A 72,089-nucleotide genomic window follows, 5' to 3' on the forward strand; every position below is an offset into this window, starting at 1 on the left:
TGTGGTCCAGTCCTTGTCAGAGGAGGTGGGATCATACCGCTTCAGCATCTGTACAATGGTGTGGTACGACATCTTGATCCAGATCCAACATGTGAGCAAGCTGATGCCGTCTCCCAGGATGCATGTGGATGTTGCAGTCAGACTTCTCAGAAAGACAGAGAGAGGTCTCAGCAACTACAGCGTGACAGGCTTTATGACTGTACAAACGTCAGCCAAGGATACTTGCTAAAGCACAAACGTCAGCCAAAGATATTTGCGAGGGTATGAATGTAGAGGGCGTTCTACAACAAAAAAAGGCTGAGGTCCACAAATCGGCAGATTTCATACAAATCATTTGATGAGCCTTTGAGTGATGCCCCAAAGAAGCTGGTGGTGACATTTTTCAATGTTGTTGTTGATGCTGCAACCTCAGCCCTTCAGGAAAGATTTTCCACATTGGAAAATGTGGGGGAGAAGTTTGGAGTGCTGTCAACCTTCCAATGTCTCTCCAATGAGGAGCTGACAGAACACTGTGAGGCCTTTAGTATGACACTGCACTATAAAGAACACTCCGACTTGGATGGCAGAGATCTTGCACAGGAACTGAAGAACTTGCCTGACTTGAGACAAGCTCTCAGAATTGGTCTTACTCTTCCAGTAACCGTAACTGAGCAGAGAGGAGCTTTTCAAAGCTGAAGCTCATCAAATCCTACCTGAGGTCCACCATGTCACAGGAACGTCTTACTGGCCTTGCTGTCATCAGTATTAACCATGCAATAGCTGGGCAGATTTCTTATGATGATGATGAGTTTGCATCAAGGAAGGCAAGAAAGGTCAGGGTTTAGATGGTAGTTGTGCAATTTAGTTTGTGTGTTTCCTGTTTGAAGTGCAGTAGTGTAATAACCTGATTATCCTCTTTATAAGTGTGTTATTATAGTTGTGTATTTGTGTGATATAGGATTTGTGCAATTTAGTTTTATTTGTGTATTTTTTGTTATTAATAGGGTAATAGTGTAATAACTAAATTATCTTTTTCATTTATATTTATATACTATTTGTTTCTATGACTTCTTTTTTATATTTATGAGTCTTATTTTCGTATATATTTTTTATATTTATATAGTTTTAAATGTTATGATTATTTATTTGTGTTGTTCCAAATGACTGAATAAAAATTACAGTTAGCCCAGGTAGTCATACAAGCTAGAACCGCCACTGCTTGGGAGTATGGCTAGATGGTACACTGTCCTTCTCTCAGCACATATCAAAGCTGCAGGCTAAAGTTAAATCGAGACTTGGTTTCCTCTATTGTAATCACTCCTCTTTCACCCCAGCTGCCAAACCTGATTCAGATGACCATCCTACCCATGATGTCACACCCTGACCGTAGATTGCTTTGTATGTTTCTATTTTTAGTTTGGTCAGTGTGTGATGTGGGTGGGTATTCTATGTTGTATGTCTAGGTGTTGTGTTTCTATGTTTAGGCTTGGTATGGTTCCCAATCAGAGGCAGCTGGTTATCGATGTCTCTGATTGAGAACCATACTTAGGCAGCCTGTTTTCCAACTATGTTTGTGGGTAGTTGTTTTCTGACTTTGTGTGTCTGCACCAGACAGAATTGTTTTGTTTGTGCCGCTTTTTTTTTCTTTTTTTCTAGTGTTCAGTTTCTTTATTAAATTTACCATGAACACGTACCACGCTGCACCTTGGTCCTCTTCACCTTCTTCCACCTACGAATATCGTTACACATATCGACACAATCATGAAGTGGAATGACATTTATTGGATATTTCAAACTTTTTTAACAAATCAAAAACTGAAAAATTGGGCGTGCAAAATTATTCAGCCCCTTTACTTTCAGTGCAGCAAACTCTCTCCAGAAGTTCAGTGAGGATCTCTGAATGATCCAATGTTGACCTAAATGACTAATGATGATAAATACAATCCACCTGTGTGTAATCAAGTCTCCGTATAAATGCACCTGCACTGTGATAGTCTCAGAGGTCCGTTAAAAGCGCAGAGAGCATCATGAAGAACAAGGAACACACCAGGCAGGTCCGAGATACTGTTGTGAAGAAGTTGAAAGCCGGATTTGGATACAAAAAGATTTCCCAAGCTTTAAACATCCCAAGGAGCACTGTGCAAGCGATAATATTGAAATGGAAGGAGTATCAGACCACTGTAAATCTACCAAGACCTGGCCGTCCCTCTAAACTTTCAGCTCATACAAGGAGAAGACTGATCAGAGATGCAGCCAAGAGGCCCATGATCACTCTGGATGAACTGCAGAGATCAACAGCTGAGGTGGGAGACTCTGTCCATAGGACAACAATCAGTCGTATATTGCACAAATCTGGCCTTTATGGAAGAGTGGCAAGAAGAAAGCCATTTCTAAAAGATATCCATAAAAAGTGTCGTTTAAAGTTTGCCACAAGCCACCTGGGAGACACACCAAACGTGGAAGAAGGTGCTCTGGTCAGATGAAACCAAAATTGAACTTTTTGGCAACAATGCAAGACGTTATGTTTGGCGTAAAAGCAACACAGCTCATCACTCTGAACACACCATCCCTACTGTCAAACATGGTGGTGGCAGCATCATGGTTTGGGCCTGCTTTTCTTCAGCAGGGACAGGGAAGATGGTTAAAATTGATGGGAAGATGGATGGAGCCAAATACAGGACCATTCTGGAAGAAAACCTGATGGAGTCTGCAAAAGACCTGCGACTGGGACGGAGATTTGTCTTCCAACAAGACAATGATCCAAAACATAAAGCAAAATCTACAATGGAATGGTTCAAAAATAAACATATCCAGGTGTTAGAATGGCCAAGTCAAAGTCCAGACCTAAATCCAATCGAGAATCTGTGGAAAGAACTGAAAACTGCTGTTCACAAATGCTCTCCATCCAACCTCACTGAGCTCGAGCTGTTTTGCAAGGAGGAATGGGAAAAAATGTCAGTCTCTCGATGTGCAAAACTGATAGACATACCCCAAGCGACTTACAGCTGTAATCGCAGCAAAAGGTGGAGCTACAAAGTATTAACTTAAAGGGGCTGAATAATTTTGCACACCCAATTTTTCAGTTTTTGATTTGTTAAAAAAGTTTGAAATATCCAATAAATGTCGTTCCACTTCATGATTGTGTCCCACTTGTTGTTGATTCTTCACAAAAAAATACAGTTTTATATCTTTATGTTTGAAGCCTGAAATGTCGCAAAATGTCGCAAAGTTCAAGGGGGCCGAATACTTTCGCAAGGCACTGTATGTAATTTATAGATCGGCAGGTGAAAGTGCTCTCGAGTAGCTAGATGTTCTGTACCATTCTGCCATCAGATTTGCCACCAATGCTCCTTATAGGACACATCACTGAACTCCATACTCCTCTGTAAACTGGTCATCTCTGTATACCCGTCGCAAGACCCACTGGTTCATGCTTATTTATAAAACTCTCCTAGGCCTCACTCCCCCCTATCGGAGATATCTACTACAGCCCTCATCCTCCACATACAACACCCGTTCTTCTAGTCACATTCTGTTAAAGGTCCCCAAAGCACACATCCCTAGGTTGCTCCTCTTTTCAGTTCACTGCAGCTAGTGACCGGAACGAGCTGCAACAAACACTCAAACTGGACAGTTTTATCTCAATCTCTTCATTCAAAGACTCAATCATGGACACTCTTATTGACTGTTGTGGCTGCTTTGGGTGATGTATTGTTGTCTCTACCTTGCCCATGGGCTGACGTCTGTGACCAATAATGTTTGTACCATGTTTTGTGCTGCTGCCATGTTGTGTTGCTACCATGCTGTGTTGCTACCATGTTGTGTTGCTACCATGTTATTGTTATGTTGTGTTGATACCATGCTGTGTTGTCATGTGTTGCTGCCTTGCTATGTTGTCGTCTTAGATCTCTCTTTCTGAAGTGTTGTGTTGTCTTTCTTGTCGTGATGTGTGTTTTGTCCGATATTTATATATTTTTATTTGTAATCCCAGCCTCCCCCTCCCCGCAGGGAGGCCTTTTGCCTTTGGTAGGCCGTCATCGTAAATAAAAACTGACTTGCCTAGTTAAATAAAATAATCATGAATAGCAAAATAGAAATCCTATTGTTCTATAGGCCTATGTAATTCTAGGAAACATGACCAAATCCATTGACAATGTAGAGTTATAATAAGAATCAACTCCAAATCAAAGTTTTTGTCACGTTTGCCTAATACAACAGTGAAATGCTTACTTACAGGCTCTAACCAACAGCACAAAAAAAGGTATAAGGTGAATGTGGACACCAAGGAACTTGAAGCTCTCAACCTGCTCGTGCCTGGCCATGCAGTTGTGGGTGAACAGGGAGTACCGGAGGGGACTGAGTGTTGAGGCTCAGCGTGGCAAATATGTTGCTACCTACCCTTACCACCTGGGGGCGGCCCGTCAGGAAGTCCAGGATCCAGTTGCAGAGGGAGGTGTTTAGTCCCAGGATCCTTAGCTTATTGATGAGCTTTGAGGGTACTATGGTGTTGAACGCTGAGTACCAGTACCTAAGGATTCATTGCTAATAATTATATGACCGTTAGTATGTTACAATAAGTATTTATATAATCCTGCTTCCAGTCACTTTTCAGGCCTGTTAATGCATACATGGAGTGTACAAAACATTAGGAACACCTTCCTAATATGGAGTTGCACCCCCTTTTGCCCTCAGAACAGCCTCAATTCGTCAGGGCATGGACTCTACAAGGTGTTGAAAACATTCCACTGGGATGAAGTCGTGGAAAAGGTACCCAATTCTCATACTTGAGTAAAAGTAAAGATACCTTAATAGAAAATTTCTCAAGTAAAAGTGAAAGTCACCCGATGGCTCTGAACGAACTTTATTTAACTCTTTGCAAACTGGAGACCATTTATCCGGAGGCTGCATTCATCGTTGTTGGGGATTTTAACAAGGCTAATCTGAAAACAAGACTCCCTAAATTTTATCAGCATATCGATTGCGCAACCAGGGGCAGAAAAACCTTGGATCACTGTTACTCTAACTTCCGCGACGCATATAAGGCCCTGCCCCGCCCCCCTTTCGGAAAAGCTGACCACAACTCCATTTTGCTGATACCTGCCTACAGACAAAAACTAAAAAAAGAAGCTCCCACGCTGAGGTCTGTCCAACGCTGGTCCGACCAAGCTGACTCCACACTCCAAGACTGCTTCCATCACGTGGACTGGGACATGTTTCGTATTGCGTCAAATAACAACATTGACGAATACGCTGATTCGGTGTGCGAGTTCATTAGAATGTGCGTTGAAGATGTCGTTCCCATAGCAACGATTAAAACATTCCCTAACCAGAAACCTTGGATTGATGGCAGCATTCGTGTGAAACTGAAAGCACGAACCACTGCTTTCAATCAGGGCAAGGTGTCTGGTAACATGACTGAATACAATCAATGCAGCTATTCCCTCCGTAAGGCTATCAAACAAGCTAAGCGTCAGTACAGAGACAAAGTAGAATCCCAATTCAACGGCTCAGACAAAAGAGGCATGTGGCAGGGTCAACAGTCAATCACGGACTACAGGAAGAAATCCAGCCCAGTCACGGACCAGGATGTCTTGCTCCCAGGCAGACTAAATAACTTTTTTGCCCGCTTTGAGGACAATACAGTGCCACTGACACTGCCTGCAACGAAAAAATGCGGTCTCTCCTTCACTGCAGCCGAGGTGAGTAAAACATTTAAACGTGTTAACCCTCGCAAGGCTGCAGGCCCAGACGGCATCCCCAGCCGCGCCCTCAGAGCATGCACAGACCAGCTGGCTGGTGTGTTTACGGACATATTCAATCAATCCCTATACCAGTCTGCTGTTCCCACATGCTTCAAGAGGGCCACCATCGTTCCTGTTCCCAAGAAAGCTAAGGTAACTGAGCTAAACGACTACCGCCCGTAGCACTCACTTCCGTCATCATGAAGTGCTTTGAGAGACTAGTCAAGGACCATATCACCTCCACCCTACCTGACTCCCTAGACCCACTCCAATTTGCTTACCGCTCAAATAGGTCCACAGACGATGCAATCTCAACCACACTGCACACTGCCCTAACCCATCTGGACAAGAGGAATACCTACGTGAGAATGCTGTTCATCGACTACAGCTCGGCATTCAACACCATAGTACCCTCCAAGCTCGTCATCAAGCTCGAGACCCTGGGTCTCGACCCCGCCCTGTGCAACTGGGTACTGGACTTCCTGACGGGCCGCCCCCAGGTGGTGAGGGTAGGTAACAACATCTCCTCCCCGCTGATCCTCAACACTGGGGCCCCACAAGGGTGCGTTCTGAGCCCTCTCCTGTACTCCCTGTTCACCTACGACTGCGTGGCCACGCACGCCTCCAACTCAATCATCAAGTTTGCGGACGACACAACAGTGGTAGGCTTGATTACCAACAACGACGAGACGGCCTACAGGGAGGAGGTGAGGGCCCTCGGAGTGTGGTGTCAGGAAAATAACCTCACACTCAACGTCAACAAAACTAAGGAGATGATTGTGGACTTCAGGAAACAGCAGAGGGAACACCCCCTATCCACATCGATGGAACAGTAGTGGAGAGAGTAGCAAGTTTTAAGTTCCTCGGCATACACATCACAGACAAACTGAATTGGTCCACTCACACAGACAGCATCGTGAAGAAGGCGCAGCAGCGCCTCTTCAACCTCAGGAGGCTGAAGAAATTCGGCTTGTCACCAAAAGCACTCACAAACTTCTACAGAGGCACAATCGAGAGCATCCTGGCGGGCTGTATCACCGCCTGGTACGGCAACTGCTCCGCCCTCAACCGTAAGGCTCTCCAGAGGGTAGTGAGGTCTGCACAACGCATTATCGGGGGCAAACTACCTGCCCTCCAGGACACCTACACCACCCGATGTTACAGGAAGGCCATAAAGATCATCAAGGACATCTACCACCCGAGCCACTGCCTGTTCACCCCGCTATCATCCAGAAGGCGAGGTCAGTACAGGTGCATCAAAGCTGGGACCGAGAGACTGAAAAACAGCTTCTATCTCAAGGCCATCAGACTGTTAAACAGCCACCACTAACATTGAGTGGCTGCTGCCTACACACTGACACTGACTCAACTCCAGCCACTTTAATAATGGGAATTGATGGGAAATGTTGTAAATATATCACTAGCCACTTTAAACAATGCTACCCTATATAATGTTACTTACCCTACATTATTCATCTCATATGCATACCTATATACTGTACTCTATATCATCGACTGCATCCTTATGTAATACATGTATCACTAGCCACTTTAACTATGCCACTTTGTTTACATACTCATCTCACATGTATATACTGTACTCGATACCATCTACTGTATCTTGCCTATGCTGCTCTGTACCATCACTCACTCATATATCCTTATGTACATATTCTTTATCCCCTTACACTGTGTATAAAACAGTAGATTAGGAATTGTTAGTTAGATTACTTGTTGGTTATTACTGCATTGTCGGAACTAGAAGCACAAGCATTTCGCTACACTTGCATTAACATCTGCTAACCATGTGTATGTGAAATTTGATTTGATTTGATTTAAAATACTTTGTTATAAATATAGTAAAAGTATAACATTTCAAATTCCTTTTATTAAGCAAACCGTTATAAAATATATATATATATATATATATACAGTATATTTACAGATAGCCAGTGGCATGTACCAACACTCACATAATTTACACATGAAGCATTTGTGTTTAGTAAGTAGAAGTTTCTATCTGCATTTCTGCAAATAGAACCAGATAGAAACTTCTAGTTCCAAGCTGTAGATGTCCTCATGCATCTCAACCATTGGAAGAGCTTTCTGCGAGTGACATAATAAACCACTTGACTTTTGTTTGCTTCAGGTAAACATTGTCATGTCATGCTGACTCTGACCTGCTACTGGCATCCACACAAGACAAGAAATCAGATTAGGACATATTGAGAGGAGATAGTGTTTGTGTAAAGTTGCCAGGCTATTTGAACTTGCTTTTCAGTACAGTTGGTCAGTCGGTTCATAAGACTAGAATGTGATTGAATTTCTGTGATTCAGCCTCTAACATCAATGTTTATGCAATTCAATATTATGTCATGTGTCTGGACTTTAACTATGCTTTGTAGTATTGAAGACATAGGTCATGAATGTGCATGTCATGTCATGAATGTGCTTCATTGTAAATCATACAACTAAACTGATAGCCCAAATAAAACATACAAATTGTAAAAGGCGGCAAATAGTGGTTTTCAAAGGTTTTTATTTTGATATTAAAATCAACAATAGAATTGGACAATAGAATCATGGTTACAAGCAAAATTGGGTTGTGGCTAGATTGGAGTACAGCTACGGACCAAAAGTTGCATGTTCGAGTCGCATCGGGGTCAGCTGTAGCATTTTTGCTAACCCTTACCCTTTTCCTAACCTTAACCTGCTACATTAATTCTCCTAACCTGCTACGTAAAGTCACTTCAGTCCATAGCTGTACTCCACCTAGACACAACTGTGGTACCAACTCCTGGCTGATACAATTCTGTGAGAAAAAGTATGATAAAAAAAACTAAACTAAATGAAGGAGAGGCACAATTACACAAGCAGACACATTTTTCCAATCAATCATAACTGAACCCAACCTACATCACATCTGTACATTTACAAGACTCACTATCTGTTCTCCAACTAATTGTGCCTCCAAAAAAAATGGAAACAAAAATAATAGAAAGAGATCGAACGACAAAAGTATAAACCCAGCACAACATTTAAACAACATAAATAGAACTGTCAAGATATTATTGAATTTGAACAGGCATACATGTGAACTACAAATATAGACATTTCTAATAGGATCAAGTCACTGTTAGTTTCAGCAGGATACAGATTTGTTTATGAGTATCACCCAAGAGATTTATTACAGAGCACTTAGCAATGAAATACAGCCTTCCTACTGTGACAAATATTTTTCACTTGGGGAGTACACACACAGTACTAACTACTTAAAGTTCCCATGCTACATTATCTATTGAAATACCATACAACATCAGAAGCATTACATCAAGGCAATGAATTGTGTAGTTTTAAGAATGGGTGAGATATCTTTAAAAAAAATTGTCCTCATTGGGAGTTGTATGGATTTCCCCAAAAAATTATTTGGCAAGTTTGGAAGGAAAATGTAAATCATTGCAGTGTGAATATGATGTGTTTATGGTGCTTTGAAAGAGGGTTATATCCGTTTTCTCAATGTCATTGGTAATCACTGAATTGGTCTGCATGTGTACTATGCAGGAACATATATTACAACACTTCAGTGAAGGGATGAGAGATCTCTGCCCAGCAGCCCTAGTGACCCTTACCGATCTCTATGCCTTTTCCTGAAGCAAAAAATACATCCTATCAAAGCTACCAGCCAATCCACTTCAATTACATTTTTAAAAACACGGTCGTCAACCACCATTACTGAGGACAAGGCCTTACTGACACCGACACTGCAGTGGCTACAGCAGGTCTTAAAAAGAAGTCAGTCACTGTCCAAAGATCACTGGGAACTGGTCAAGAGTTGCAACACCCCTCAGGCAGCGTTCCAACACAGCAACAGGGCCCGAGTGGCAGATCTTGGGGAAGTTCAAGTACATCTTTGAGATTCAGCACCATGGCTGGCGAATGGTGCCTCCGATCAGCTGTTTGCATTGTTGTTTTCAACTCACTCTCCAAATTAGTGCCCCCTTCAATCTTAAGTTATGAAGAACTGTGTGGTAGCACTTTGGAGCAAACTGGTGAAATCAAGGAACCTGGATTTGTGCAGAGGCCCACCACTTCACCATCACCATTGCTTTAAGCGTTATACAGGCTTTGCCACGTTTAAAACACCGCCTGCCCCTGCGTAATTACTAGAGACATCCGAGGTTCGCTTCCTGGAACTCCATGGTTAACAGATCTATGTTGAACAATGCAAACCTCAACATGTGTCATTAAGAGTTACTGTTTCAAACCTTGTTTGTTCATTGAAGAAAGGCTGCTAAAGGCCATCTGCTTGTACATGTGACACTGCTCCGGGTAAAGTGAAACCCAGCCGTTTGTGGAACAGTAGAAAATGGAGGACCAAAGAGGCACAATTATCTTGATCATTTTTGGAGGGGACACAATAGGTTGGTAAATTGACAGTTTTTGCAAAGCAGATCTACCGGTTCTATAGAAAACTCAACTAAATCAATCACCATTGGTGAATGTTCTAAGTCTGATAAATGTAATTCAGCAAGAACATATAGCTCGCTGCGGTATCATGAATATCTAAAATAATTTCTATAGGTAAGCTAGAGGAAATATTTCAAATGAAATATAAAATAAATGGTATGGCAAGTAGGTAAGGTCTAAGTAGAAAAGGCAAAAAAATATTTAAAAAATTCAAACGTGTGCAACAATTGACTGATTTTGAGCACAAATACAAAATAAATAAAAAAAAGGTTTACAGAAATAAGGACAACCATACAAACAAGTTCAAATTCCTCTGAATCATGATTGCAGCACACTTTGGATAGTCTCTCTCACCCAATGTTACACTGGACATCTGCAGTATGAACATATCCTTATATTGAATTGAATCCTTTGAAGGAAGACTACATTCCACTGATGAGAAAACTGTCTGAGGCAAAGCAGCATCAATTTTCATCTGTACATGAGATCCCTGTTAAAACACCAGACAGAGTAAAATGTCAGAATTCTTGGCATAGTGGGCAGAAAGATTGTAAATCTTGTATCCATACAAAACAGCAAGACTTTGAAGGGAGTAGATCACGTTTGGATTCAATTTTTTTTTTTTTTTTTTAAGGCACCTGGTTTAGCAGGCATTGTATTAAAATTAATGTTTGACATTTTGTAAAACCAAGTGAGTTGTGGGTATGCTTTTGTTTGTATGATTTTGTTTTCATAAAAACAGTGGGTAAGCAATGGAAAATAGTTTGATCTGAATATGTTCAACATCCAAAACCATATCTCTCTATGCTTGTTAAGTTCAAATGCCACGTGGACATAGTCCTTGACACCTACAAAATCCTTGAACTCAGGGTGAAGATGCACCCATTACTCAGTACATTGACCCAGTAACAAACCTATCAGATGAGTGAGATTTTCATGCACAATGGTCATTCCCTACGCATATTCTCTGCATATAATTATCCAACAATATAATACATAAACGGTTATAGTGCACTGAACATATAACCTTTGAGTATGAGCAGATCCACAAGCAATATAGGGGGTTGAGCAAGTTATAATATGAAAAGAATGCGTTTGAAATGCTTCTGCAATGCTTAAACCGGCAATCAGCAGTTGAAACAATAGCAAATCGTCCCCCACAACTGTTTCGGGGAAAAAAAAAACTGGGGGATGGGGATGTAAAAATGGTAACACTAGCGCTACGCGATTGGTGATTTTTTTTTGAGGTCAGTTCAGTTTGATTATTAACAAATAACGTTTTTTTTATTTCAATTATTTATTTTAAACATTAAATGCAGAATTATGAAATAATGACAATATTTTAGAGCTTTTTAATGGAAATTCCAAAGCCAAAAATTGTGAACATTCAACTAAAAAAAATGAAAATATTCCATTGTCTCCATCAAGTCCACATTAGGTATGACAGCAAAAGAAAATGAATGAAATCAAACATTTCAGATGTGCATATGACAGTTTTTATTTGATGACTTCATTATTTTTCATTGTTTAAAGTCCTATTCTCTGCTCAGGCAGTAGCAGCCAGACAACTTTCCCTGTGCTTCCCATACTGTACTGTCTAGTCCTTTTTTAGCTAGGCTAGCCTGCCTAAGCGTGCTGCCGAGCTGTCTGATGAAATAATTGTACTTGTTTTTCAAAGTAGATAAGGCATACTTTCACGAACTGTCTCCATCTCTCTCGTAGTCGTGTTGTGTACATTCCTCTCTCATGTGGCCTGTGTGTATCTAACATAACAGGTGTAAATTGTATCTCTCTCGGTCCAAGACGGAAAAAACAGGCGTAATGGATTATGGTCATTGTAGTTAATTACCACGTTCTTGTGCTGAACTTGGTTGAAAGTTTGCTTAATGAAATCTACAACTCCCTTCAGCCAAGTGTCCCACATAGTTCCTGACATGTTTTCTCTAGTGAATGATTCATCTCAAGAAAAACAACGAGTTGGGCCACCCCCCAAATAAAACAAACTCAATGGAATTCAAGTAATTGAACTGACGTCGGTCAATTAGTGGTTTAATAACAAAAAATACAAAAACGTAAGTTAATCGCTAAGCACCAGTAGGCACTCTCAAATTCAAAGAGCCATGGATTGCTAGGACTGACCATGCATTATATAAAAATGATGGTTAAAACTGTTTTTAGGCTATACAGTGTTTGTTTACATTTACTTTGTTTACAAACATTGGAGTAAAAAAAAGCTTATATTTTGGCTTCCGATGGGTTACGACAGTTGAACTTACTCCATGAGGCATTTTTACAAGCTATATTCTTTAAGAAAAAATGGATACGTATCATTAATTTGTAAAAGGTAGCAACTGCTGAGTGCCCGCCCCTTTAAGCATTGAAGCAATTATATACGCAATATAGAGCCCATGAAATATCAACTATACAAGTGTTCATACTCTAAGTTCTCAATTTCTATAGATACTATGGGTGTATGGGAAAAGGTATATATATATATATATATATATATAGAAATAAATAAATGGCAGAATGCAGGTCCTTTGAATGACAGTTTAAAGCAAAAAACAAAGCATTCAACTGGTTAGATAAGATGGAAAGGAACATACTCATCTAGCAGTTATTAGACAGGTCTTTCTCCGTTACACACACACACACACACACACACGTGTGGCTCCTCCATTGTCAGAGGAAATAGCTCCACTCATTCCCCACCTGCCTATCACCACTAGGAACACCTCCATAGGGTTATGGAGACAGGATAAGAGTCTGACTTTATACAATGAAAATGCTCTGCTCAGACACGAGACAGCTGAAAACTAAAGCAACACGCTGTCTTACTCAAAAACAAGTAAGACATGCATAGTGCACAATTGAAGAACATTGTCATCACATACACTACAAACAACTACATACAAAGCAAGCCAAAATCATATTAGGAATTGAAAGAAAAGAGGACAAACACGCTTGCTGCCTCCTCTCTAGTCTACTGTAGCCATTTGGGAGAATTGGAATAAATTGAGATCGGTCTCTTTCTCATTGTGATCCAGCGGTTTGTTAATGCTACCATTAGACATCTATCCACAAGGTCTAAGACTATAGCATAAGGTTAACTCAAATGTGATCAAAGCATTAATCATTTGTTAAAAAGTATAAAAAGGTCTGTTAAGCATAGGCATATGTAATGTATAATGAACTATCATCTTTTTAATACAATATAATCCATTAATAACCAACCCATACATGAGCAGCAGCACAGTAAAACAGAAGTTGGATCAAAACTAGAAATATAATTTATTTCCCTTTTGAATAATACAAAAAAAAAAGTTTGTACGTTTAAATTTCTTAGAGTATAAAGAAAAACTAATCTAGGTAAAATATTTATACTTACAAATCCATTTGCCTTTGTCTATTCTTATCCTGTAGAGAGCGTCGCACCATTTTGTTTTACATTGAATCTCCATTAAACGCACACATAGTTATTGAACTGCAGAAATAAAAATCGCAACGTTAATTGGAATACATAAATATATTTTCCTTTGATTTACTATTCTATTACATATATTTCTATTAGAAGAATGGTAGTTACCCTGATTCGCTGCAGAAGAGACCATAATGGATTCAATTATCAGACGAGACTAGCACATAATTACACAATCTATTATCTGTTTGATGTCAATAGAGCAGAAGGAATAGTTACTGGCTTTGAATGTCAACCACTTCCTTGACTGTTAAAATGCCACAGAGTCTCCTGGTTAGAATGTAAAGTTGCACAGCTTGCGCCCATCATGTTAAATGTGAAAACCTGCGTGGACACACACACCCGATGCTGGAATCAGCCTCACAACACTATGTTCCACTAGCTTCTTACACAACATTAATTCCCCTAGCTCAACCTCACTTGCCATCAGTGATCCCAATGGAGAGGCCATCGTTGATTTGAGCATATCACCAGGTTGAAGGTCTTGATTGTAGACAGTACAATATTGGCCAAGATCGGTTGCCACAGCAAACCACTTTGCAATTGAACCCACTATTGGCCATCTTAATTAAGTGAATGGATGGGTGTTTGAGAAGGCAAAAAGTATCCCGGATTAAATCTCCACTGCAAATGACTTGCCATACAGTACAGTGATATAGTTTTCCTTCTGAGGTACTCACAAAAGGACGTGGGCTGTTGTGAGTACCGCAGTCTCCCCCCCCCCCATTAAGTACAAGTTACAAGTACAAATTACTTTTAAAATGATAACAATATAACTCTCTGGCAAATGCCCAGAAGAAGTGTGTCTACACTGTACATCAACCTGAAGAAAAACCCAAAGCAGAATTTGTTTTTCCATAGGAAATCTCTACTGAAGGCAAATGAATTCATGACGTTAGAGTCATTCAGAACATAGGGGCATTGTAATCAAAAGGTTGATTGCCCTCTTAAGACCTCCCCAACACACTGTCCTGGTCAGGTTACAGAAGTCAAGTACTCACTGCAGCATTCAAACAAGGTCGGTTTAGCAGCAAATGGAAGGAAAAATGCTTTTCTTCATACTTGTTTTTTGTTGTTGTTTTTTTTTTTGAACAAAGTGCTTTCTTTTTCATACATGTAATATAGAATATACTATACAAATATAATATTTAGAAGATAAATCCATTTACAAAATGAAACACTACAAAAACAAACCATGGACGGTATATAGAGAATATTTACCACACTAACAAAGTAAGTAGAATAAGATATCTTAACAAACATATCATTCTAGTTTCAGAGTGTATTTTTTCCTTTTTTAATTCAATCAAAAATAGTTGGAGTATGGCATGCAGTGCGGAAACCTGCTTTGCAGAACAATAACATTGTTTCTCTACAGCAAACAAAAGGCATGTTCAGATATCTTCAGTACTGAAATAAGAAAATGTTCACTACATTTTCAATTAAAACATGCCCTTTCTCAGAATAAGGACAGTGTTATGTTCCCGCAGTGAGGGTTTTCAGCTGTGCCGGTTTGATTGAATTCAGCCTTAAGTCTCCTTGTTCTCTTGAAATTAGCAAACCTAGTCTTTCAAATTGACAACATTGACAAGTTACAGCAGCAAAGACAGACGCTAGACCTCTCTAAAAGCTGCTCACCTCATTTCGTCTGGGCTGAGATTGTAATACAGGTTAAGACTACAATTGCAAGTATACAATTGAGACTTATCATCCATTCGTTTTCTATCAATCTTCCCCGAGACTCAGCGCAACAGAGGAGCTTTGTGTCAAGAACTGAGGCGGAGGACAAAGAAACCAGAATGATATCCATGATATTCAATCCCTTACTTTCAGATCAACCCCTAAAAAACTAGAGCCTCTTCACAAAGATCACAAAAAACAGGAGGAGTCTCCATCCAGAAACCCCACCCTATCTCATGCAGAGTCTCCATCCAGAAACCCCACCCTATCTCATGCAGTCTCCATCCAGAAACCCCACCCTATCTCATGCAGTCTCCATCCAGAAACCCCACCCTATCTCAAGCAGAGTCACCATCCAGAAACCCCACCCTATCTCATGCAGAGTCACCATCCAGAAACCCCACCCTATCTCAAGCAGAGTCACCATCCAGAAACCCCACCCTATCTCATGCAGAGTCACCATCCAGAAACCCCACCCTATCTCAATGCAGAGTCTCCATCCAGAAACCCCACCCTATCTCATGCAGAGTCTCCATCCAGAAACCCCACCCTATCTCATGCAGAGTCTCCATCCAGAAACCCCACCCTATCTCATGCAGAGTCACCATCCAGAAACCCCACCCTATCTCATGCAGAGTCTCCATCCAGAAACCCCACCCTATCTCATGCAGAGTCTCCATCCAGAAACCCCACCCTATCTCAAGCAGAGTCACCATCCAGAAACCCCACCCTATCTCATGCAGAGTCTCCATCCAGAAACCCCACCCTATCTCATGCAGAGTCTCCATCCAGAAACCCCACCCTATCTCATGCAGAGTCTCCATCCAGAAACCCCACCCTATCTCATGCAGAGTCACCATCCAGAAACCCCACCCTATCTCATGCAGTCTCCATCCAGAAACCCCACCCTATCTCATGCAGAGTCACCATCCAGAAATGTATTTCTCTGAACATCTCTCAAATGACATACATGCGCACCAACAGAAAAAGGCAAATAGTACAAAAATGTTTTTGTTTTTTCATTCCATTTTTTTTTCTCCAAAGTTTCTCTGAATGTGAGGATAGGCCTTAGAAATGTGTCATGCTTACTAACGTATCAATTTGAAAAGTGGCAATTCACAATAGATAGACATATGCGTACGCATGAATGGACATTACTATAAATACGCAACACTTAATATGACATGTGTATTCGTCTCACCTACATAAATTATAGAAGTGATATACCTTTTGGTTATTTGTGACGTTTTGACAAAACAGTCAAAATAAAAATTGTATGTTCTTCCCTCTCTTTTCTACTTCGTGCCAAAGCACAATAGAAGTGGAAGTATTGTGTGTCACGTCTGGAATCTATCAAATGTTTTTTAAAGCAACTAATCTACTTGAGAAGCCAACTGACAGGAGCCATTTAGAAAAAAGTTAATGAATGCTTCTTTCAGTACGTAATTGGACCCAAGCCAATTTCACAGTTCAATGAAAATCCCTGACCCTACCACATTTCCTACATTCAATACGGTGTTAGGTAAGCTGTGCAAAACCTTACTTTATCATCTGGCTAGTCGCCGTTTTCGTTGCATGTGTCTTTGGTACAAAAAGCAATCAAAATATAGTGTGCAAATATTTTTTAAATTCTATACGAATATCCTTTTTTTTTTAACCCTCCCATTCCCATCCCCTGCCCCAAAGTCCAAGTACCGATAACCAAAGTACATTTTTGTCAGAGCCATCTTATAATACAATGCACAGACTCTGTGGCATATATCTACATGGTCCATGTTCATATGTACATTCAGAATAGCTTGAAAGAGCAGAAATACATAACAAACCTCTTTACCTTTCCTGCACCATGTTCTGCTCTCCCTCAGTGTAAAATGGTCCACTATCCTTCAACCACTTGTGTAATCATCTCACTTTAAATACAAGGCACAATGAACAGTACTGTTATTAAATACAAATATGAACACACCAAACTAAGGAACTTCAAACTATTAGCCCTCTCATCCCTACTTTGCAAGAAGCCAATGGTGCTTTCATTTGAAGACGCTTCAACCAAAGGGTATATAGATAGAGGAAATGGTTGTTATAATCACGTCATCTCGCTCATAGTCAGACGACTAAGAATTTTCCCATGCAACGGATGGGAATATAGTGGCCTTCTGCTCAAGTCTATTTGAAATATCTTCTCAACTGCAAAAACACAGGATAATGGAATTGAAAAAAATCAGGCCAAATCGCAAAACAACATTTCACTGCATCCCTGTGTATCCCCCCCCCCCCCTCCCCCCAACTTCTACTAATTTTTAGCGCATTCTGTCAAAGTAGACTTTCTTAATGTTAGTAGTAATTCAGGTGCTTGTGTGTTTTTGTTGCCTTATAATGTGGTTGGCAGGTTGAGAGTATTGGGTAACATCATCTCCCCCTATGTGAATGCCACGGTGCTAGAATGGGAAAGCAGACAACGGGTATGAAGCGTTCCCTATACCTCCACAACAGTAGACACTATGGAATACCCAGTGGCTGTTTTAAGTTGGGGTTTGTTTTCATCTGAGAAGCACAGTTCAGTAAAGGTGACAAGGACATGGGATTGACAAGTTACTATTTACGTTTCAATAGCAAATATCTCGTGCCATCCCGTCGTCTCGCTCTAATTATAACGGCATCCTGTGTTGCCTTTCCCACCCAGGTACGCAGGCATGAAACGGGTCGTTTGAACGCTACAGGAAATGGCTACAGCTAGAACTGATAATCATCTTTTTTTCTTCCAATATAAACATTTCGGGAGGTATTTTTCATATATTGGCTTTGAATTCGCAAACACTTGCGGCCCTAAAGACACTAGCCACGTGCACTAGCCACGTGCACTAGCCATGTGTACAAATGGCGAGTAACAGACTACTAGTGCAGAGATAGATACTAAGTTTCATTTCAGCGCATGCTCACAGTGTGAAGACATACATACATTTGGAGTGTGGTATGTATGTCTTCCCACAGGGCATGGTGATGCGATTCCTGGATGGAATGGTCATGCAGAGGGTGAGCCGTTACAGTGTGGGACAAGAATGGCGCGGATGGCTTGGAGTATGCCATCACCAGACCTCTACATGGTCCATCTACACTCTAGACGTGGGTACACGCAGCCCAACCAGTCCTCCAGTGGGATCCCCCTTGCCAGTGTTCTCTAGGATCTGGTTAACAAAGTCAGACGTCTGCCCGGCAACTGGTGACTTCACTGTAGAAAAAAAAAAAAACACGTTTTTTTTTAAACAACAACCATTGTTTAAACTGTTTTTGGGCTCAAAACTATATTTCTGTTGGTACTTACAAAAAATACATCATCATCTTACCAAGGGTCTCTTGGATGAGTTTGTCCAGAGTTTCAGCCATGCTAGTTCCCTTGTCGTCGCAGATATCCTGCACTCTGTTCACTATTTCTTCCTTTATGGTGTTGATGACAAACAGAAGCCGATCTGGAACAAACAATAAAACAAGGGCAATGTAATTGTGATTTTTTTTTTTTAGAGAGAAAGAGATTGGCAATAAAGCTATTTACAAACACAAAACATAATAAACTTCCTTCCCTAAATCACACATTATACAGAAGGACAATTGACAGTCTACCAATTGCACAATGTAGTAAATGGAAATCAAGAGGGAAATCGACTATGGGAAAAGTGTATTATTCAACATAACTGATCAACATACCGTATTCTGTGCCCAGACCCCACAGCTTGACTTTGTTGGCCTCATACTGAGCTTTCTTCTTCAGTCGACAGGCCCTGAACAGAGAGACAAACAGCTTGTGTAAAGGTATACATATAACAAGAACACCCCTTATGTAGTGACATTAGTAGTAGTAGTGACATTAGTAGTAATAGTAGCAGTAGTAGTATTAGTAGTAGTGATTACCTTCTGACATCCAGTGGATAGCACTTACAATAGCAGCAGCTAAATAGTACAAATAGTAGTAGTGATACTTATCCTACTAGGTATTCCTTGTAGAGGTGGGGCAGTACTAGTAGTAGTGATAGCAGTACTAGTAGTGAGTAGTAGTATTAGTAGTAGTGATAGTACTAGCAGTGATAGTACTAGCAGCGATAGCACTAGTAGCAGCAGCAAAAGTAGTACAAATAGTAGTAGTGATAGCAGTACTAGTAGTAACAGCAGTACTAGTAGTAGTAGTGACAGCAGTAGTAGTAGTAGTAGTAGTAGTAGTGATAGCAGTAGTAGTAGTAGTAGTGATAGCAGTAGTAGTAGTAGTAGCAGCAGTAGCAGTGACAGTAGTAGTAGTAGTAGTAGTAGTAGTAGCAGCAGTGTGTATCAAACTGTAACAAAGCAGAAAGAGAAGGTTCTGGAGAACAAGAGTTGAACAGGGTTTCAAGGTGAGTATCCAGTACCTGGATGCCAGTTTGTTCTTCTCCTTGCGGGAGCGTGGGCGGGCTGTGAGGGGCAGCTCGCTGACCGGGGTCAGATCACTGATCACTTTGTTGAGCTTACGCAGCTCGTTCCCGATCTGCAGCAGCTTGCGAGGGTTAGGGGTCAAGTCCTCCACATCTGTCCGCCGAGACTTCTTCAGAGTGTACTTCCCTGTTCATACAGCCAATCACAGAGCCAGTTAACCACTGAGACATGTCCCTTATTAGTCAGCAGGGACAGGCAGACACATTTGTATCTCAAATGGATTCATTAAAAACTCCAAAATGTACACTATAAATAATGGAATAACAATGTTACATTTGTAACCTACATACATTATCAGGGTAGAATGTACTGTATGATGTGATCTACTGTAATCGATGAACTATGAAGAGTGTGGCTTCCATCGAGTGCATGTGTAAATGCGGGAATTGATACTTCTTCACATGATTGTAGTGCAATAGATATTTTGTGGTGTGTGCTTGTACATGTCACCACTTACCAGATGTGTGTGTCTATGATAAAGTGTGTCTCACCGTGGTGTGGACCATTCCTCTGGTACATGTTGCTGGGCAGGGTCTCCCTGTCCCACTCAGAGGGCTTGAGCAAGCATTCCTGCTTGGAGGGGGTGAGCTGCTCGCTGTACTCCCAGAAGTAGCGGCGTTTGCCCCTCTTCCTGGAGATCCCTGCCGTCAGCCCCTTCACGTCCTCCACCGCGTCATTGTCACATCCTGATCACAACAGGAAGGGAGGGAGGGAGGGGGAGAGCGAGACACAATTGAGAGAAAGAAGGACCAGAGAGAAAATATTAGCAAGGGAGATAAGGGTGAGGTTAGAGAGATGAAGATGGAGAGAGCGAGGATGAGAAAATGGCAGAGGGTCAGTCGATCAGAGAGCCTTCCACGTATAAAACAGCTTAAATAAACCTTTGATTATACTGTTCCATCTCAGAGCACGGCCAGGGTCACACTAACACCCACCCAAAGCAGAAACATGACCCCATTCTCAAGATCCATTCAAGATCCATTTATATAATCCTGACTCACTGGACCACAATGGGCCAGGCCAGGGACTTTCCGTGGGACTCTGCAGCTTTCCGTGGGACTCTGCAGCTACAAAGATATTCCCATCCAGAACTCTAAGGGATCATTACTATTACCGGGAGCTGACATTTGTAATAAACTGCTCCGGCAGTTTATTACAAATGCACCTGCAGCAACTCCAACCTCACTTCACATGGAAAAACAAAATGTTTGCTATAAAAGGTACATGCTTGGGCTCAGGGCCAATGTGAGTCTCAAAAAAGGTGAATGTCTACCTGATATATGGCTACCTGGCTCGGAGAAGGCGTCGCTCATGTCATCATCTTTATCCCCCTCATAATCATCGTCCTCCTCATCTTCGTCATCATCATTCTCAGAGAGCTCATGCTCGCTGCCAAAACCCTCATCATGATCTTCATCGAGATCTTCATCCAGCTCCCCCCCCTCAGCATCCTCTTCGTCCTCCCCCACCTCCTCCTCTTCCTCCTCCTCTTCAACCTCTTCCTCCTCCTCCTCCTCAGTGAGGGCTTTCCCGGCCAGCCTGGCTCGGGTTAGGAACAGGGAGTAGTTGTGCTCTTCCTCCTTCTTCTTGTCAGAGACTGGGTCAGTCCCACTGGCAGTCACCAGGGTCTCGCTGGCCCCAGCCCCAGCTACAGGGTAGTGGAGCATAGGGGGCACAGCGCCAGACGTGCCCACTGAGGCGGGTGGCATCTCCCGGCGAGGCAGCTCTACTGTCTTCTCATAGGCCAGGGTGCTGGCGGAGGCAGAGGCAGAGGCTGCAGTAGCAGGAGCAGCCACGGGGGCAGCACAGCCAGATGTGGTGGCCAGCTCTGGGGGCTTGCTGCTGTATGTGAAGTGGTTTTCAGCCTCAACCTGATGGGAGGCCATGGGCATGTCGACTAGGGGCCGGTGGGGCATGCTGATGCGAACCTTCGCCTTGCGCACGTAGTCATTGCAGTGGTAGCCCAGGGTGGCCATCTTGCTGGTTCCCTGGGCCTTGGACATTGTCTCTGTGCTGGAGGGGACAGGCCAGGTGGCCTTCTGGGAACCCTTGGCAAAGTCGCCCAGGGGGTTCTTGACTAGGTTGGAGCAGGAAGAGGAGGGGCCCGGGCGGGCGGCTGTCTTCTTGCTCAGGGAGAGTGGGTGGAGGGAGGTGTGCTGCTTCTGGCCCCCTATCAGCAGATCAGGGTGGTAGAGTGTGTCACACACAGGGGGCTGCGAGTCCTCGCTGTTGAGCTGAGCCAAGGTGGGGGTCCGGGCAATCACCTCCTCATCTTGGTAAGGGCTGGAGAAGTCATCCAGGCCTGCCTCCTTGGTGCCCCAGATGTCACAGCTGGTGAAACGGGTGTACTTGGTCAGGTCCTCCCAGTACGTATCCCACTGCTCAAAGTTCGAGCTGTAGGCCGGATCGCTGTCCACCAGCTCCATGAGGTGCTCACCACACTCCATCTCCTTGCAGTCCCCCACCGTGAAGTGATCAACTCTAGGACTTAGGCAAGCAGTCATTTCTCTGTCCTGGGGAAGAAAAGAAAGTAAAGAGATGAAAATAGTGCATATAATTTACATTATTTCCTGTGATATGCAACCATCTTCAATCAACAATATTCTGTGTAAATAAAGTTTTTTTTTTTTTTTAATTGTATTGACATAGCGTGTTGTGTTCTCTACTACACCACCTTGTCCTGTCTCTCTGTGTGTATTTATTATGGATCCCCATTAGCTGTTGCCAAGGCAGCAGCTACTCTTCCTGGGGTCCAAACACATTAAGACACTTACATAACACATACAACAAAAGATAAACAGTACATCAGATAACATTACTACACCGCTACAATACAAAATGTATAACACCATACAACAATATTACAATGTACGTAAGTATGTGGGTGTCTGCACCCGTGTGTGTGTCTCTTCACAGTCCCCGCTGTTCCATAAGGTGTATTTTTATCTGATTCTACTGCTTGCTTCAGTTACCCGATGTGGAATTCCATGTCGTCAAGTATTTTAAAAGCATTTCACCACACCTGCAATAACTTCAGCTTAATATGTGTATGCAACAAATCAAATTTGATTTCTATGTAGTACTGTGCGCCTCCCATAGTATGTTCTGGACTTGGGGGACTGTGAAGAGAACTCTGGTGTTATGTCTTGTGCTAGCAGTTTAAACAGACAGCTCGGTGCATTCAGCTTGTCAACATTTCTTACAAAAACAAGTAGTGATGAAGTCAATCTCTACTCCACTTTGAGCCATGAGAGATTGACATGCATATTAGTAATGTTAGCTCCCGGTGTACATTAAGGGCCAGCCTTGCTGCCATGTTCTGAGCCAAATGTAATTTTCCTAAGTCCCTCTTTGTGGCACCTGACCACACGACTGAACAGTAGTCTAGGTGAGACAAAACTCAGGCCTGTAGGTCATGCCTTGTTGATAGTGTTGTAAAGAAGGCAGAGTAGCGCTTTATTATGGACAGACTTCTCTCTATTTTAGCTACTATTGTATCAGTGTGTTTTGACCATGACCGTTTACAATCCAGGGTTACTCCTAGCAGTTGAGTCACCTCAACTAGCTCAATTTCCACATTATTACAAGATTTTGTTGGGGTTTAGGGTTCAGTGAATGATTTGTCCCAAATACAATGCTTTTAAATGAAATATTTAGGACTAACATTTCTTGCCACCCATTCTGAAAATAACTACATCTCTTTGTTAGGTGTTGAAGTAATTTCAGTCGCTGTAGTAGCTGACGTGTATAGTGTTGAATAATCTGCATACATAGACACACTGGCTTTACTCAAAGCCAGAGGCATGTCTTTAGTAAAGATTGAAAATAGTAAGGGGCCTTGACAGCTGCCCTGGGGAATTCCTACTTCAACCTGGATTATGTTTGAGGCTTCCATTAAAGAACATCCCTCTGTGTTCTGTTAGGTAACTCTATCCACGATATAGCAGTCATTTCTGTAAGTGCTGTGTCCTCCCCTATAAGGGTGCTAAAAGTGTTGTCAATTTATTTACTGTATAATAGCATTGTATCTGGTCAAACACCATTTTTCCCAAAAGTTTACTAAGAGTTGGTAACAGACTGATTGGTCGGCGATTTGAGCCAGTAAAGGGGACAGCGGAATTCTTGAGTAGCGGAATGACTTTTGCTACCCTCAAGGCACAAGGGCACACACTTTCTAGTAGGCTTAGATGGAAAATATGGCAAATAGGAGTGGCAATATCATCCCCTATTAACTTCAGTAATTTTCAATCCACGTTGTCAGACCCTGGTGGCTTGTCATTGTTGATAGACAACAATAATTTTTTCACCTCTTCCACACTCACTTTACGGAACTCAAAATGACAACGCTCGTCTCTAATAATTTGGTCATTTATACTTGGATGTGTAGGTTCGGCGTACGTTGCTGGCATGTCATGCCTAAATTTCCTAATCTTGCTAATCATTAAATGTTCTTGGCAATATCAATGGGTTTTGTGACGAATGAGCCATCTGATTCAATGAATGATGGAGTTTTTGCCCAAAATGTAATTTAAGGTGCGCCAAAGCTTTTTACGATCATTCTTTCGATCTGTAAACTGTGATCCTGCCCGGAGGCTCCTCTGCACGGAGAACACTTACCAGTTCGTACATGAAGTCTGGGTCTGTGTTACTCGCCAACAGGTCCGTGCTGGTCAGCGCCTGATCAGCAAAAGTATAATTTTGAAAGAAATCCCCAAAGGGAAGATCCATTCCACTGATGCCGGGCTAAGGGGAAATAAACATTCCAAACTATTCAACCTGTTGCAATTCCTGTTGTCCTGTCATAATACTCTGAAGAACATATTTAAATACCGCTTTTCCATTTCAGAGTGAACAAAGATAACTATACTGAACAAAAATAAAAATGCAACATGTAAAAGTCCCATGTTTCATGAGCTGAAATAAAATATCCCAAAAAAATGTTCCATATGCACAAAAAGCGTATTTCTCTCATATTTTGTGCACAAATTGGTTTACATCCCTGTTAGTGAGCATTTCTCATTTGCCAAGTTAATCCATCCACCTGTGGCATATCAACCTTGTGCTGGGGACAATAAAAGGCCGTGCAGCTTTGTCACACAACACAATGTCACAGATGTATCAAGTTGAGGGAGTTTTTTTTTTTTTTACCTTTATTTAACCAGGCAAGTCAGTTAAGAACAAATTCTTATTTTCAATGACAGCCTAGGAACAGTGGGTTAACTGCCTGTTCAGGGGCAGAACGACAGATTTGTACCTTGTCATCTCGGGGAAACTTGCAACCTTCCGGATACTAGTCCAACGCTCTAACCACTAGGCTACCCTGCCGCCCCAGGGTAGCTTAGTGGTTAGTGCAATTGGCATGCTAACTGCAGGAATGTCCACCAGAGCTGTTGCCAGGAAATTTAATGTTAAATTTCCCTAACATAAAGCCGCCTCCAACGTCATTTTAGAGAATTTGGCAGTATGTCAAACCGGCATCAAAATCGCAGACTGTTGTCAGGGAATTGAATGTTAATTGAATGTTTACCACAACAGGCAGGACCTCTACATCTGGCTTCTTCACCTGAGGGATCGTCTGAGGGGGAGGGTGGGGTTGCTGAGGAGTATTCCTGTCTGTAATAAAGCCCTTTTGTGGGGACAAACTAATTCTGATTGGCTGGGCCTGGCTGCCAAGTGGGTGGGCATATGCCCTCCCATGGCTGCAACCTTGTCATGTGAAATCCATAGATTTGGGCCTCATTTATTTATTTCAATTGACTGATTTCCTTATATGAACTAACTCAGTTAAATCTTTGAAATTGTTCCATGTTGCATTTATATTTTTGTTCAGTATAGTTGTAGTTTAAAGAAGCTACCTGTTAAACTAAGGTCATGAGGCAATTACAGTATAAGTTACATTCTGTAAGAATCTAATAGATAGATATATATATATATAATGAACTTAAGTACATTTCAATTAATGGATGCACCAACTGCAGATTGCCCCTTTAACATTTAGTTACTCTCCATGCTTAACAGTGAACAAACAACATTTGTGGGGTTGGGACAGCCTGGATAAAAAGGGGAATGTTCCCATGGACGTGGGAAATCGCCATAGGCTGGCTGTTCACTGACAGCTGAATCAAAGACTTTTCTAACTAACCGGCTCATTGTTCCATCTGTGGCTATATCATCCACATTGTAATTGCATGGCAACTAGACTGAGGTCTGTCAGTTTTAAGCTACAGACTGTCCATTAACTGTCTAGCAACCTAGTTGTTTTCGCTTCAGAAGTTGGTCAATTGCAAGACTATAGAGAGACAACTGGCTAAAGCTGGACCACGTCTAAAGAACCCTCCCTTCCATTACCTGAGGCATCGCCGAGCACCGATCTCTGTTCCTTATTGTGAATGTTTCCTCCACCTCGTGTCCCAGTCGTCTTCGGGTGATGTCAACCGACAGTAGAAAAATCTATGAGTTAAGTAACAAAAAGAGTCTTCTTTATTGTGGAAAACTCTGTGAACTCATGGAAGTCTAGTTCTCGTCTGATGCCTGGTGTCTGGAGAGAGATGAGAACACAGGGGGAATGGAAGGGTTCAATTAGTAAGATATTACATATGTTTGCACATTTTCCTACTTCCCCGCCTACAATCTTATACGCCAAAAACACATAATACTGTCACTTAGCCTGCAAGCTGAGATTCTGTGCAGATCGTCAAACACGGCTTCTGAGAGCGACTGTCAAGACCGGCTGTTCATTTAAATCAGAACACATAGCCTACTTCTATCAACTCTAGTGTGATATATCTTAACTCATGACTGTGTTGGTTACACTCAGTGCAAGACTGGGGGGGGCTTCCATGTTTGTAAAAGAGACAGTCGAAGCCGAGCAAAGTTGCAGACATTGTCCGATTGCAGCGTTTCAGATCCAGAAAATACACTGGGAGCCCTCCCTGCAGACAGCAGATTAGTTTGATGCGAGACAGAATGAGCATTGAATAAACACTGTGTCTAGGCTATTTTTAAAACGACTGTAGCTAGCTACCATTCCCCGCTGCCAACGAAGAGTCACAAAGAGAGGGAGCAGAGTCACTGGACCCCGTTTGCATAACAAATCATGATAAATATGCTGGGGAGGGAGGGCACTGTGCTGGCCAGCTGTGACACAGAGCAAAACAACCCAGCTCCTCTAGTGGTGGATGACATTTTCCACCTGGTTTGCCAACTCAGTCAAATGAGCTTCTTATCACCCCTGTCTGCTTTTCACACAGCAGCTTTTGCCCGCAGAGGAAAAACACCAACAGAAAAACACCACCTCCTCTTCTCTCTGCCTGCCACAGCATCACACAGAGACACACAGACACGGCAGCATAGCCTGCAAAGTAGAGCAGTAGCACTGGCTGAAACTAGTTACACATACCCAGTCAGTATGTTACTGGTTACACCTACCCAGTCAGTATGTTACTGGTTACACATACCCAGTCAGTATGTTACTGGTTACACATACCCAGTCAGTATGTTACTGGTTACACATAGCTCACCTTAAAAGCGAGATGTGTTGATGAGTCTTAAAATGCCATGCAAAGGAAAAGTAATGTGCTGCGAGTGCAGTTCTGGTCCTGAAAATACACACACCTGTTAGAGCCACTCAGATGAGGGCGATTGTGTTTTGGGAAGCACTGTGGGGAAGCCCTTGCTGCAATGTGCTGATGCCATGCGAAACTGCCTGCCAGCCTGGCTACTGCACTCTGCCATTTTAATATCCTTGTCCTCTCTACACAGAAACATCCCCCTGGACATTAAAAACACACTGCATGATGCCTTACTGCAACAGTTTCTAAAATGCACGCTACAGAGTAGGCCTCTCTCTTACGCTTGACCACTCACTTCCTCGTCAGATTTCTCTGATGATAGGTTTCTGTTGACGGCAGAATATAGAGATGAAAGGAAGGCCGAAATAATTGCAGATTTCAGACATAAACACCTGATATTGACAGCACTGTAGTCAATCTAGATTAGGGCAGGCTACATGTTTTAGCCTTGTTGGCGCAAGATTTTGAAATAGGAGATCACGACTAAAGCATAATGGGCTCTTCAGTATGCTATGCAGACAGGTTAAGTTAGTTTACCATGGGCACTGACATATGGGTCACAATCAATTATTTATATATACACTAGATGACAGACAGGGAGCACTGTTCTGAAGCCACCGCTGATCCATTTTACTACTACTCCCCCCCACCGCTGATCCATTTTACTACTACTCCCCCCAACCGCTGATCCATTTTACTACTACTCCCCCAACCGCTGATCCATTTTACTACTACTCCCCCAACCGCTGATCCATTTTACTACTACTCCCCCCAACCGCTGATCCATTTTACTACTACTCCCCCCAACCGCTGATCCATTTTACTACTACTCCCCCCAACCGCTGATCCATTTTACTACTACTCCCCCCAACCGCTGATCCATTTTACTACTACTCCCCCCAACCGCTGATCCATTTTACTACTACTCCCCCCAACCGCTGATCCATTTTACTACTACTCCCCCCACCGCTGATCCATTTTACTACTACTCCTCCACCACTGTAAAATAACTTTTGGAAGCTAGAGAAATGCATTTACTAAAGTCTACATTGGTTTTTGCCATGTTTATTATTTTTATGTTTATTATCACAGACACCTTAAAGCATCCTTTTTAAAATTGTGTTATGTGAGCTGCACATGCAAATAAAAAATATAGCAAGCCATTTTACTTTGTTAAATTTTAAAAATATTAATGTTACTGTCCCCACTAAAACCTTTAAAAAAAAACAAATACATGTTAATTTGTCCTTTAAATATTTCATTGAAATACTGTGTAATTCCATTCATTCCTATGGAGGACTGCTGCTGAGGATTACCAATATGGCCGACCGGTGGCTTCAAAGCCTCTCATTGGCCAATACATAGCATCAGCAATCTAGTTTTTGTATATATCATTGGTCACAATGGATGTCACAAGCTGCTCCTGACGGACATTAAACTTCACTATGCATTAGCTGGCTTCAAAGGTCTCAACACAATTGGAAAGGCATTAAGCCATAGGCATTAAGCCACAGGCCTTAGGAAACATGAGCCCACTTCACAATCTGATTGTGTGGGGAAAGAATGACAGATACAAAGGACAGTCATACTCCTGTACCAACTTCAGGGTGGGAGGGTCTCACTCATAAGCACACAAAAAACATTAAGGCTAAACCAGCCTACCAGCAAATTGACCATGTAAAAGGGGGGATACCTAGTCAGTTATAAAAATATAATGGACCTACATCTTTTTAATAACATACTCTTTACAACCATGGAAAGAGGGATACCTAGTCAGTTGTACAACTGAATACATTCAGCTGAAATGTGTCTTCCGCATTTAACCCAACTTCTCTGATCCCTGACAACAATGAGCTACATGCACACAATAATAGAAATCAGGCCTTCTTGGTCAAATTGCTGCAAAGAAACCTCAACCAAAAAGACACTAATAATAAGAAGAGACTTTGCTTGTGCCAAGAAACACGAGCAGTGGATATTAGTATGTCCTTTGGTCTGTCTGATGAGTCCAAATTTGAGATTTTTGGTTCCAACCACCATGGCTTTGTGAGACGCATAGGAGGTGAACGGATGATCTCCGCATATGTGGTTCCCACCATGAAGAAGGTGCTTTGCTGTTGACACTGTCAGATTCAAGGCATACTTAACCAGCATGGCTACCACAGCATTCTACAGTGATACCCCATTCCATCCAGTTTGTGCTAAGTGGGACTATCATTTGTTTTTCAACAGGACAATGACCCAACACATATCCAGGCTGTGTAAGGGCTATTTCACCAAGGAGTAGTGATGGAGTGCTGTATCAGATGACCTGGCCTCCACAATCACCCCGACCTCAATCCAATTGAGATGTTTGTGATGAGTTAGACCGCAGAGTGAAGGAAAAGCAGCAAACAAATGCTCAGCATATGTGGGAACTCCTTCAAGACTGTTAGAAAAGCATTCTAGGTGAAGCTGGTTGAGAAAATGCCAAGCCTGTGCAAAGCTGTCATCAAGGCAAAGGGTGGTTACTTTGAGGAATCTAAAACATATTTTGATTTGTTTAACACTTTATTGGTTACTACATGATTCCATGTGTTATTTCATAGGTTTGATGTCTTCACTATTATTCTACAATGTAGTAAATAGTAAAAATAAAGAAAAACCCTGGAATGAGTAGTGCACAAACTTTTGACTGGTACAGTATATAAATATCATCAAAGATAATATTGTGATAATCTACTTTATCAATTGCTACCCCGTCACCAACTGATATGCTTCACACACACACAAAAAACAACATTGGTGTAAAGGCCAGCATAGGTATATTTTAGAAACACAGGGACCTCTCCTGTGCACCTTTTGCAGCACACCCAAAAAAATCTATCACTAGCATATCCAAGTTTCATATCATTCTGCTAATGTTGAAGGTAGCGTCCTACAGAAAAAGCTCCACTTCCGTGCTGAACTGAATCTTTGCCACGTGTGTTGGCTTTATAATACAATAACAGAGAGATAATAATCTCAAGTGTGATAGGCCGATTTGGTAGTGGTGGCAGGAGTTATTTGTCGTCATCTGCATTCACTAATTAATTACACAGAGAAATATCTATGTTCTCTACAACTACATTAGAAAAGTAGGCTATAAACATGGCAAGATGAGTCACGCAAACTTATACTATCGGGCAAATTTTATCAATATCATGCAAACATATTTATAGGTCTAGGGCCAATACCAAAACAAACCAGGAAGCAAATGCAGTACCAGCAACCTTATAATAATTAACTGACTACGCCTGAAAGACAATACAGAGAAATGTCCTAACTTCAAGGGGTTGTTTGTTTACCATTAAAATGTTCAGTGTAACAACGAAGTTTACCATTAAAATGTTCAATTTCTGTAACAACGAAGTTTAGGTCCGTTTTATTATCTCAGTTATTACCATGTTATTATTATCACAAAGTTATCCAATACACTGAGGCAGACATCTTTCTTTCGTGTACTCTGAAGGATATACTTCTGGTCTAACCACCACAGCTGGTAATGACAACCTTGCTTTGAGGACATGTTGAGCAAAGAGTCAAGACAAGAATGTGTGTGGTATTCTCAGCATGCAGAGCACTCCACATCAAATTTGCAACACTGGTCACCCCTAAGTTTACAGGGGCAAATCGATCATGTAGGAAAGAATTACAGCAGAAATGGGCTAAGTCTTCAGATCTACCACGTATAAACTACGCTGAACAAAAATATAAAAACGCAACATATGAAGTATTGGTCCCATGTTTCATGAGTTGAAATAAGACCCCAGAAATGTTCCACACACACAAAAATCTTATTTCCCAGAAATGCTGTGTACTAATTTAAGCATTTCTCCTTTTCCAAGATACTCCATCCATCTGACAGGTGTGGCATATAAAGAAGCAAATTAAACAGCATGAACACTACACAGTTGCACCTTGTGCTGGGGACAATAAAAGGTCACTAAAATGTGCAGTTTTGTCACAGAACACAATGCCACAGATGTCTCAAGTTGAGGGAGCCTGCAATTCAGGAGAATTGAATGTCCATTTCTCTACCATAAACTGCCTCCATTGTCATTTTAGAGAATTTGGCAGTACGTCCCACCAGCCTCACAACCGCAGACCAAGTGTAACCACAACAGCCCAGGACCTCCACATCCGGCTTTTTCATCTGCGCAGGGCGGGGGGGGGGTGTACTGAGCAGTATTTCTGTAGGAAATAAAGCCCTTTTGTGGAAGAAAATACTCCTGAGTGGGTGGGCCTAAGCCCTCCAAGGCCCACCCATGGCTGCACCCCTGCCCAGTCATGTGAAATCCACAGAATAGTGCCTAATTTATTTATTTCAATTGACTGATTTCCTTATATGAACTGTAACTTAGTAAAATATTTGAAATTGTTGCATGTTGCATGTATATTTTTGTTCAGTATAGATATAGGACTAGATGTCTAGCGTTACACGTGATGAGGATGGACCTCTGCAATACAGGATTGCAGTGAGCAAAAAAAAACTAATACAATCACTAATCAACTGAATTAATAGTTTGAGGCTGACTCAACATGGATCCCAACACAAACAAGTACAACGTCAAACTAACTTACTACTATCCTGGGCCAACACCCACGTAATCCAACAGCCCTATTGGTCAAAGCGCAGTTATAGCCCGCCTCCAGATATGCACGAATGGTCGGCTTTGCTGTCAATAGCAGGAGATTTCATTGTAGGTTGAGACTGAAAACAACAAGCAATTTAAAAGGATTGTTTTTGTGGCCTAAATAGCTGACTAAATACATGCAAAATGACCCCTTGACAGGCAGAATTCGCATAGGAGATCATTTTTCTGAAGTCTATGTAATCATCTTATAAATTACTGAGGGAACACGCATATCTAGTTAGTCAATATTATAAACACACGACGTGGATATATCGGTGACACTGAACAAAAGTAAGCATTGACAACCGTCCCGACTAGCTGACGCCCTTCAAACCCCGAAATACCAATTTGTCAACAAACTCGGTCAAATGCTGTCTTTATTCTTTGCTCAATTTACCTAGAATGTTCTAGATCTTTTTCTCGAGCTCTGTAGCAGCATGGTGGGGGTGGGGGGCGTGTACCCTAAGAGGATGTTGATTTTACTTGACCCAAAAACCATTAATGGGGAATGCCTGATTCACAGCACCTTGTTTCAACACCCGCATGATCCCTCCCCCCAAAAAATAAATCGAAATGTCAATCTTACAAATAAAAATAATTTCGTAAACAAAAATGCAACCTATTGAAAGGAGCTACATTGTGCATGCACATATATACAGTTGTCGTGATACAACAAAAAAAATGGTTTGTCAAATAAGTAAGACGTTTTAGTTCAGCAAAATTTAACACGAAAATAGCTCAATCTTGTTCCCTACCAACTAGCTCCAGTATGGCCTCCGTCCCGCCCCTCTCACAGCAGCACGATATAACCAGCTAACCAAGACAAGAGGTAACAAGCATACAACGAAGAAACATTATCCACAAAGTTTGGCAAATGGTTTTAAAAACGTTCAGCTCACCTTTAGAAACCCCATATGAACGTTTTGTGTCGTGTTTCGCTTCGTGTTTATTCCTATCTGAGCAATAACAAAGCAATTTCAATGGAGTCCACGCTGCCTTTCTCTTGCGTTTGTTTTGTTTTTCTTCTTCCTGACGGGTTCGTTGGAAAGCGCGTGACTACCGAGTCACCTGGTCCTTCACTGACCAATCGCACTGAAGCTTTAAGCTTGACCCAAAACATTGCACCTAAATTACAGTATACTACTGCACACAATGCAGAGCATTGCACACACTTCAGATGCTATAATACAGTTATCCAGACAATTTTATAAATAGGGAAGTAATATACATACTTCAATAATGACACCTATATACAGTGGGGCAAAAAAGTATTTAGTCAGCCACCAATTGTGCAAGTTCTCCCACTTAAAAAGATGAGAGAGGCCTGTAATTTTCATCATAGGTACACTTCAACTATGACAGACAAAATGAGAAGAAAAAAATCCAGACAATCACATTGTAGGACTTTTAATGAATTTATTTGCAAATTATGGTGGAAAATAAGTATTTGGTCACCTACAAACAAGCAAGATTTCTGGCTTTCACAGACCTGTAACTTCTTCTTTAAGAGGCTCCTCTGTCCTCCACTCGTTACCTGTATTAATGACACCTGTTTGAACTTGTTATCAGTATAAAAGACACCTGTCCACAACCTCAAACAGTCACACTCCAAACTCCACTATGGCCAAGACCAAAGAGCTGTCAAAGGACACCAGAAACAAAATTGTAGACCTGCACCAGGCTGGGAAGACTGAATCTGCAATAGGTAAGCAGCTTGGTTTGAAGAAATCAACTGTGGGAGCAATTATTAGAAAATGGAAGACATACAAGACCACTGATAATCTCCCTCGATCTGGGGCTCCACGCAAGATCTCACCCCGTGGGGATCAAAATGATCACAAGAACGGTGAGCAAAAATCCCAGAACCATACGGGGGGACCTAGTGAATGACCTGCAGAGAGCTGGGACCAAAGTAACAAAGCCTACCATCAATAACACACTACGCCGCCAGGGACTCAAATCCTGCAGTGCCAGACGTGTCCCCCTGCTTAAGCCAGTACATGTCCAGGCCCGTCTGAAGTTTGCTAGAGAGCATTTGGATGATCCAGAAGGAGATTGGGAGAATGTCATATGGTCAGATGAAACCAAAATATAACTTTTTGGTAACAACTAGTTGTGTTTGGAGGACAAAGAATGCTAATTTGCATCCAAAGAACACCATACCTACTGTGAGGCATGGGGGTGGAAACATCATGCTTTGGGGCTGTTTTTCTGCAAAGGGACCAGGACGACTGATCCATGTAAAGGAAAGAATGAATGGTGCCATGTAATCGTGAGATTTTGAGTGAAAACCTCCTTCCATCAGCAAGGGCATTGAAGATGAAATGTGGCTGGGTCTTTCAGCATGACAATGATCCCAAACACACCGCCCGGGCAACGAAGGAGTGGCTTCGTAAGAAGCATTTCAAGGTCCTGGAGTGGCCTAGCCAGTCTCCAGATCTCAACCCCATAGAAAATATTTGGAGGGAGTTGAAAGTCTGTGTTGCCTAGCAACAGCCCCAAAACATCACTGCTCTAGAGGAGATCTGCATGGAGGAATGGGCCAAAATACCAGCAACAGTGTGTGAAAACCTTGTGAAGACTTACAGAAAACATTTGACCTCTGTCATTGCCAACAAAGGGTATATAACAAAGTATTGAGATAAACTTTTGTTATTGACCAAATACTTATTTTCCACCATAATTTGCAAATAAATTCATTAAAAATCCTACAATGTGATTTTCTGGATTTTTTTTCTCATTTTGTCTGTCATAGTTGAAGTGTACCTATGATAAATTACAGGCCTCTCTCATCTTTTTAAGTGGGAGAACTTGCACAATTGGTGGCTAACTAAATACTTCTTTGCCCCACTGTATTTCCAAAGGCTCTAGCTTACACTTGCTTGGTGCAAGCATGAAACTCAAGTCATTAGGGTTTACAAATACCATCTTTGATTAGATCTGCCATAATGCTATTTGTTATGTTCTGTGATTTGACATTGTTACTATGTTGGAAAAAATTGTCCAGGGCAAGATAAACATGGAACATACAGACTAGGTTAACTCATTTAGTCAACATTACTGCCTGTACAGGAAATGCTTGGGCACATTGTGTCCCCAAAAAATGTACATACAGTACAAAATCACAAAGGTGATTTTGAGGCACCTTCAAATATTAATTGTAACAGACAAGTTGGGTGAGATAAATAAACAACACATGAGTTTTGAGAAACACTTAAAAGCTGATAGGATGAGCAAGGGAATGTGAATCCAATCATCGCTGAATATCCTATGTCATACATTCGTATTTAACCTAAAACACTTAGTAACTGTGTGGTTAATAACATAACTATAAGCAAAGCCAAGGATTCCATTGGTGGGAGGGTCTGAGCTCAGGTCCTTGTGGGAAAGTCTGGAGGACTTAGATCTGCCTGTGCTCCCCGGCCACATGCCTGCCAGCCCCCCCCCCTCTATCAATAGAAGAGGCTATTACTCAGCAGTAAGAAATAAAACAATCACTTTCACTCAATGTGCTTTGTGTACCTCAACCACTTGTCCCCTCATTTTCAAATTCCTACATAGATATAGCTTCCCTAGATGTTGGTTACCGTTTTACAGGCTATCATGAATTCCATCTTGCAAGCTATTTCAGTATATTTATTACCATTATCTTAGGTAAACCAAGAGTCAGATATAAAGTTAAAAAAAGCTAAATGGACAGGTTTATGATGCTTTCGTCCTTGGTCCTCCTGGGCCTTTCTCAGTCATTGAGGGCAGAGTCAGCGCCAGTGGAATTGCAGATACCAAATAGTGTCATTACTCAAAGCAGGTCCAAACAGTGGATTCAGCTGGGAGAGAATGGCTATCAACCAGCTGTGAAAGAACAGGGACGAGAAAAACAACATTATGATAGCCTTTCAATTAGCATATTCATTGTGCACTCTCCTCATCTGCTTCAAGCACTCTTATCATATTTGTGTTGAATTCATCTTTAATTTGAACAAAGCCAGAATGTGGATTGTTTTGTTTTTTAGATCCAATGATGTAAAAAAAGAAACGAAATGATGCAACGTACAATAACAGTATGTACTGTGGAGTGATCAATGAAATACAGTTTATTGAGAACAAAGAAGGAGTTGTTCAGCAAACCTCTCTCCATCATGAATTCCCAACATTTTACTGAGGAGACAATGCACTGTGCTTGTTTTGTACATTTGCTTTCAATGTTGTGGCCAACTACTGTCGTCAGCTGGTTCATTAACACAACGGCTCAGTAACACACAGGCATAGGCTTCTCCACAAGCTCAATATTTATCAAAAAGAGTTGCTATGTAAATAGATGCAGCAGACAATCCAAGTAACTGTTTGCTGTTTGTTTTGACTGTTTCCTGGGTCCGCCTGGATGGATCTGACTGTGCTATAATCAGGCCAGCTGTCATATTTGGCAGCAACTAATAGCCCACTCTCTGGTATTTGTTCTGAAGCACAGATACCTATACCTTATCCATTAAACACTGATAACTGGCAAGAGTGGTTTCATTAGGCAACATAGTTTGAAGGGAAAATCTGCAATCCTTTTTTCCCACTTTTAAATTGATGATATATAGCCATTGATTCTTGAAGAATATAACTTAGAATTGCCTCACAAGCTTTGTTTAACTTTCTAACCCAGAACCCAAAATAAGCTTGTTTTCCTCTGTTGTTTGAAAACAATTTAATTGTAAATAAACAATATATAGCCTCAAAACATGATTAAAAAGATACTTTTTATATCTTGTATCCATAGCTGTCTATTAATTTGAGCGTGGTTACATTTCTCTAGCCCCGTCCCTCAGCTGTTTACAGAAACAGTGGTGGACTGACCGCTTTGTCAATAGTTTGAACTGCAGATTGCCCCTTTAAGTGGTGCTATCTGTAAAATGTGAATACAGGCTAAATAGACAAAGTGAACAGAAGATTCATAAATACTTGAACAGAGCCCCAATTAAAGACAGTGGATTTGTAACAAAGACGTGGCTTATTGAGCTCCTTGCAACTTCTCCCAGTTTTTCAGGTCAAAGTTCACCAATTTGATCCTCGTGTGAATCACACTGGTTTCTCACACACTTAAATACAAAAGGGTATTCTGTTTCTTTCACATTCTTGGCAGAGCTAAGGAACCAATAAATGCACACGATGCCTTGTATTTACTGCCCCCTACCAGTGGAACAATATAGTACCTATGCATGGATGTCACAATGTTTTTAATTTTTTAATATATATTTTCATTAACAACAAATCAATACAAAAAGTACATGAGGAACACAAGTATATATAAATAATATACAAAGGACATTTGGGCTAGGGGCGGGGTTAGGGGGTACAATATCACATTCCTTCATCACAACAGCTTTTTTGTTAGCAGAGTATGTAATTGTCTTAAAATATAGTTCAATTTATTTTTGCAAGGTAAGAAAATGTGGTGTTTTGTTTGTAAATTACATTTGTGAATATGAAATTTGGCCAAAAGAATAACGAAATTAATTACATAAAATTGTTTCAACTTATTTATATCATAAGTAGTACATCTCTCCATAATAGTGTAAAATCTTCATAAATGTGTACAATTATAAATCTACTGATGTATTGCCACAGGGTAGCCTAGTGGTTAGAGGACTAGTAACCGGAAGGTTGCAAGTTCAAAACCCCGAGCTGACAAGGTATCTGTTGTTCTACCCCTGAACAGGCAGTTAACCCACTGTTCCTAGGCCGTCATTGAAAATAAGAATTTGTTCTTAACTGACTTGCCTAGTAAAATAAAGGTTAAAAAAATGAATACAATGCCAAAAAAGATGCAACACTGTTTCTGGATGGTCATTACAAAAAGTACAATTTGAATGCATGTTTATTTTTTTATTTTTTTTCTACATATAGTGGTTGGCAGGATAATATTTATGAATAATTTTAAAATAAACTTCCTTAAATGTTGTTAATAAATAGGTATGTGTGTTTGCCTGTCACTAGCTAGCTCAGAGGTCACTAGCCTGGCTGACGCGCGACCCACGTGACTACACTGCTCTGTCGATAAAAAAAAAGAACAAACAAGTTGAATGAAGCCTGTGCTGTATAGCAAAACATCTATACATTTCACAAGGGATAAAAAAAAATCGTGATACTTACAACAAGTAGTAGCAAACTGCAGTCAATACTAGCATGGTAATGACGACCCTGTGAGAAGCAGATATGGCCATTCATACAGTAATGCAATGGAATAAATATGTTATTTTTCTAAAGTTTAAAGCCACACCATCAAAGAGTGGGCCATAACAAAAACGTAATTTGATTATACATTTCATGAACTTTTTTTGTGATATAATATCGATAAACAAAATCCGACAGCCAGGAATATCTTTCATGCTCATCTCTTTCACATTTCCTGCACAGTAGAAAATGAATTCTGTCCCGCAATACTCACCCTCTGTTTGGTCCCTTCGGAATAAACCATGGTACCACCCCTCCAACAAATCCCCAAAACAGTGTAACTATAACCATAGGAATGGCAAAAGCCATGTTGCGTCTTATGATTTGTTTGTTGATTTAAGAATGTTTATTTAAAACCCGTTTACTGTCTAATGCCTACTACATTAGACTAAATTCACGAGAAGTCCATGAGAACTACAGAACTTTAGTAGCATATCGGTAAATCAGGTCACATAAAGAAGCGCCTACGTCAAGAATCGTGATGCATAATGTGCCTATTGTTGATACATTGTAGAAGTGCGTAACAAAATTAATGCAGTAACAAGTGTTACGTTTGAGTTCCACCCTCTCCGTTTCAAAGTTACGGCCAAGTCCATGGACCGAATTTCCCCTCCGCTTCCGAAATTTGAATGACGCGAACAGCTGCGAAGTCGTGATTTGTCCAAAAAAACAGTGATGAAAAACAGAAGCACCAAACTATTTCTGCTAGTTATCTATCGAAGGTGCCCATAGTTTAAAGACAGATATACGGTATCATTTCTGTTTACGTAGCTTGCCCATTAAAGGCAACCTTTCAGCATGGTTCCATAGAAACAAGGCTGAGGCTGCATATCCGTAGGTAACCGCCGCGTTCTGCCCCCGTCCTGCTCCAGTAAAGATCTGCATCATGTTCTGCACATGTGTTTATTTTTACTTTCACTTTACGCACACATTTTACACACACATTTCTCACTGTCAATCATGAAAGATAATTCTTAAAGGTTTACAGGTGAAATATCCATGCAGCATCTGCATGCAAACCATTTGATCTCAATTAGTTTCATGGGAATATGCATTTAGATCTTCTTTGTTATGTACAGTGTTGTTTCGAATTATGTACAGTGAGCGAATTTCAGAGCAGATCGTGTTAACAAACTGTAGCCTACCTGTGTTTTGTTTCAAAGCACATATTTTGCCTAGTGGCAAGCACTGTTGAGTTGAGGCCGCATGAGAGGAAAATGCCAACTCTTGTATGCCATCAGTAAATATTAATAAAATTGTTAAATTATGAGCCTAGTTGGTTTAGCCACAGAAAAAGTGAGCAACCTTCCCGCTAGCCATGATTGGCTGAGATAACGAGTGGGCTGGACATGCCGAGAGATGAGTTCGGATTGGTCTGCCATATAGCCCACTTCTGCCTGAGCTGGTCAGTATGTATAGCTAATCCAAGTTTAATACCTGTTTAAAAAAAAATATCACGTAGTAGAAATGCAAAAGTGTGGCTCTCCACTTTCTGGAGGTCTGAGTTTTGAAAACAGGGTAATTAGAGTATGATACCTAAGGAGGAGGAGAAAACACCTGTCTCCGGATTACATCTTCAAACTAAGGGCAACCATGACATCCGTGACAGGGAGAAGCGTCCATCCACAATGTACAGTGGGGCAAAAAAGTATTTAGGTAGCCACCAATTGTGCAAGTACTCCCACTTAAAAAGATGAGAGAGGCCTGTAATTTTCATCATAGGTACACTTCAACTATGACAGACAAAATGAGAAAAAAATCCAGAAAATCACATTGTAGGATTTTTAATGAATTTATTTGCAAATTATGGTGGAAAATAAGTATTTGGTCACCTACAAACAAGCAAGATTTTGGGCTCTCACAGACCTGTAACTTCTTCTTTAAGATGCTCCTCTGTCCTCCACTCGTTACCTGTATTAATGACACCTGTTTGAACTTGTTAACAGTATAAAAGACACCTGTCCACAACCTCAAACAGTCACACTCCAAACTCCACTATGGCCAAGACCAAAGAGCTGTCAAAGGACACCAGAAACCAAATTGTAGACCTGCACCAGGCTGGGAAGACTGAATCTGCAATAGGTAAGCAGCTTGGTTTGAAGAAATCAACTGTGGGAGCAATTATTAGGAAATGGAAGACATACAAGACCACTGATAATCTCCTTCGATCTGGGGCTCCACGCAAGATCTCACCCCGTGGGGTCAAACTGATCACAAGAACGGGACCTAGTGAATGACCTGCAGAGAGCTGGGACCAAAGTAACAAAGCCTACCATCAGTAACACACTACGCTGCCAGGGACACAAATCCTGCAGTGCCAGACATGTCCCCCTGCTTAAGCCAGTACACGTCCAGGCCCGTCTGAAGTTTGCGTTTGCTCGAGAGCATTTGGATGATCCAGAAGAAGATTGGGAGAATGTCATATGGTCAGGTGAAACCAAAATATAACTTTTTGGTAAAAACTCAACTCGTCGTGTTTGGAGGACAAAGAATGCTGAGTTGCATCCAAAGAACACCATACCTACTGTGAAGCATTGGGGTTGAAACATCATGCTTTGGGGCTGTTTTTCTGCAAAGGGACCAGGACGACTGATCCGTGTAAAGGAAAGAATGAATGGGGCCATGTATCGTGAGATTTTGAGTGAAAACCTCCTTCCATCAGCAAGGGCATTGAAGATGAAACGTGGCTGGGTCTTTCAGCATGACAATGATCCCAAACACACCGCCCGGGCAACGAAGGTGTGGCTTCTTAAGAAGCATTTCAAGGTTCTGGAGTGGCCTAGCCAGTCTCCAGATCTCAACCCCATAGAAAATCTTTGGAGGGAGTTGAAAGTCTGTGTTGCCCAGCAACAGCCCCAAAACATCACTGCTCTAGAGGAGATCTGCATGGAGGAATGGGCCAAAATACCAGCAACAGTGTGTGAAAACCTTGTGAAGACTTACAGAAAACGTTTGACCTCTGTCATTGCCAACAAAGGGTATATAACAAAGTATTGAGATAAACTTTTGTTATTGACCAAATACTTATTTTCCACCATAATTTGCAAACACATTAATTAAAAATCCTACAATGTGATTTTCTGGATTTTTACAGGCCTCTCTCATCTTTTTAAGTGGGAGGACTTGCACAATTGGTGGCTGACTAAATACTTTTTTGCCCCACTGTATATGGGTAAGATAGTCTAACTACATTTTCAGTTATTTCACGTTTTTAATTTTGACAGAAAGTCATTTTCATTTCAAGTTAATGTACTGTTAGCTAGCTAGCTAACGTTAGCTGGCTGGCTCGCTAGCTAACGTTACGTGTATGATCTTATTATTCGTATATCAGAGCCATTTGATTTGCTAGTTATAGCCTAATGTTTTCTAGCTAATATTGAACCTGGTTGGTTAGTTATTTGCAGATTCATGCAGGGTAGTAACGTCATGAGTTGGAATTATGGTTCATTGTTTACCTAGCTAGCGGGGAGGCAGGGTAGCCTAGTGGTTAGAGCATTGGACTAGTAACCAAAAGGTTGCTAGTTCAAACCCCCAAGCTGACAAGGTACAAATCAGTCATTCTGCCCCTGAACAGGAAGTTAACCCACTATTCCTGGGCCGTCATTGAAAATAAGAACTTGTTCTTAACTGACTTGCCTAGTAAAATAAAGGTTAAAAAAAGCTTGCTAGCTACGTGTCTTAAAAAATACTCCATAAGGCAAGTAACTATTTTAATAGAATGTCACTGCGAGAACTGTTGATAGAAGTAGCTGGTAAATTCGCTCTGGCTATCTACTCCGATTTCAGAGCATGAGTAAGACACTCTAGCTAGCTACATTTTCAGATATTACCCATTTTCTAATTTTGACAGAAGGTTGTTTTCATTTCAAGTTAATGTGCTGATAGCTTGCTAGCTAACGTTAGCTGGCTGGCTTGCTAGCCAACGTTAAGTGTATGATCTTATTATTCGTAACTCAGAACCATTTGTTTTGCTAATTATAGCCTAATGTTAGCTAGCTAACATTGAACCTTGTTTGTTAGCTACCTGCAGATTCATGCAGGGTAGTAATGTTCACGAGTTGGGATTATGGTTCATTGTTTACCTAGCTAGCTAGCTAGCTGCATGTCTTAACAAAAGACTCCACAATGCAAGTAATTATTTCAATAGAATGTCACTGTGACAACTGTTGATAGACGTAGCAGGTAAATTCGTTCTGGCTATCTACTCTGAGCGCAAAATAACTGATACATTAATGAACGCTCAACACCCGTTGAATATGGCTGATGTCAGTAAATGTTGGCAAAAAAGCATAAGTTGTTGCCAGCAGCACAGTTGCTGTCACCAACGCCCTGGATAGCATAAAAACATTCTAACCAGCTCTGCTAGGGCAAGTAAATCGGTCAGTGAGCTGTTCTCTCGTTTGTGTCTGGAAGTAGCTAACAAGCTAGCCAATGTTAGCCAGTTAGCTTGGGTGCTTGACTGTTGTTGTTGTTAGGACAGAACGCTCAGATCAACCTCTCTGGGCTCGACAACAGCCAGTGAATTTGCAGGGCGCCAAATTCAAACAACAGAAATCTCATAATTAAAACATCTCATAATTAAAACATACAAGTATTATACACAATTTTAAAGATACACTTCTTGTTAATCCAACCACAGTCTCCGATTTCAAAAAGGCTTTACGGCGAAAGCACATCATGCGATTATGTTAGGACAGCGCCTAGCCACAAAAAACATACAGACATTTTCCTGCCAAGGAGAGGGCAGAAATAGCGATTAAATTAATCACTAACCTCTGATCTTAATCTGGTGGCACTCCCAGGACTCCATGTTACACAATAAATGTTTGTTTTGTTCAATCAAGTCCCTCTTTATGTCCAAAAACCTCGGTTTAAATTGGCGCGTTATGTTCAGTAATGCATTGTCTCGAATTACATCCGGTGAAATTGCAGAGAGCCAAATCAAATTACAGAAATACTCATCATAAACATTGATGAAAGATACAAGTGTTATACATAGGTTTAAAGATAAACTTATTGTTAATCCAGCTGCTGTGTCAGATTTCAAAAAGGCTTTACTGCCGAAAGCAAACCATACTATTATCTGAGGATAGCACCACATCAAACAATCACAGACAATCATATTTCATTCCGCCAGGCGCAACACAAAACTTAGAAATAATGATGTAATTCATGCCTTACCTTTGAAGATCTTGTTTTGCTGGCACTCCAATATGTCCCATAAACATCACAAATGGTCCTTTTGTTCAATTCATTCCGTTGTTATATCTCCAAAATGTCCATTTATTTGGTGCGTTTGATCCAGAAAAACACTGGTTCCAACTCGCGCAACATGACTACAAAATATCTAAGAAGTTACCTGTAATCTTTGTCCAAACATTTCAAACAACTTTCCTAATACAACTTTAGGTATTTTTTAATGTAAATAATCAATAAAATTGAAGATGGAATAAACTGCGTTCAATAGTGGATAAAAACAAAGTGGAGCGAGCTTTCAGGTTCAGCGCCTCAACCACAACAGTACACTTCACTCGACCCTCATTCTGAACAGGGCTTCTTCTTCATTTCTCAAAGGAAAAACATCAACCAATTTCTAAAGACTGTTGACATCCAGTGGAAGCGATAGGAAGTGCAAGCAACTGCCTTAGAATTCTAGATTCCCATTGAAGACTCATTGAAAAGACAGTGATCTCAAAAGAAAAATCCTGGTTGATTTGTCCTCTGGGTTTCGCTTGCCAAATAACTTCTGTTATACTCACAGACAACATTCAAACAGTTTTAGAAACATCAGAGTGTTTTCTATCCAAATCTACTAATACTAATATGCATATCCTAGCTTCTGGGCCTGAGTAGCAGGCAGTTTACTTTGGGCACGCTTTTCATACGGACGTGAAAATACCGCCCCCTAGCCTAGAGATGTTAAGGAGATGGGTGGTGCTAAAGCTTAAGAAGGTGTGAATGATGCTGAATGGGTGTAGACAAAGAAGAGCTCTCCAGTAGGTACGGAAATATTCAAAGGCCATTTTCTCAAAAGTGTGGTTACAAGTTTATCAACTTTCAAAGCAGAATTACTTTCCCATTGTTCAAATTTAGCTACATAAGACTTTATTAAAAGAGCACCATTCGCCAGAGTAGCCTACTCTCTACTAGTAGAGCTGAGACTGTACATATGTAGACAATCCGCCACATGAGCAGAAGCTTCGGGACCTTTAGCCCCTGGGAAGAGCGGTCCAGAAAATTCAGATCGCAGCCACTCCGTAGAAACAACCCCTGCAGCTACCCGGAGTCTGAGCCTGTGGGGGTGTCACAGCTCAGTCTTGATCTAGTCCATCAGATCTTTCTGGTCAACCATCTCCAGCTGCCTGCTCCAGCGGTGGTAAGCCAGCAGAGCAATGTTCTTGGCAGAACTGAGCTCATCTGGGTGGCAATAGATATTACATAAAAAATATGCCGTTTTCAGCTACAATAGTCATTTACAACATTAACAATGTCGACACTGTATTTTTTGATTTTGATGTTATTTTAATGGACAAAAATGTGACCCATAAACTTTTGAATGGTAGTGTATTTTAAATAGATTAACACTTTTTTGGTCACTACATGATTCCATATGTTATTTCATAGTTTTGATGTCTTCACTATTATTATACTATGTAGAAAATAGTGAAAATAAAGAAAAACCCTTGAATGAGTAGGTGTGTCTAAACTTTTGACTGGTACTCTATATATACACTACATGGCACTACAAAAGTATGTGGACACCTGCTCATCAAACATCTCATTTCAAAATCATAGACCCTAATATGGAGTTGGTCCCCCCCTTGCTGCTATAACAGCCTCCACTCTTCTGGGAAGACTTTCCACTAGATGTTGGAACATTGCTATGGGGACTTGCTTCCATTTAGCCGCAAGAGCATTAATGAGGTCGGGCACTGATGTTGTGCGATTAGGCCTGGCTCGTAGTTGGCGTTCCAATTCATCCCAGATGTGACCGATGGGGTTGAGGTCAAGGCTTTGTGCAGGCCAGTCAAGTTCTTCCACACTGATCTCGACCAACCATTTCTTTATGGACCTCGCTTTGTGCACGGGGGCATTGTCATGCTGTAACAGGAAAGGGCCTTCCCCAAACTGTTGCCACAAAGTTGGGAGCACAGGATCGTCTAGATTCTAGAATGTCATTTTATACTGTAGCGTTAAGATTTCCCTTCGCTGGAACCCTGAATCCATCTCACTCTCCATTGAATACAGGCAGTTGACGTCAATATTCAAAAAAGTATTAAAATAAACGTATGTATCCACCAATCCATAGAATGGAATAGGTGGGAGACTGACAGCCCGCTGTTCCACACTGTGGACAACAATAAGCTTTTTGTCATAATATCCAATCTCTGACCCTAGTTTGTTTCAGGTGGCAGCATTGTATTAGTGGAAGCATAGATTGTTCTCAGTGCAGGCCTGGCTGTAGCTAGATATGTTGAATCTGGAACAATTTTATCTTACCCAAACCTAATTTTCCTAACCTGCCACATGAATTATTCTAACATGCCATGCTAATTCTCCTAAGCTGCTACAAAAAGTCACTTCTTCTGCTAGTCAAAGCCAGCAGACCTTCCCTGAGAGCAGTGTGAGTATACACTAATGCGATATAGCTTTCAGGTGAGAGCTTTCCCGTGGTCCTTTGTTTATAGACTGTGTGCGGTGTTACTGCTTTGCAAGTCATTTCTGTGAGAGCAACCATTTTGTGACCATGACATTTTAAAGTATATATTGAAAAAAAAGTGTTTGTTTATTTGTATAAAAGTTTAATTAAATGATAAAGGTTATTTACGAGTAGTTGGCTGAGGAGTATTTCTCTGTAATAAAGCCCTTTTGTGATTGGCTTGGCCTGGCTCCCAAGTATGTGGGCTTGGCTCCCAAGTGGATGGTCCTATGCCTTCCCAGGCCCACCCCTGGCTGCGCCACTGCCCTGTCATGTGAAATCCATAGATTAAGGTCTATTAAGGTCTAAGGTCTAAATGAATTTAAGGTCTAAATGAATTTATTTCAATTGAATGATTTCCTTATATGAACTGTAACTCAGTAAATCTTTGAAATTGTTGCATGTTGCATTTGTATATATTTTTTCAGTTTAGAAAGAGCTGGTACTAACCTCATGAATGTACTAACCTCGTGAAGCATTTTCAAGTTATAAATTAAAAACCAAGGGTTTAATATCTAAACATTTCCAAACTCTTTTCACATGAAGTTAAATGGACAAGAAGTACCAATTATGTTTGATGTGCCTAGTACAAGTGCATTCAAAATGTAGAATTTTCATGCGTCCTCTTCACTTAAATGTCTCTCTATGCCTTAGGCCAGCCACATCTTCAGATATGTTTGTGTGTGTGACCTTCTGTTGTGGCTCACACCGCAAGACATGCACAAGTGCATGCAGAGATGTCATGATTCTTTCCCTGTCACACACACACACACACACACACACACACACACACACACACAACTTGATATCACAAGATAAACAAGACTCAACCTCTGAGGGACATTCCCAGGTATTGTGCAAGGCCATTGTGCTCCATATGTTGTTGTTTTCCTGTAGAGCTGGAACTGTTCATAAAGATGTATGTCCAGCTACATTTTCTCTATCATTTTGGAGGCCAGAGGTTGCTCTCTACCCCCTGCCTCCCCCTCCCCTCTCGCTCACACACTCACACCCACACATAGGAAAGCAATAATTATTGTTGTCATGCCAACTGTATTTATTTGGTTTATTTTGTTGATCAAGTCTAACCTTGATCACCACTGATGAAAAACAAAAGAAAGACAGCATAGTTGCATAGTCATCAGTGAAGATTCGATCTAAATAGATGTCTTATGGTGGTGGTTGGTACCAGGTCACAGGATTTCCCCGTCGCAACCCACGGAGTTTACAGAGCGGAAACGCTGTATTGAATACTTTACCAACATTTCCTCCTGTTCCGGCTTCTGGCGTTTTCTCAACAGACATCATTCTCAACATCCCACCATCCTGTATGTTTACATTAACATGAAAATGGAAAAAAACTAAATTGTTATTTGTCCGATGTTGCAATTTATTGAGAATGATTGAAAATTATGTCTGTTTGGATGTGCGCTTGTACGCGTCATGAGTATTGTCATAGAGTTGTGCAATCTCTCTATGTGCAGTGGGATAATAAAAGGGACTTTCCATGACTATATTGGAATATACGCCTATGCAAATGAGCAGTCGTCGCTTCCCTTATATACCAACTACTATGTGAGGCCCATCATGAACGCTGTGAGTGTGGCGAAGGCGGCTAATGATCTCCCAGAGCGCCTCTTTACCTAGACAGCACGGCAGGATGATTCAGCAGCGGCACGGCCGTGATGCTGACAGCACTGTTACCAAAATGACTCATCCTGATGATGAAGCCAAAGAAAGAAAAAGGAGAGAGAACCTCATGGTAAGTACAAAAAGAAAGTGACTAACTACCTAATGAAAGAACCCTAGGCTATAGGGGTAAATGAGAATGGTCTAAGCTGTCTAATTTGTATTCAAATGTATGGTTATTTATTAAGAGGACTAGGCCTGTACTGTCTAATGGCCTCTATTTAAATAAACGGATTAATTTGTGCAGAATGCATTCAGAGGTGAGGTTACTGCGTTTAAGGGTTTAGACTATTCTAACATTAGGCTAGCCATCTCCCTACAATGTTAAAGCACAATACTTTATAGTACTCTATAATATGAATAGGCTACAATAATGTAATTACAGGATAACCACATGTATAGCGTCACTAATCCACTTGAAATAGACCCATGTCTGATAATGTTGTTGAATCATCAAAAAGTATTGCTAAAATGGAGACTATAGCCGAATTAACATTTTAAAAACGCATGGCAAGAGATTGTTAAACATTTTATATTCGATACACAAGTATAACCCTAGTAATTGTAACTTATTGAAACATTTTCTAAATATGTTTGCAACTAGTACAATTTTCCTAAGACAATTTAACAATTTAGCGACTACAAATAACTTCTGAATAATTTCTGATTAAACTGTTCAATTACTAACATATCAACCAACAAACTGCTATTACATTTTATGCCAAAACTAAGGTATCCTTTTTGATTTAAAACAGTTTATGAGAATTCATGTGATACATGATGAAATACCAAGACACCGTGTTGTTAGATAGTGAAACCTAACCTTTAATGTAGTCATTTGCTTTGAAGAAAGATAGGTCTACTTCAGCTCTAAATAATCAATTAGCATTGTTGCAATAATAATAACAGAAACAAAAGTAATATTCAGATAAATGCACCTATTCTTGTTATTTTATTAGCCTAGTATTTTCTTTATATATTTTTTTATTGCATATTAATTAATTATTTGAATTTATGGGCAAATATCTGCTTTGAAAATAGTCAAATTAAAGAGCAATGTCCAGATTTTATTTAATTGTTCCAATCTTTGAACAGGCCTTTAATTTAATATTTTCTTAGTGAGTTTCTGTTTTTATGCTGGATGTTTGGCAATTGGCACTATAGTGTTTCAGTCACGTGCCCTGCGTTGAAGAATAGAAACCTACAAATATAAAGTTCTTTCAAAGTTACCAGGTTTTCCAGTGTAAAATGTTATCAGTCATCTGCCTATATAAAATAGGGACATGACAGTGTTTAACTTCAGTGCAGCATCATGGGAATGTAATGTAATGCACCAATACTGCAAATATACAAGTGATCCTTGGAGGTAGCCTATAATAAAAAATAAAATCAAGTCTGACATATTTCTTTTTCAACGGATAGTCTGTTTTCTCAGTCACAGTATCATGTCCTTTGTACATAAATGTATTACAATGAGACAGAATCAATCACCAAATACTTTTCAAATGTTCAGATTTTCAGATTTTTCTTCATACTGATGTAACTTTTGAAAGTGAGCTATCTTTTAATTGAACTCATGTACTAAATAAACGGTATGGCTGTTTTTGTTTTTGTGATCGCATCACTTTACAGGAAGGATGAGCTGTTCATTCATCTGTAAATGAATGCACTGAACACACCCTGAGTTCTTAGCTTTGAGAACTGAATTCCAAGGGTTGTATTTCTGAAGTCAGCCCATGGAGCTCAGTTCTTAAGCCTGGACGCTCCCTAATCTTGCACAGACAGATATGTGACCAGAGCAACCACAGAAGGAAATAACCCAAAGTAAATACCTCCATTGCATAGTATTATTACTCGAATATCAATCTTGTAAAAAAAAGAAAAAGATTTCAATCAAACCCTGGATTTGATTATTATGCTGTACACATTTGTCTTTAAACCCCAACATTTGTGATATTTTCTTGATTTTAAAGTGTACTTATGTTGCAGATATATCACCTGCCTTTTCTTATGCTGTGATAGTCTCTAACTGATGGCTAAGTGTCAGTTTGAATGTTGCTAGACTATTCTCTAAATGGGCTCTATGGCACTTTCTTGTCCGTAGACCTGATAGAAGATATTGTAGATTAAACATAAATAGACCAGGCTGTAATTTTAGCCCAAAATATTGTATCTTTGGTTTACTCAGAGCTCAAGACGGTTGCTGCCGATTCTGCTCATTGTCAGCCTTTTTCCACGGTGAGCTAATTTGAGAATGTACAAATGAACAATGAAAATGTCGTAATATTATTATTAAATATTTTGTTTATGTTCCACATCTGAAGAGGACACGGATCAAAACAAGATCAACTCACTGTGGAACTTTCTCACCATCCTTTATAAAAACAAGTCAAAGTATCCATGCATTAATCACTACTCACCCAGCACAAATAAACAGCTGTCTTTTAAGAAGTTTCCCAAAAAATGTGTCCAGTTCATTAGGACACCTACACCACCCGATGTCATAGGAAGGCCGTAAAGATCATCAAGGACAACAACCACCCGAGCCACTGCCTGTTCACCCCGCTATCATCCAGAAGGCAAGGTCAGTAGAGGTGCATCAAAGCAGGGGCCGAGAGACTGAAAAACAGCTTCTATCTCAAGGCCATCAGACTGTTAAACAGCCACCACTAACATTGAGTGGCTGCTGCCAACACACGGACTCAACTCCAGCCACTTTAATAATGGGAATTGATGTAAAATATATCACTTGCCACTTTAAACAATGCTACTTAATATAATGTTTACATAACCTACATTACTCATCTCATATGTATATACTGTCCTCTATATCATACAGGTATCACTAGCCACTTTAAACTATGCCACTTTTGTTTATATACCCTACATTACTCATCTCATATGTATATACTGTACTCGATACCATCTACTGCATCTTTATGTAATACATGTATCACTAGCCACTTTAAACTAAGCCACTTTGTTTACATACCCGACATTACTCATCTCATATGTATATACTGTACTCAATACCATCTACTGCATCTTGCCTATGCCGTTCTGTACCATCACTCATTCATATATCTTTATGTACATATTCTTTATTCCTTTACACATGTGTGTGTATAAGGTAGTAGTTTTGGAATTGTTAGGTTAGATTACTCGTTGGTTATTACTGCATTGTCGGAACTAGAAGCACAAGCATTTCGCTACACTCGCATTAACATCTGCTAACCATGTGTATGTGACAAATAAATTTGATTTTGTTATGTAATTGACAGAGGCAGAGGGAGGGAGAGGGACTGGAGGGCATGAAGTTAGTTTACCCCTTTTGTATGACGATGCTACACTTTGGAAACAGACAGATGGCTCCTGTTTTCCACACCCTGGAAACTGTTACTCATTTTGTAATAGAAAAAACCCCCAGTTATGTTAGTAGTAAAAGGGGGACTGGATCCAGCTGTTAATAAGTAGGGAAAACTCAGTTGTAAGAGCCTAGTGGATGGATCCCCACCAGGGGGTGTGTTTTTTAAAATATAATTTTACCTTTATTTAACTAGGCAACTTGTTAAGAAAAACTTCTTATTTTCAATAACTGCCTAGGAACAGTAGGTTAGGAACAGTAGGTTAAGTGCCTGTTCAGGGGCAGAACGACAGATTTGTACCTTGTCAGCTCGGGGATTTGAACTTGCAACCTTCCAGTTACTAGTCCAATGCTCTAACCACTAGGCTACCCCTCCGTGTGGGGAGGTAAGGCTGCTAAAGATGGCTATTAGACACCTTATTATGTGCTCTGTGGGAAACGGTCCTTCATTTTCTGTGATCCGACAAGATTCGGTGTATTCTGTTCACTTGTGTGCCGACCACAGTTATAATGTTTCATAAAATGACAAGGAAGCCTTTCAGAGAAAAACAAGGATACATGTAAAGCTCTTTTTGTATGGTCATTGTTTTTATATTGTCATTAAACAATACTGTGTCATACATTCTTATAGATGCGTGCCTGATACCTTGAATGACTTAGGAGAGAGGCAACCTGCCACACTAATGGATCGAGTAGACGGCCTGCTTCGGTAACGTCATCAGTAGTTGCCCATATGCTGTGTTTTTAAGGGAGTTCAAACACACAACTCCGGGCCTGTTTGAACTAAATAAATTGCATCCACAGAAGAAGGAAAAAAATCACAACATTTTTGTCAATTTTGCTCCTATGGTGTTGTAATCAAATGGACACCTTTATCAACCAAATCACTGATAAAGATATCTGTGTAACTGCCAAAGTAATCTGTCCCATTTACACAGGTGTACGGTTGGATAGATTGAATAGAGACTAAATTAAAGCATCATGTCAAGTCTTAAAACCTTAGTTTGCCATTGTACCTTTTTAATTGTTACAGCAAGTGTGTTTTGTATTTGTATTGAATTTATTATGGATCCCCAGTAGTTCCTGCCAAGGCAGCAGCTACTTCTTCGGGATCCGTGTCCCTTCCACGGGACGGTTGAGCTAACATAGGCTAATGCAATTAGCATGAGGTTTTAAGTTACAAGAAATTTTCCCAGGAGATAGTCATATCTGATATTGGCAGAAAGCTTAAATTCTTGTTAATTTATCTGCACTGTCCAAATTACAGTAGCTATTACAGTGAAAGAATACCATGCTATTGTTTGAGAAGAGTTCACAATGTTGAACATGAAAAGTTATTAATAAACAAATTAGGCACATTTGGGCAATCTTGATACAACATTTTGAACAGATATACAATGGTTCATTAGATCAGCCTAAAACTTTGCACATACACTGCTGCCATGTAGTGGCTGAAATCTAATTTGCACCTGGGCTGGAATAATACACTATGGCCTTTCTCTTGAATTTCAAAGATGATGGTACAAAAAATACAAAATAACGTTGTTTTTATTCTTCGTATTATCTTTTACCAGATGTATTGTGTTATATTCTCCTACATTCCTTTCACATTTCCACAAATTTCAAAGTGTTTCCTTTCAAATGATACCAAGAATATGCACATCCTGGCTTCAGGGCCTGAGCCACAGGCAGTTAGATTTGGGTATGTCATTTTAGACGAAAATTGAAAAAAAGGGTTGATCCTTAATTTGAAAAAACATTACAATACATTCAGTACAGAATTCACAACACACTAAGTGTGCGTCTTCAGGCCCATATTTCACTACCACATATCTACAACACAAAATCCATGTGCACGTGTATGTATATGTCCCCAGCTAGCCATGTTTCCGTGAAATGGAGTATGTTACAATCCCGGATATCTCTTTGGAAAGCAACTCTTGCCCTGATTTGGTCAACTTTGTTAACTAGGGACTGGAAATTAGTGAGTAATATACTCAGGAAGCGGTGGGTGGTGTGTACGCATCCGAAGCCTCATTAGAAGACCGTTCCGGCACTCTCTCCTCCGGCGGCGTTGTTTTGGGTCTGCCTCTGGAGTCAGTTCAAATGCCCTGGGAGGTGCAGACAAAGGATCCGCTTTGGGAAAGTCGTGTTCCTGGTCGTAGTGCTGGTTGTGTTGGTAAGTTGACGTCTCTGTGATATCCAATAGTTCTTCCCGGTTGTATGTAATAACACTTAAGGTTTTCTGAACTAACAATGTAAGATATAATACATAAAAAAATACTGCACAGTTTCCTAAGGACTAGAAGCGAAGCTGCCATCTCTATTGGTGCCATCTTGCTAAGCATATTGTCCCTGTGAAAGTTAATAATTTGGCCAAATGTACTTGGATGTGTAGTGTTTATCGTTTTGTTGCTGGCATGTCAACCCTAAGTTTGTTTATCTTGCCAATGAAAAAGTAATTAAAGTAGTTGGCAATATCAGTGGGTTTTGTGATAAATGAGCCATCTGATTCAATGAAATGGGGGCCGAGTTGGCTTTTCCCCCCAAAATGTCATTTAAGGTGCTCCAAAGCTTTTAAATGTTTGTTTTTTAAACAAATGAGGCCTACCTACACACTCGTTAGCCTACACGAGTTAAGTAAACTGAAGGACTATAATATGGTCTTGGCAGTTCTGATGCCTTATGACACTGGTCATTGTGCTACTGCAGACTGGAGATTTCACAAGAGTTATCCAGGGATTACCAAGAGCACAGACCCAGGCACTCCATGACTTTCACATGGACAATATGCTTACGTTGATAGATTACCAAGTCTTTAAGAGTTTATTCAGAAGACAACAGCTCTATAAGCATAACTAGGAAGTGGTGCCCCAACTTATTTATGCTGCAGTAGTTTATGTGTCGGGGGGCTAAGGTCAGTTTGTTATATCTGGAGTACTTCTGTCCTATCCGGTGTCCTGTGTGAATTTAAATTTGCTCTCTCTAATTCTCTCTTTCTTTCTCTCTCTCGGAGGACCTGAGCCCTAGGACCATGCGTTAGGACTACCTGACATGATGACTCCTTCCTGTCCCCAGTCCACCTGGCCGTGCTGCTGCTCCAATTTCAACTGTTCTGCCTGTGATTATTATTATTTGACCATGCTGGTCATTTATGAACATTTGAACATCTTGGCCATATTCTGTTATAATCTCCACCTGGCACAGCCAGAAGAGGACTGGCCACCCCAGATAGCCTGGTTCCTCTCTAGGTTTCTTCCTAGGGAGTTTTTCTAGCCACCGTGCTTCTACACCTAAATTGCCTACTGTTTGGGGGTTTAGGCTGGGTTTCTGTACAGCACTTTGAGATATCAGCTGATGTACGAAGGGCTATATAAATACATTTAATTTGGTTATAGTAAGAAGCTTCCTCTTGAGCGGACAGCGTGATGAAAACCAGTCAATATTCAGGTCCTCAAGAAAGTAGATCTCTCTGTTTACATCACATACAGTGGGGCAAAAAAGCATTTAGTCAGCCATCAATTGTGCAAGTTCTCCCACTTAAAAAGATGAGAGAGGCCTGTAATTTTCATCATAGATACACTTCAACTATGACAGACAAAATGAGAAGAAAAAATCCAGAAAATCACATTGTAGGATTTTTAATGAATTTATTTGCAAATTATGGTGGAAATTAGGTATTTTGTCTGTCATAGCTGAAGTGTACCTATGATGAAAATGGCCTCTCTCATCTTTTTAAGTGAGAAAACTTGCACAATTGGTGGCTGACTACTTTTTTGCCCCACTGTACACTATCAAGCATTTCACAAATATTAGTTAGATACTGACTGCTAGCACTTGGTGGCCTATAGCAACACCCCAAAAGAAAGGCTTTAGATGTGCCAAGTGAACCTGCAACCACAACACTTCAATAACACCTGACATAAGATCTTCTCTAAGCATGACAGGCTCTGAATATATACAGCAACACCTCCCCCATAAGCATTTCTGTCTCTTCTATAGATGTTATATCCTTGTATTGCTACTGATGTATCATCAAATTAATTATCTAAGTGAGTCTCAGAAATGAATGTTATCTGATGTTAGCAAGTTATTGATTTCATGATTCTTATTTCTAAGGCTACATATATTAATATGGGAGGGCCGACCGGGCTCTCCTCCAGGTACGACGACAGTGGCGGACAACCATCTGGGCAGAAGATACGCCAACCTCTTCCTCCTGCTCGGGGAAGAGCGGGGGCTGGTACCCCAGGGAACATTCAAAGGGCAATAGGCCCGTGGCAGAGCAGGCAACCCACACAAAATGCTGGCTCCAGGTGGTGGGGTTGGCGGAGACCAGACAGTGCAGAGTTGTCTCAAGGTCCTGGTTGGCTCGTTCCGACTGGCCATTGGACTGAGTGTGGAACCCAGAGGACAGGCTGGCCGACGACCCAATGAGGGTGCAGAACGCCTTCCAAAACTGGGACGAGAACTGAGGACCCCACGTCAAGGGGCAGTCCATGGATCCGGGAAGACATGCTGCACCATGAGCTGGGCCGACTCCTTGGCCGAGGGTGGTTTGGGGAGAGGAATGATGTGGACGGCCTTGGAAAACCGATCAATCACAGTCAGGATGGCAGTGTTGCCCTCAGATGGGGGAAGACCTGTGACGAAATCCAGGGATATGTGGGATCAGGGAAGGTGAGGGATAGGCAAAGGTTGCAGAAGGTCAGCCGGAGCTTGCCGAGGAGTCTTTTTCTGAGCACACACTGTGCAAGTGGCGACAAATGCGGAGAGGTCAGGGACCATGGGTGGGCCACCAAAAGCGTTGTCGCACAAATGCCATGGTCCGGCAGGTACCCGGGTGGCAGGCCAGTCAGGAGGAGTGGGCCCACTCCAGGACCGCGGAGCAGACTGCGTCAGGCACAAACATCTGTTTATCGGCCCCCCTCCGGGGTTCAGCCTCCTGGACCTGTTTCCCTATACCCCAGCTGAGTGCCATTGCCTGGCATGAGGTGGGAAGGATGGTCTCGGGCTCCGGGGTAATAGCAGTGGGGCTATAACGGTGAGAGTGCATCCGGATTGACATTCTTGGTTCCCGGCGGATTTGAGAGGGAGAAGTTGAGCTGTGTGAACAGCAGGGCCCATCTAGCTTGCCTCTAGTTGAGGCATTTGGTGGTGCGGAGATGCTTCAGATTTTTGTGGTCTGTCCATACGATGATCTGATGTTCCGTCCCTTCCAGCCAGTGCCTCCATTCCTCCAACTCCATCTTCACTGCGAGAAGTTCACAATTTCCCACATCATAGTTTTTCTCTGTAGCGTTGAGGTGATGGGAGAAGAAGGCGCAGGGATGTAGCTTCAGGTCCAGGGCAGAATGTTGGGACAGAACCGCCCCCACTCCTACAGCCGACGTATCGGCCTCCACCACGAACTGACAGGAAGGATCAGGATGAACCAGGAGGTGTTTGAGGTTCCGGAACTCCCGGTCAGCAGCAGGGGACCATGTGAACGGAACCTTGGGAGAAGTGCGTGCTGACGGGGGAAGCCAGGGTCCTGTTACCCCGGATGAAGCGGCGATAGAAGTTGGCGAACCCCAGGAAACGTTGCAGCTGCACCCTGGACGAAGGCTGGGACCAATCCACCACCACTCTCACCTTCCCGGGATCCATCTGGATACTCCCAGCGGAGATGATGTACTCCAGAAAGGGGATGGTGGAGCGATGGAACTCGCACTTCTCTGCCTTTACTTTTAGCTGGTTCTCCAGGAAGTGTTGAAGAACCTGTCGGATGTGAAGCACATGTTCTTGGGGGGAGCGGGAGAAGACAAGGATGGCATCAATGTAGAAAAAGATGAACCGGTTCAACATGTCGCAGAGAACATCATTTGCCAGAGCCTGGAACACAGCAGGGACGTTGGTGAGGCCTAATGGTGTGACCGATACTCGTAGTGGCCGCTGGCCATGTTGAAGGCAGTCTTCCACTCGTACCCCTCTCCTAGTCATATGGTCGGTGCAGCGGAAGCGAAGTGGCCCAGGCCTTGTTGAACACCTTCTGAAGGTCCTGGTACTCCGTGGGAATGGTGGAGAGGTGCGATGCACCCTCCGAGCCCCCAGGAAAATGTCCCGGGGCAGGTTGCGCTGATTTCAGACACTGGATGTGGCAGAACGGTCTCCAGCCCATGATGGCACCAGTAGACCAGTTGATGAGGGGATTGTGTCGCTGGAGCCAGGATAATCCAAATATCACAGGAATTTGAGGAGACTTGATGAGCAGGAATTGAATAGTCTCGCTGGGATTCCCTGACACCCGTAGGTTGATGGGTGTAGTAATATGAGTGACCCAGCCTATAGAGTGCCCATCCAGTTCTCTATCATCCATGGGAGTGGAGAGTGGCTGATTGGGGATGTTCAACTCGGAAGCCAGGGTAGCGTCCAAAAAAACTCTCATTGGCCCCAGAGTCAATGAAGACCCGGATAGATTTAGACGGGCTTCCCCACAGCAGAATGGCATGAACAGGGGTGCGAGCAAGAGAAGAAGGAAAATTCTCCATATGTCCCACTCATATATAGGCAGTCTACATTCCAAAGCATGTACATTATTAAAAAGGCTTGCTGAGAGCTTAGAAAAAAAATCATACTCGTTGAGAACATTGTTTACAATGGACGAGTGGGATCAAATCCCGTTAACGGGATCGATTTGACAACATCCGGTGTAATGGCAGAGCGCCAAATTCAAATTAAGTTATTAGAAATATTTAACTTTCATACAACCACAAGTGAAATACACCAAAATAAAGCTTTACTTCTTGTTAATTCAGCCACTGTGTCAGATTTCAAAAAGGCTTTACGGCGAAAGCAAACCATGCTATTATCTGAGGATAGCACCCCATCAAACAAACACATGACAATCATATTTCAACCCGCCAGGCGCGACACAAAACTCAGAAATAACGATATAATTTATGCCTTACCTTTGAAGATCTTCTTTTGTTGACACTCCAATATGTCCCATAAACATCAGAAATTGTTCTTTTGTTCGATTAATTCCATTGTTATATCCCCAAAAAGTCCATTTATTTGGCGCGTTTGACTCAGAAAAACACTGGTTCCAACTCGCCCAACATGACGACAAATTATCTAATAAATTACCTGTAATCTTGGTCCAAACATTTCAAACAACTTTCCTAATCCAACTTTAGGTATTTTAAAACGTAAATAATCTATAAAATTTAAGACGGGATAAACTGTGTTCAATAGAGGATAAAATGAATGCGGAGCAAGCGCCAGGTCGCGCGCCCCAAACAAAAGAGTCCACTTGGCTTGACTCCCAGAAAGGAAAGGGCTGCTTCTTCATTACTCAAAGGAAAAACATCAACCAATTTCTAAAGACTGTCGACATCTAGTGGAAGCCATAGGAACTGCAAGCATATTTATAACAAAAACTAATGGAAAACAGATTGACCTCAAAAAAATAATTCCCTGGATGGATTGTGCTAAGGGGTTTCGCCTGCCAAATTAGTTCTGTTATACTCACAGACATTATTCAAAAAAATTTTAAAAACCTGAGAGTGTTTTCTATCCAAATCTACTAATGATATGCATATCCTAGCTTCTGGGCCTGAGTAGCAGGCAGTTTACTTTGGGCACGCTTTTCATCCGGACATGAAAATACTGCCCCCTATCCCAGAGAGGTTTTAAAGGACAAGAGGACACAAAATTACCAAGAGTCCCGCAATACAGACAACTCTTTGTGTTGATCCTGTATTGCCGTTCCGCTGTCGATAGCCCAGCTCGACCTAGTTTCATAGGCATAGACTCAGCCGTCTCCGGCGACTCTCGGGGAAGTTCGGGAGGCCTCGGGTTCTCTCGGCAATGGGATCGTTGGGGATTTCCAGGATGACTCTGAGGCAAGGTTGAATCCATGGACAGGCGAGCGAAGTCAAATTTCCTCTCCCGAAGTCGTTCCCGAAGTCGCTCATCGATTCGGATGGTCAAAGCGATGAGGCAATCGAGATCCGTAGGTAACTCCCAAGCAGGAAGCTCGTCCTTGACCTCCTCCGAGACTCCGTGCAGGAACATATCGAACAGTGCTTCCTGATTCCATGCACTCTCCGCTGCCAACGTGCATAAATCCACCGCATAGTCTGCTACACTGCAGGAGTCCTGCAGCAGCTGGATTAGCTCCCGGGCAGCTTCTTTCCCGGAGGACAGGGCGTAAAAAACCTTCTTCACCTCTCCCACGAATCCCTCCAGACTAACGAATATGGCCGGCTGCTGTTCCCATACAGAAGTAGCCCAGGTGAGAGCCCTCCAGGACATCAGTGTGATGAGATAGGCTATCTTGGAGCGATCCGAGGAGAAGGAGAAGGGCTGAAGCTTGAAAATGAGGGCACACTGAGCTATAAACGCCCGGCAGGTGCTCGACTCTCCATTGAAGCGTTTCGGGGTTCCCGAGAAGGTGGAGTGGCTGATGAGATTGCACTGTTAGCAGCTGGGTTACTGAAGGGCTCTGGTTTCACAACCCTGGTAGGCTACCTCCCAGACAAACCGCAGAATTGCTCCAGCAAACTGTTCAATGCCCGGTCATGGCGTTCAGCCAACGTTTGGACCCCCTCCATAAGGCCACGAAGCAGTTCCTCCTGCCTCCCGATGGTGGCTCCTTGGGAGGAGATGGCGTCGCGCAGCTGGCCTGGGTCTACTGGGTCAGTCATGGCCAGTTTGTACTATCAGGATAAAGGTAAGACCAAGATGCAGACCGTGTCGAAGAAACAATGTTTATAACAGCAAAAGGGGCAAATATACAGGACAGCAGGCAGGGTCAGGGACAGGCAGAGGGGTCAAGCGGGCGGGCTCAGACTCAGGATAGGCAAGGGTCAAAACCAGGAGGACGTGAAAAGAGAGACTGGGGAAAAGCAGGAGCTGATACAAAAAACTTGAGACTTGAGAAACAAGACAAACTGGCAACAGACAAACAGAGAACATCGGTATAAATACACAGGGCATAATGGGGAAGATGGGTGACACCTGGAGAGGGGTGGAGACAATCACAAGGACAGGTGAAACAGATCAGTGTGTGACACTTTCCTCTTCAGCTTCAGGATAGTCCTCGTTGAGGAAGATATACGTTCCTCTCAAGTTCTTGGCTCTTTCCAGAACAGCTATCTTGTTCTTGAACCTCAGGAACTTGACAACTATCCACTTGGGCCTATCACCTGGGCCAGTTGTGGGTTTTCCAGACCTGTGGGCGTGCTCCACCTCAATCTTCCTGTGGTCCATCTTCAATTTCCTCACTTTGTCTTCAGACTCCGTCCAGGTCTCATGTAGAGATTCTGCAATTCCGTCCACAACCATGTTGTTCCGCCTTGATTGTCCCTCATTGTTATCATGGATTCACACACAGAACTGATGTCCTCTCTCAATGGCTTACAGATTACTGTCATCTTGCCGTTCTCCTGTTTCAACTCATCGTGACCCTGGCAGAACTACAAACTGTTCTACAGGTCCTGGACCTCTCTGGTCAGGTCAACCTTGCTTTTATTAGTAGAACCCACAAGTATTTGGACAAAAGCTATTTTCTTGTTGTTGTAACAACTTCTTGTATGTCTGTTTTTGTTTGTTTTAAAGATCCTTCACGTGTGATAGAGATACACCACTGTTCTCAACGGTCCTCCCGCCGGCTTTGGTCTTTGTCATGGTAGGTAGACAGCCACAAACCCATAATTTACACTTAGGGTAGGTGATGATTCAGGGGAACATGTTAGTCTGGAGTAGAGGTCGACCGATTAATCGGAATGGCTGATTAATTTCAAGTTTTCATAACAATCAGAAATCGGTATTTTTGGGCGCCGACTTCTATATTTATTTATTTTCATTCATTTATTATTATATATTTTTCATACCTTTATTTAACTAGGCAAGTCAGTTAAGAACACATTCTTATTTTCAAAGACGGCCTAGGAACGGTGGGTTAACTGCTTTATTCAGGGGCAGAACGACAGATTTTCACATAGTCAGCTCGGGGGATCTAATCTTGCAACCTCACAGTTAACTAGTCCAAAGCTATAACCACCTGCCTCTCGTTGCACTCCACAAGGAGCCTGTTACGCGAATGCAGTAGAAGCCAAGGTAAGTTGCTAGCTAGCATTAAACTTATCTTATAAAAAAAATCAATCAATCATAATCACTAGTAATAACTACACATGGTTGATGATATTACTAGTTTATCTAGCGTGTCCTGCGTTGCATATAATCAATGCAACGCTGGGGGATGATTTAACAAAAGCACATTTGCGAAAAAAGCACAATCGTTGGACGACTATATACCTAACCATGAACACCAATGCCTTTCTTAAAATCAATACACAGAAGTATATATTTTTAAACCTGCATATTTACCTAAAAGAAATCCAGGTTAGCAGGCAATGTTAACCAGATAAAATTGTGTCACTGAAATAATAAACGTTTTGTTTTCAAAATGATAGTTTCTGGATTCCATATTAATGACCAAAGGCTCGTATTACTGTGAGTTATTATGTTATAATTAAGTCTTTGATTTGATAGAGCAGTCTGACTGAGCGATGGTAGGCAGCAGCAGGCTCGTAAGCATTCATTCAAACAGCACTTTCGTGCGTTCTGCCAGCAGCTCTTCGCAAGCACAGCTCTGTTTATGACTTCAAGCCTATCAGCCTAATGGCTGGTGTAACCGATGTGAAATGGCTAGCTAGTTAGCGGGGTGTGTGCTAATAGCGTTTCAAACACCACTCGCTCTGAGACTTGGAGTGATTGTTCCCCTTGCTCAGCAAGGGCCACGGCTTTTGTGGAGCGATGAGTAACGCTCCTTTGAGTGTGGCTGTTGTCGATGTGTTCCTGGTTCGAGCCCAGGTAGGGGTGAACAGAGGGACGGAAGCTATACTGTTACACTGGAAATACTATAGTGCCTATAAGAACATCCACTAGTCAAAGGTATATGAAATACAAATGGTATAAATACTCTATTAACTACAACCTAAAACCTCTTACCTTGGAATATTGAAGTCTCATGTTAAAAAGAACCACCAACTTTCATATGTTCTCATGTTCTGAGCAAGGAACTCAAATGTTAGCTTTATTACATGGCACATATTGCACTTTTACTTCTCCAACACTTTGTTTTTGCATTATTTAAACCAAATTGAACATGTTTCATTATTTATTTGAGGCTAAATGGATTTTTATTGATGTATTATATTAAGTTAAAATAAGTGTTCATTTATTATTGCTGTAATTGTCATTATTACAAATACTTTTTTTTTTTAAATAAATCGGCCGATTAATCGGTATCGGCTTCTTTTTTGGGGGGGGGGGGGTCCTCTAATAATCGGTATCGATGTTGAAAGATCATAATCGGTTAACCTCTAGTTTGGAGCCCTGTAATAGTAATGAGTGGAGGCAGGTAGCCTAGTGGTTAGAGTGTTGGGCCAGTAACCGAAAGGTTACAAGATCGAATTCCTGAGCTGACAAGGTACAAATCTGTTGTTCTGCCCCTGAACAAGGCAGTTAACCCACTGTTCCTAGGCCATCATTGTAAATAAGAATTTGTTCTTAACCAACTTGCCTAGTTATATAAAGGTTAAATTAACAACAACAACAAAAACACAACAAAAAACACTTAGGGTAGGTGATGATTCAGGGGAACATTTTAGTCTGGAGCCCTGTAAAAGTAATGAACACTTAGGATAGGTGTTGATTTAGGGGAACACACATGACAGTTACTAATTTGCAACATATATCTGAAGTCGTTAGCTTGTCGTTTATAATGTATAAGAATTAAGCAGACAGACAGATAGCGAACAAGAAGAAGCACAGAGTGATAGTAGAGAAGATGCTGAGACAGACAGCGCCACAGGGAGGCAAACCAAATGGCTAGAGCAGAGACACGGTTATAGAGGAGAGTTTCCATTTTAGTCATTTAAAAGATTAGGTTTAAGTGCCTTGCTCAAGGGCATACCGGCAGATTCTAGTCAGCTCGGGATACAAACCAGAAAGCTTTTGGTTACTGGCCCAACACTTTTAACCACTAAGCTACCTGTTGCCCTAAACAGTGTTGGTTTTGTGTTTTTACATATTGCATTTGTTTTAAACATGAGCTGGTTAAAAAAGAGGATGAGTACGATGTATTGCCTTTCACTGGTACGGTGAAGTGGGCTGGTGTGGATAAAATGCCTGGGCCGAATTCTCGTCCCAGTCTGCCCCTACTTCCATAGCAGCCGACTCCAGCAAAAATAACATTCTCGTGTCCTGCTGGCGACTAGGGGGAAGAAGCATGCTTTATGAGAGTAGCATAGCGCGCGGAGACCTATCCTCTCTTCCTGCTAGGTTAGCCCTGAAGGAAGGATTCCCGTTTATATAAGGCGATAAAAAGTCATGCCGAAGACCATGACCTCTCTCCAGCGATTAGTTTCTTTCCGCCTTGTCAATGCAGTCGGTGTAGAGTAGCATACGATGTGAACTTGATAGTGATGCGCAGCCAACAACAACCAAAAAGATGAAATGCTTCTCCCGGTACCTACCTTACCTCTTCAGACCCTCGAGCACCATCCTCTCCTCCAGCTGTCACACCGAAGGTAGGCTACGGACCTGTCATGTTATGTTATAGCATGTGCGCGCTCTTTTCTGTGGGTACTGGGAAACCAGAAGCAAGTTAGGTCAGTTCGGGACCATCGTACTTGTATTTATAGAGAAGAGGCTGGAGAATGACTGGGACGAATAGAGCATAACACCCTGCTCTCTGCCGTTTCTTTTTCTAGGCGAAACAGCCATAGTCAGATTGAAATTTCAAATCGTGTGAAGTCGGGAGTTCCGCTGTGGAATTGGCTAGGTTTCATTTGTAGGCCTATGTTTACATTTTTATTTTTTTAATTTTTAATTTCACCTTCATTTAACCAGGTAGGCTAGTTGAGAACAAGTTCTCATTTACAACTGCGAGCTGGTCAAGATAAAGCAAAGCAATGTGACACAGACAACACGGAGTTACACATGGAGTAAACAATTAAAAAGCCAATAACACAATAAACAAGTCAATGACATAGTAGAATAAAAGAAAGTATATATACAGTGTGTGAAAAGGCATGAGGAGGTAGGCAATAAATAGGCCATAGGAGTGAATAATTACAATTTAGCAGATTAACACTGGATCGATAAATGAGCAGATGATGATGTGTAAGTAGAGATATTGGTGTGCAAAAGAGCAGGAAAGTAAATAAAATAAAAACAGTATGGGAATGAGGTAGGTAGATTGGGTGGGCTATTTACAGATGGACTGTGTACAGCTGCAGCGATCGGTTAGCAGCTCAGATAGTTGATGTTTAAAGTCGGTGAGGGAAATAAAAGTCTCCAGCTTCAGCGATTTTTGCAATTCGTTCCAGTCACTGGCAGCAGAGAACTGGAAGGAAAGGCGGCCAAATGAGGTGTTGGCTTTGGGGATGATCAGTGAGATATACCTGCTGGAACGTGTGCTAACATAATTAATGTATCTGCAGCAGCTTGTGTAAGGTGTATGAACTTTCAAGACAGGACATAGAACCTTTCTCCCTCAGCCAAAGCTTAACAGTGTAGCAACTCTACTATGGTGGCAATAAACTGCCTGCAACACTGGATGCTGTTAAAAACCTGTTGAGTGTAGGGGGCGGTATTTAGATTTTTGGATGAAAAACGTACCCAAATTTAACGGCCTATTTCTCAGGCCCAGAATCTAGAATATGCATACAATTGTCAGATTAGGATAGAAAACACTCTAAAGTTTCCAAAACTGTCAAAATATTGTCTGTGAGTATAACATAACTGATATTGTAGGAGAAAACCTGAGGAAAAATCAACCAGGAAGTGGCCTCTATTTTGAAAGCTCCATGTTCCATTGCCTGCCTTCGCTCCATTTAAAGGGATATCAACCAAATTCCTTGTCCTATGGCTTCCCCATGTTGTGAACAGTCTTTAGACATAGTTTCAGGCTTTTATTTTGAAAAATGAGCGAGAAGGATCACATCGCGTCATGTATAGCTGGGTGTCCCCAGAGTTTTGCTTGCGCAAAAGTTTGGAGCAGCCATTGTGTCTCTCTCTGCTATTGACAAAGCTAAAGTCCCGGTTGATATATTATCGATTATATATTGAAAACACAACCCGAGGATTGATTATAAAAAACGTTTGACATGTTTCTGTGAACATTACGGATACTATTTGGAATTTTCGTCTGCGATGTCGTGACCGCTCGAGCCTGTGGATTTCTGAACATAACGCGTCAAAAACGTGGAGGTATTTTGGACATAAAAATTATCTTTATGGAACAAAAGGAACATTTATGGTGTAACTGGGAGTCTCGTGAGTGCAAACATCCGAAGATCATCAAAGGTATGCAATTTAATTTATTGCTTTTCTGACTTTCGTGACAAATCTACTTGGCGGCTAGCTGTTTGTAATATTTTGTCTACTGAGAGAGATGTTCTTACATAAACGCTTTCGCCAAAAAGCTTTATTGAAATTTGACACGCCAGGTGGGATTAACAACAAGCTAAGATGTGTTTTGCTATATTGCACTTGTGATTTCATGAAAATTAAATATTTTTAGTAATTTAATTTGAATTTGGCATGCTGCAATCCAGCTGATGTTGACGTAAATTATCCCGCTAACGAGATGGGTGCATCAAGAAGTTTAAAAAGATATTGCAACACTGGATGCTGTTAAAAAAGACGAGAGACAAGCATGTGCCATTTCCTTAGTCCAACATGGTGGTCAAGGACAGGTCATCTGACCATGACAACCAAAACAACGGTAATAAGTAAGACTTCATAAGAGTCAATTCATTAGGCAACAATACACTGACTATACCAAACATTAGAAACACCTTCCTAATATTGAGTTGAACAGCCTCAAATCATCTGGACATGGACTCTACAATGTGTCAAAAGTGTTCCACAGGTATGCTGGCCCATGTTGACTCCAATGCTTCCCACAGTTGTGTCAAGTTGGCTGGATTTCCTTAGGGTCGTGGTGGACCAGGGATTCCCGAGTGGCACAGCGGTCTAAGACATTTCAACTCAGTGCTTGAGGTGTCACTACCGACCCTGGTTCGGTTCCAGGCTGTATCACAATCGGCCGTGATTTGGAGTCCCATAGTGCGGCACACAATTGGCCCAGCATTGTCCGGGATTGGCCGGGGCAGGCCGTCATTGTAAATAAGAATTTGTCTTTAACTGACTTGCCTAGGTAAATAAAGGTTAAATAATAAAAATATACACAGGAAACTTTTGAGAGTGAAAAACCCAGCAGCGTTGCAGTTCTTGACACAAACTGGTGCGTTTGTCACCTACTACCATACCCTGTTCAAAGGCAATTAAATATTTTGTCTTGCCCATTCACCCTCAGAATTGCACACATACACAATTCATGTCTCAATTGTTTCAATGCTTAAAAATCATTATTTAACCTGTCTCCTCCCCTTTATCTACACTGATTAAATGGCATCAATAAGGGATCATAGCTTTCACCTGGATTCACCTGGTCAGTCTATTCATCAGTCTGTGTCATGGAAAGAACAGCTGCTCTTAATGTTTAGTATACTCAGTATATATGGTAATAAAAGGTTCCCGCTTTTACTTTAAACTATTGAAATATTGACGTGATGTGTAGGTTTGACATAAGGCCACCTCACTAGGCCTACGTCATCTCACTAAACTTATACCACCTCACTCTGCCTATGTCAAAACTAGCCTACTGTAAATAATATTTTGTAATTATATAATTGTCGTCATTTGTTTTTTGAAATAATATGACTCATTAACATGTATCCATGTTTGTTATATATTAAAATTGTCTGATTTTTGAATTCTACATTATTACAGCTATTGAATAATACAGCGTGTGGTTCATCAATCTGGTGAGAGTTGCCAGCTAAAGGTAGTGTGGCCTGCTCTGCTCTGGCTGCATAGGGACAGGACATGAGGGCCTGCCAAGAGACCAAAGGCCTCCTGCGGGGGCTGGGATAAAAAAAAAAAGTAGGACTAAACACATCACGACAAAAGAGACACCAAAACACTACATAAGGAGAGACCTAAGACAACAACACAGCATGTTAGCAACACAACATGACATCAACAAAGTAGCAACACAACATGGTAGCAGCACAACATGGCAGCAGCACAACATGGCAGCAGCACAACATGGCAGCAGCACAACATGGTAGCAGCACAACATGGCAGCAGCACAACATGGTAGCAGCACAACATGGCAGCAGCACAACATGGCAGCAGCACAACATGGTAGCAGCACAACATGGCAGCAGCACAACATGGCAGCAGCACAACATGGCAGCAGCACAACATTGTAGCAGCACAACATGGTAGCAGCACAACATGGCAGCAGCACAACATGGCAGCAGCACAACATGGCAGCAGCACAACATGGTAGCAGCACAAACATGGTACAAAAACCCAGCAGCGCAGACAACAGCACAAAGGGCAAAAGGGTAGCGACAACAATACATCACGCGAAGCAGCCTACAGTGTCAGTAAGAGTGTTTACAAGCAGCAACTCAAATCAAATCAAATTTTATTGGTCACATACACATGATGGTTAACAGATGTTATTGCGAGTGTAGCAAAATGCTTGTGCTACTAGTTCTGACAGTGCAGCATTATTTAACAAGTAATCTAACAATTCCGCAACAACTACCTGATGCACACAAATCTAAGTAAAGGAATGGAATAAGAATATATAAACAGGAAGTACCTATAAGGAAGTACCTATCACTCGCTCCGTTGAGAGGTGGTCACCAGAATCAGAGATTATGTTACAGGACGGCTTTGCTAGCGCTGATTGGAATATGTTTCTAGACTCTGCCGATAACATTGACAAGCTAGCCACCTCAGTCACAGGCTTCATTAGAAAATGTATCGGCCACGTTGTCTCCTCGGTGAGGGTTTGCTGCTTCCCCAATCAAAAGCCCTGGATTAACATTGAGGTTGACACTGAACTAAAGGACAGGGTTACCGTACACAGAGCTATTGTAGACAACCCTGAGGCTATGGCTGAGGACAGGAATAATTACGAGGAGTCCCGCTACGACCTCAGCAGTCATCAAATGAGCAAAAGGTCAACATAGGAGTAAGGTGGAATCATATAGCACGTGGCAGGGGCTACAGTCCATTACAGATTACTAAGAAAGACACAGCCATGATCTGCCCAACTATTCCATTTCAATTTTAAGGGCAAGGGAAACATATGGTTACATTGCCAAAAGAAGTGAAATAGATAAACAAAAGTGATTTTAAATAGTTAATAAACAAAAGGTAAAATAAATAAACGTAAATATAGGTTCTATTTACAATGGTGTTTGTTCTTCACTGGTTGCCCTTTTCTTGTGGCAACAGGTCACAAATCTTGCTGCTATGATGGCACACTGTGGAATTTCAGCCAATAGATATGGGAGTTTATCAAAATTGGATTTGCTTTCTGTGTAATCTGAGGGAAATATGTGTCTCTAATATCGTCATACATTTGACAGGAGGTTAGGAAGTGCAGCTCAGTTTCCACCTCATTTTGTGGGCAGCGAGCACATAGCCTGTCTTCTCTTGAGAGCCATGTCTGCCTACGGCAACCTTTATCAATGGCAAGGCTATGCTCACTGAGTCTGTACATAGTCAAAGATTTCCTTAAGTTTGGGTCAGTCACAGTGGTCAGGTATTCTGCCATGATTTCTCATGATGTGGTTATTTCTAATTGTGTTGCTGTCCTTGGGCTCTATGGGGTCTATTTATGTTTGTTTCCTGAGCCCCAGGACCAGCTTGCTTAGGGGACTCTTCTCCAGGTTCATTTCTCTGAAGGTGATGGCTTTGTTATGGAGGGTTTGGGAATCACTTCCTTTTAGGTGGTTGTAGAATTTAACAGCTTGTTGATGTTGATAATTAGCGGGTATCTGCCTAATTCTGCTCTGCCTGCATTATTTGGTGTTTAACATTTTACACAGAGGATAATTTGGCAGAATTCTGCATGCAAAGTCTCAATTTGGTGTTGTCACGGATTCCTCTGGAACTTTCATCACGCACACCTGTCCCCTATTCCCACTGATTGGTTCTTGTATAAGTGTGTCCTTTGTTCAACATGGTGCTGTCCATTATTGTTACAATATCAGTTGGTGCGTGTGAGTACCTGTGCTGTGTGTTTTGGCTTTCATGCCATTGTGGATTGCACATATGATTACAGGTCTCGTCCCGTGTGCATGTTTTAATTATTTGAGGTACTCCTCACTCTTTTGTTTGGGTTTCAACCCTTGTGTTTTTTGTATAGTGTTTGTTTGGTCTTCATCCCCGTGCCTTTTACACAGCACGCTGTAAATTGGGTACAATAAAAAAACTATTATGCATTCCTGCCCCTGTCTCCCAAATCATTGTTACCAACGTGACAGTTTGTCCCATTTGTGAATTCTTGGTTGGTGAGCAGACCCCAGACCTCATAACCATCACGGGCAATGGGTTCTGGAACTGATTCAAGTATTTTTAGCAAGATCATAATTGGAATGTCAAATGTTAGATTCCCCTTGATGGCATAGAAGGTCCTTTTTGCCTTGTCTGTCTTTTAGGATACCATCAACCCCACAGGCCTTTTTGGGTTGGAGGGTTTGTAATTTTGTCTGGTAGTTCATTCAATGTCATTGGAGAATCCAGTGGGTTCTTGCAGTCTTTTAATAGTTGGTCCTAAAATGTGTATTTGATCATGTATATGTTTTTGCTGTTTGTTCTTTGTTATAGAGCCCAAAAGATTGAAGTGGTTTATCCATACATCTCCGTTTTGGATAGATAACTGTCATGAACCGGCTCCAAGCCCGTAACAAAAAGGGAGACAACGTGGAGATAAGGAATAACAAAATATATTTATTAACTAAGGTAACCTATACACTATTGTTTATTTGTATGTCTGCGTGGAGAGTCTCCCAATGAATGTGGAAGAGGTCTATTTATCCTGGGACACACCCGGGCCCAGGTGTTTCCCATGTTGCTGACAACCTTCCCGGCTCCGCCCACCGGCATCCTAATAAGGAAACAAGAGCAAAGAGATAGAATACGGCAGACAGAGTGGAAGGGTCGTCACAGAACTCTTTGTGGTGTTATTTGTTTTCCAATTTTTCCAGAAGTGGTTAGAGTCTATCGATTCTTCAATTACGTTGAGTTGATTTCTGACGTGCTGTTCCTTCTTTTTCCGTAGTGTATTTCTGTATCGTTTCACCATTGTGAAGGCGTAGACTCAGGTTTTCTGGGTCTCTATGTTTTTGGTTGGATAGGTTTCTCAATTTCTTTCTTAGGTATTTGCATTCTTCATCAAACCATTTGTCATTGTTGTTACCTTTCTGAGGTTGTCTGCTTGACATTTTCTAGATTTGATAGTGAAGCTGAGAGGTCAAATATACTGTTTAGGTTTTCTACTGCTAAGTCTACACCATTACTATTACATGAAACATTTTGTCCAGGAAATTGTCTACCAGACAAACTCAATGCATTTTATGCACGCTTTGACAACAACAACATCGTGCCATCAGCGATCCAGAAGAATTGGGTGACCTCGCTCTCCGAGGTTGACTTGAGCAAGGTCATTAATCAGGTCAACACCCGCAAGGCCGTGGGGCCCGACGATATTCCAGGGCGCATTCTCATAGCATGCGCAGAACAGCTGGCAGGCATATTCACAGTAATTTTCAACCTCTTCTTGTCCCAGTTTGTAATCTCCACATGTTTTAAGATGTCCACCATCATTCCTGTCCTCAAGAACTCTAAGGATTCATGCCACATTGACTACCAACCTGTAGCACTCACATCTGTAATCATGAAGTGCTTTGAGATAGGGATGCACGATATATCGGTAAGCATATCGGAATCTGCCCATATTAGCTGAACATGCCAACATCGGCATCGGCTCTATGTCTAGTTTAACGCCGATGTGCAAAACCGATGTCAAAGCTGACGTGCATACCTGTATAATGTAGGTAGGTGATGTAATGACGCCATGAAAAATACAGCATTACACGTGCAACACAGCATTCCTAAAATGTCTGCTGTGTGGATCAATTTTGAAGTTTCAATGGAAGATAACATACGCAACGTTTGTGCAGCTGTTATTTCCAGAGGAGGGGAGAAAGTGAAATCTTTCGGTACCACAAACCTAATGGCTCATTTGAAAGTGCAACAGCCCTAGACGTTCAGTGGCTACTTAGAACAAAAGCAGAAAAAAACTAAGCGCACTCTTCCAACAACTTAACAAGTTCAAGTCGAGCAGTCATTTGAAAGTGTAAGAACATTTCAGTGAGACAACTCAAAGGCGAAATCTATTAACGCCAAGATAATGGAATTCATTGCCCTTGACAATCAACAGTGACAGTCAACCGTTCCCTGTCGTGGATGATGTTGGCTTTTGCTGACTGGTCGAGCACCTCGAGCCTCGTTACACACTACCAAGTAGTCACTATTTTTAAGATGTTGCCCTACCGGAGTTACACAGTATTATTGAAACACACATCCATGAGCAACTTGCTATGGGTGTCACTGCTATTAACTTCACAAGTGACATTTGGTCCAGCGACGTCAGCCCCATGAGCATGGTGAGTCTGACAGCACTGTGGGTCAACAAGGATTTTGTACTGAGGAAAGCTGTATTGCTCAAGAATGTGCTGGTTCTCATACCGCTGCTGTCATTTTAATGGCATTTGAGAACATGTTTGAAACTTGGAAAATCCCCAAGTACAAAGTACACGTTGTGCTATGTGATAATGCACGTAACATGACAAAAGCTTTGGAAGAATGCGGAGTTGCCAGTTTGCCGTGCATGGCACGCAAGCTGCAACTGGCTGTGAACAAAGGTGTTTTGGCCCAACGCAGCATATCTGACACAGTGGCAACAGGTAGGAAGACAGTGGGTCATTTTAAACGCTCACAGCTCGCATACAGCCTGCAAGCAATACAGGAGCAGCTTGGAATGAAAAGGAAAAGGTTTAAGCAAGATGTTTCCACCAGATGGAACAGTACTTTTTACATGATGGAGAGCCTGCTGGAACAAAAACAAGTGCTTGGCGTGTACGCAGCCGACGAGTTAC

The 72,089-nt window shown here is 41.6% G+C and overlaps 3 protein-coding genes across 6 annotated transcripts in view; 1 reads left to right on the forward strand and 2 right to left on the reverse strand.

The window, feature by feature from the left end:
* Window positions 1-8,242: 8,242 nt before the first annotated feature.
* LOC135550993 (CREB3 regulatory factor-like) lies at window positions 8,243-33,344 on the reverse strand. Of its 4 annotated transcripts, none has more exons than XM_064982338.1 (9): window positions 32,929-33,344; window positions 26,152-26,253; window positions 24,421-24,546; window positions 21,092-22,316; window positions 20,295-20,489; window positions 19,740-19,929; window positions 19,048-19,121; window positions 18,690-18,812; window positions 8,243-18,574 (listed from the first exon to the last, which is right to left on the reverse strand). In XM_064982338.1, the coding sequence occupies exons 1-9, from the start codon at window positions 32,941-32,943 to the stop codon at window positions 18,456-18,458; spliced, it is 2,169 nt and encodes a 722-aa protein (XP_064838410.1). In that variant the 5' UTR covers window positions 32,944-33,344; the 3' UTR covers window positions 8,243-18,455. The 4 variants fall into 4 exon arrangements, with proteins under 4 accessions (XP_064838410.1, XP_064838411.1, XP_064838409.1 ...); XM_064982339.1 differs by having other exon boundaries at window positions 21,077-22,316; window positions 24,421-24,480; window positions 32,929-33,343; XM_064982337.1 differs by having other exon boundaries at window positions 21,077-22,316; window positions 32,929-33,343.
* Window positions 33,345-34,709: 1,365 nt separating this feature from the next.
* On the reverse strand, window positions 34,710-39,170 carry LOC135550994 (V-type proton ATPase subunit e 1-like). Its single transcript, XM_064982341.1, has 3 exons — window positions 38,463-39,170; window positions 38,168-38,215; window positions 34,710-35,881 (listed from the first exon to the last, which is right to left on the reverse strand). Exons 1-3 carry the CDS (start codon window positions 38,555-38,557, stop codon window positions 35,788-35,790), a joined length of 237 nt encoding a protein of 78 aa, XP_064838413.1. The 5' UTR covers window positions 38,558-39,170; the 3' UTR covers window positions 34,710-35,787.
* Window positions 39,171-63,018: 23,848 nt separating this feature from the next.
* Window positions 63,019-72,089, forward strand: part of LOC135550996 (serine/threonine-protein phosphatase 2A 55 kDa regulatory subunit B beta isoform-like) — a 175,629-nt gene continuing 166,558 nt past the window's right edge. Inside the window, exon 1 of the mRNA XM_064982343.1 lies at window positions 63,019-63,581. Within this exon, the coding sequence (XP_064838415.1) occupies window positions 63,503-63,581 (79 nt within the window). The 5' untranslated portion in view covers window positions 63,019-63,502. The remainder of the gene's footprint in view (window positions 63,582-72,089) is intronic.

This window comes from Oncorhynchus masou, chromosome 12, assembly GCF_036934945.1.
Source record: "Oncorhynchus masou masou isolate Uvic2021 chromosome 12, UVic_Omas_1.1, whole genome shotgun sequence".
In the NCBI taxonomy this organism is placed as follows: domain Eukaryota; kingdom Metazoa; phylum Chordata; class Actinopteri; order Salmoniformes; family Salmonidae; genus Oncorhynchus; species Oncorhynchus masou.

Excerpts from the sequence above, each read along its gene's own strand:
- LOC135550993 (XM_064982337.1), bottom strand. Across the intron at positions 24,547-26,151 it reads GGTGCTCGGCGATGCCTCAG|CCCGGCATCAGTGGAATGGA; the intron begins GTAATGGAAGGG and ends ATTTCCCCTTAG. Across the intron at positions 22,317-24,420 it reads CAGACTTCATGTACGAACTG|GACAGAGAAATGACTGCTTG; the intron begins GTAAGTGTTCTC and ends TTTCTTCCCCAG.
- LOC135550994 (XM_064982341.1), bottom strand. The coding sequence starts at position 38,557 with ATGGCTTTTGCCATTCCTATGGTTATAGTTACACTGTTTTGGGGATTT. Across the intron at positions 38,216-38,462 it reads CCGAAGGGACCAAACAGAGG|GGTCGTCATTACCATGCTAG; the intron begins GTGAGTATTGCG and ends TGCTTCTCACAG. Across the intron at positions 35,882-38,167 it reads GCAGTTTGCTACTACTTGTT|CTGGTTGATAGCCATTCTCT; the intron begins GTAAGTATCACG and ends GTTCTTTCACAG.